The sequence below is a fragment of the Haliotis rubra genome, unplaced genomic scaffold, assembly GCF_003918875.1.
Source record: "Haliotis rubra isolate DU_JTF1 unplaced genomic scaffold, ASM391887v1 Scf75, whole genome shotgun sequence".
In the NCBI taxonomy this organism is placed as follows: Eukaryota; Metazoa; Mollusca; class Gastropoda; order Lepetellida; family Haliotidae; genus Haliotis; species Haliotis rubra.
Window position 1 is genome coordinate 2,567,724 of NW_025767468.1, and position 72,089 is coordinate 2,639,812.

The 72,089-nt window shown below is 42.3% G+C and overlaps 2 protein-coding genes across 2 annotated transcripts; both read left to right on the plus strand.

The window, feature by feature from the left end:
- The first annotated feature begins 20,472 nt into the window (after window positions 1-20,472).
- On the plus strand, window positions 20,473-38,368 carry LOC124260101. The gene is made up of 13 exons (XM_046694348.1): window positions 20,473-20,596; window positions 21,920-22,081; window positions 23,502-23,581; window positions 25,877-26,012; window positions 26,658-26,789; window positions 29,296-29,313; window positions 29,722-29,939; window positions 30,879-31,030; window positions 33,519-33,667; window positions 34,933-35,032; window positions 36,224-36,395; window positions 36,847-36,903; window positions 38,275-38,368. The coding sequence occupies exons 1-12, from the start codon at window positions 20,524-20,526 to the stop codon at window positions 36,889-36,891; spliced, it is 1,437 nt and encodes a 478-aa protein (XP_046550304.1). The 5' UTR covers window positions 20,473-20,523; the 3' UTR covers window positions 36,892-36,903; window positions 38,275-38,368.
- Window positions 38,369-40,163: 1,795 nt separating this feature from the next.
- On the plus strand, window positions 40,164-58,761 carry LOC124260088. Its single transcript, XM_046694337.1, has 2 exons — window positions 40,164-40,650; window positions 58,295-58,761. Exons 1-2 carry the CDS (start codon window positions 40,164-40,166, stop codon window positions 58,732-58,734), a joined length of 927 nt encoding a protein of 308 aa, XP_046550293.1. The 3' UTR covers window positions 58,735-58,761.
- The last annotated feature ends 13,328 nt before the right edge of the window (window positions 58,762-72,089 follow it).

Sequence of the window (72,089 nt, forward strand, 5' to 3'; positions counted from 1 at the left end):
CATCGAAGGAAATGGAAAACCAGATTTACAAAAACAACAGACAAGAGTGTACGGAAGGACAAACAGCTGTGGTTTTAGACATAATCGGACTCTATCTCAAACCCGTCAGAGAAAGTTTGACGTGTTTCATCTGAGCATGTGTTTGAGAATCACTATCAGATCGTGGTGGATACAACAAGGTTCGGCTACGGAAACAGTATAAGCGGAGTGGGTTATTCAAGCACTATAACATGGCATCTCAATTGTTGACCTAAAAGAATACGGCTTCATATTGGCAAGTATCAACGTAGGGCAAATAACATCGGACAACATATTGGCCACTGTTGCGTCAAATCTCCAGATATCTTTGATGTCCGAAAAACCCTTTCATGGCAACTCTTGTCATTCACAGTAGAGGACGGTGGGGTAGCGTTCGCTCGTCACGCCAAAGACCCTGGTTCGATTCCCCATATGGGTACAAAGCCCATTTTTGGTTCCCTCGCCGCAATATTGCTGGAATATTGCTAAAAGCGGCTTAAAACCAAACTCACTCATTCACAACAGTCGGCTTGTGACGACATCAGACAATGACGATGATATACCTAATACGTCATAAGTACGCCAAACCTTCTAAACATAATCTGCAAACACCGTGGGGTTTCCTGTATGAAGTTTTCACCTTTGGATCATGCTCGCTGAAAAGGTTTAAGACATATATCCGCTCATAACTCATAATGATTCATACAACATATCCAAAGATCAGGACCCCGGGGACATGTTTTATTTAATTTGTTTTTAAATTTGTTGACTTATAGGATGATCAAAGGAGCCGATCACCTGTTGTCTATTTCAATCGCAGGACTACGACACTGATATCAACAAGGTATTCATCATTCAACGACAGCTAATGTGAGACTCGCCCAAATAACCTTGAAGGCATCCGCGGGGAAATACAGCGAGACTGGAGAGATGCAAGTGACATTAAATTAGCATCCATCTGCTACGTATTATTAACTTCCTGTCGTGAAACATACATGTATTTATATGCACGCCAGCACGGGCGGATGAACTGAAACAAGCGAATGTTTAGGCTGAGATAGGATTCTCGCGACGACGGACTTGGACCGGGGGTGTTTATATAACGGGATCCTGTCTGGGGATAAAGGTAAAGTAAATATGGCCGAACGTCCCTCTTTTATCATTATCACCAACTTCGTGATGTACTGGGCAAGCGTGGGCACACGGGTATAAATAAGGTTGGAACTGATTTCGTGGACTGTCACCTGATGGAGGATGTGGGGTAGCCTAGTGGGTAAAGCGTTCGCTCATCTCGCCGAAGATCAGGGTTCGATTCCTCACATGGGTACAATGTGTGAAACCCATTTCTGGTGTCCCCCCAGACTCACTCACTCATCTGATGGACGTTAGATCGATGAATTGATAATGATAGATGGACTAGTACTGATACGAGAGTTTTGCATGAATTGTGTTTTGTGTCGCAGTATGCTTTGTTCCAAATAAAACCAGGTGGCCATCGATGTCATAACTGAAAAAATAATTTCTGTTAAATAATATTTTCTTGTTAAACGCCGCCAGCATCACCAGTTTAGCTATATAGTTGCGGTCTGTAAATAATCGAGTCTGAACAATACAATCCAGTGATTGATATCACGAACACCGGGTTAAAGTCATCTCACAATAACCATAGTCGGGTCGAACCTCCACTACTTAAGCTATTACCTCATTCAGCACTGGCGACCTATCCTTGGTTTAGCACTGTGTTGTAAAGCGAAACCTCGCTGACTCGAATAACGCTGTCTCGAAGTAACTTTCAAGGCGGTTATAGTTTACATTTTATAGCTGGGGTTACACTTTTCAGGAAAGTACACATTCTAGTACATTTTATTGGTTTAGTCCCATCCGGGATTCGAACCCACACCCTCACTGTCAGGCATCTAATCGCTGCACACAAAGTCAGCCGTCTAACCAACTCATCTACCGTTATTTCAAGACGATTACCTGTTGTGGGATGAGTAATATCCTAACACCATAGAGAAGTAATTATGATATCCCCATCCTTGTATATGCCTACACATAAACGAGTCTGGGTCAGGGAAACCTGTGGTTGAGAGCAAGAACAACTATCGAGACACAGTGGCACACAATCGGCCATTTCTTACACAGCGACAAAGGGAGGGCGGGGTAGCCCAGTGGTTAAAGCGTTCGCTCGTCACGCAGAAGACCCGGGTTTGATTCCCCACATGGGTACAATATGTGAAGCCCATTTCTGGTGTCCCCCGCCGTGATATCGCTGGAATATTGCTAAAAGCGGCGTCAAACCATACTCACTCACTAACTACACTGCAACAACCCTGCCGTCATTGGACTCAAGCAATGCCTGCTGAGAAACCATTCTACTCTGGAATCCCATGTGAATGTAGGATTGAGAACGCGGGTTCGGGAGTGGTGGTTTCCGCTGGGAAAAGACACCGAGAAACGCTTCCTAATGAAAAACAGAGAGTTCTTTAATAATTCAATATATATCAATTAGAAATATATACACCGAAAACCCATCAAACAATGAATAAAACATATCCCACTGGATCCTACCGCCCCTTTAACGCAGTGGTCAATGAAAACAATGGTCCTGGATGGACTGACCGGAAATTGTCACCTTGGGTGCGAGTACATTAAGAAAGCTGTCAAAGGAGTCTAATAATGGCCGTCCAGGTTTAAATGACAGTTCTGTCTCTAAGCACGTTCTCTGACACGAGGCAATAACAGCTCAATAAGCAATAAGCTTCGTTATCATGAAAGAAAAATATATCTCTATTTTCAAAACGTTATGATCGATTACGTAGTGTTGAAGAAATTGTGTCGGAGAGTAATTTGGGAATGAAATATGTTTTGTGTTTGTGTATAAATCTTTTTTGTCATTTCATTGATTTCATTATCTGTAGCATACAAAACTCAACCCAATGAGTACCAAGGTGAAGCAGAGTGTCTCAAGATCCATGGGCCCGTTCCATAAAGCGACCTTAGCTCAACGGTGATGAGGTACCTAGTCTTGCTTCGAGGCTGTACTGAAGAATGAAGGCTAAGCCCATGGATGTATAGTAATTCTATACTTTAAAGAGGCAAGTCTAGCGGACAGTACAGGGCACCAGTCTGCTATTTATATTTTTTTAGCAATTATCATTTAAACTGTTTATTATTACCTTACAGACTTATACAAGTCTGTTAGCTAATCTAAACATGGACCTTACGACGGTCAAGGTCGTTTTGTTGTTGTTGTTTTTTGTTTTTGGGGTTTTTTGGGGGCGTCGGGGCGTGGTCAAGATATGCTGTTGTGTTTGTTTATGTTATAATTGTGCTACTACTCGAATTCATCTCTCTGTTAATCAGAGCACATACGTGCGTCCAAGTGACCATAGTTCATGCATAAAAAATGCTTTAAAAACAGGGCCCGGTTCCACAAAGCGACTTCAGCGCGAAGGTAATCGTAACTAACAACTGAACAACCGTAGAGCAGTGTGTCTCAGGACCCGTGACACGTTCCACAAAGCGATCGTAACGCTTAGCCTGGGATCGTAACTCCCTTATTTTAACATAGACTTACGATAGTCGTAACGCTTACCCGGGGATCGTAACTCCCTTATTTTAACATAGACTTACGATAGTCGTAACGCTTAGCCGGGGATCGTAACTCCCTTATTTTAACATAGACTTACGACAGTCGTAGCGCTTAGCCGGGGATCGTAACTCCCATATTTTAACATAGACTTACGACAGTCGTAGCGCTAAGATCGCATTGTGTAACGGGACCCAGGCTTACAGCAATGGAACACGTGCTAACCTGTCGTAGTCGTCGTGTGTTGCAGCAATGTACATCGGTGTTGTCTTTCTCCATCTCTTGCCAGATGTTTTGTATTATATCCAAGGCTGCGTTTTAATGCGTTATATTTCGGACACTGTCCAAATTTAGTCAAGTCCAACTCAGATTGAATCTTGGAAACCCTGTTTGCAGAAAGGTACAGCGACCTCGCTTGATTCAAGTCGCACGAATTTATCAATCGAACGCACGTATTGATTAAGCGCACGGTCATTCAATGCACGTTCACCTCGTGCATGAAACTCTTTCGTCAATTCCCGTGCTTTGCAGCGCTGCAGTCAATTGCGACAGGATGTTTGAACGAATTAGGTTTAACACCGCCCTGAGTGAGTGAGTGAGATTAACGCCACTTTGAACAACATTTCAGTTGCATCCGACCTGTCAGATTAACGTGGGGGAAAATCCAAAGGCGATGCAGGTCTTACTGTGATCGCTTTCATGAAGACGAGCTGTATGATTGATAAACCTAAAAACATTATTACAGCGAAGAGGGATTTCAACACCATGATCGGAGGGCTCTGGCACGCCTGGTACAGAGTCTTGAAGATCACGATGACATATGTTTTGGGAAAGAGTGAATGTATTTTACGCCGTTATCGCATGCTATCTTTTACTGACAGTCGTACATGAAGCAGATCACAGAGTGATTGTCTGTGTTTTCGTCGCTTTTAGCAACATTCCAGCAATATCACGGCGGGAGACGCCAGAAATGGGCTTCACACATTGTACCCATGTGGGGAATCGAACCCGGGTCTTTGGGGTGACGAGTGAACGCTTTAACCACTAGGCTACCCCACTGCCTTTTGCGGTCATAGACGTCAGACGCATTGGTGAAACCCACGGGCACGGAGCTTAAGGTTAAGGTTAACCTTAACTCCAATTCTTTAACATTGCACTAAGGTTACCTTAGTGACTTACGATCACCTTAGTGCTTTGTGAAAGGAAGCCCAGGTGCTTGAAATAAAGTAGTCAGGAAATGTGACAATGGGGTTCAACATGCGCGAGCGTGCACGTGTGCGTGTATGCATGTGTACGTGCAAGCGTGTGCGTGTGTGGGCTTGTGTTATAGTGTTTGACCACTGATATACCAAGCCACATAGTTTACCATGTCCACCAGATTCTCGCAGTGTACTTGCTTCAGTCGAGCATTCTTTGCCGTGAGGGGCTGTGGGGTAGCCTAGTGGTTAAAGCGTTTGCTCGTCACGCCCAAGACCAGGGTTCGATTCCCCACATGGGTACAATGTGTGAAGGTCATTTCTGGTATCCCCCGTCGTGATATCGCTGGAATATTGCTAAAAGCGGTGTAAAACCCAGCTCACTCACTCAATCTTTGCCGTGAACCAGGCAGAGTAACAACAAGTACCATCCTCTAACGTCTCGGGTGACATGGCGGCGATCGAACCACCGAACGTTTGCTCATCAGGCAGAATCACCACCCACTTGGCAGTCTGCGGTGTGTTACACTTTTATTCACGTTGGCGAAAAGCCCAAAGTGGCGCTGGTCGAAGACTTTTACCATTTGGGTAAAACCGAAAACCTCCGAATCCGGGATTCGAACTCATGACCTGCTTACCCTGGCATTTCAAAGGACTGCAACTCAACTCCGCGAGGTACGGACCAACAGTGTTTCTGTTCAGCCGAGAATCCTGTATCCCGATAAATTCTGACTCTTGTCTCTCTACTTTCAGCTGCGTGCCCCGATTTAACAGACCAACTTCAGCTCTGTGGTTCCGTAAATCCTCTACCTCAACAAAGACTTAGGACGACGTATTAGTTAAGCCAGTTTATGGAACGAGGCCCAGTCTGACACGGTAAAACAACAACTTAGAAACAAATTCAATTTTATTTCAACGTAGATTATGTTATTTTATTCAACAACAGAAAAGCTATAAAAATATATCAAAACAAAAGAAAAAACATATCCCGGACCGCGGCAATTCTTTGCATCGCGTGATGAAAGTCCTTACACAAAGCTACAGGATGGAAGAACTTTAGACGCGACGTCAAGGGTTTTTTATGGTAGCTTCTCACGTAACCAAGTGACATGTCCCAGTCCATCCTTTGACGCCTCCATACTCCAGCAGCTGAGATTCTGTTGGTGACATCTAGTTAGCGCTGAGTGAGTGAGAGAGAGAGTGAGTGAGTGAGTGTTGGTTTTATGCCACTTTAGTGACTTTATTTTTATGTCGCTTTTAGCAATATTCCAACAGTATCACGGCGGGGGACACCAGAAATGCGCTTCACACATTGTACCCATGTGGGGAATCGAACCCGGGCCTTCGGCCTGACGAGCGAACGCTTTAACCACTAGGCTACCCCACCGCCCCTGGGAGAACTAGAAGAGTTCATATGTTTCCTGAAACCATCCACTTTCCATTTTTTTTCTTCTTCAGAATTAATGTACTATTTGAATGGACGGCTTTCATTGTGCTTAATGCTATCTGTTAAGTTCCACGGCATCCATACACTGTTTACACAAAAGTGACGTGTCGCTGAATTAATTGATATCGATTGGTTGTGCACACATCCGTCCGTCTGAAAACACAAAATACGGATTACTAAATTTCATAAGTTTTGAAAGTTTTGCAACAAATTGTGTTTGCTTGTTCATTAAACTCAATTAGAACATGCCGTACCTATTGTTTTGTTGAAAAACGACATCGGCGGAAACGTCAACTGGAATCAATGAAGCCGCATAAAAAGAACAGGTTATGAAAACAAAGTCAATTTCAGTTCCATCGCATAAAATCCAGAACCTCCATTTAAAAATCCAATTTTAAACGTGTTGAACGCAGCATCAATTGACGATTAAACACGTCAATCAAAAGCAGCAGTGAAATGTCAATATCAGAAATCACACACACCTCTCACTATTGTTAGCTCATCAATTATTGACATCGACATGCATTGTACGATGTCTCCTCCAGTCCTGTCAATCAATTATTATATCCAGGTGCGTCACCGCACTGCAACAGGAGAAATCCGATACCCTGGAAGGGACTAATAATACCGAGAATGCACGTGCAGCACGTGCGAAACTTCAAAGGCATGGCTCGTGTAAAACGTGGCTGACTCACACAGGTTGCATGGACTTCCGAGAATTTAGTCACGCTTCGGTAAAGTTAATGACTGTTTCAACCCTTAGGTGCTCTTAGCAACATCTGTTTGAAAAATAAGGTACCGTTTCGAAATAAGTGCACACTGAGATTACTTTGTTTAACATCAACATCTGTTGCCATATTTGTGTGTACATGGTGAATTGAGGTGAAATAGGGTTTAACGTTGCACTTAAGAATATTTCGCTCATATGTGACGTGCATGCGTGTGTATGTGTGGCTGCTTGTACTAGCCCAGAATGAAGCTGTTTTTATAGTGCTAGCTCACTGAGATACCATGCCGCAGTTAAGCATGAATACCCCACTCAGACACATTATACAGACTCCGAGCCGACCAGTCCTTGTTGTACCCATTTATGCCGAGCGCCAGGCAGGGACCAACAAGTACCATATTTTAACGTCTTTTGGTATGACGCGGTCGGAGATCGAACCCGCGACCTTCCGCTCTCCGGGCGGACGCTCTAACCACTACACCACGGAGGCGGTGTGCGTGATGGTTATCACAACTTTCATACTTTAACATAGACTTACGACAGTCGTAGTGAAAACATCGCTTTGTGGAACGGGGACCAGGGCCTAGATTTTCGAAGCTCTCTTAGCGCTACGATAGTCGTAAGTGCCATACATTAACATTAACCTACGACTATCTTAGCGCTAAGAGAGCTTCGAAAATCTAGGCCCTGGGTCCCGATCCACAAAGCGTTCGTAAAGTTACGATATATCGTAACTCTATAGTTTACCATAGGCTTACGAATGTCGTAGCGCTAAGAACGCTTTGTGGAGCGGGACCCTGGCTGCGAAAAGTAACAAGGCTTTTGTTGAATCCAACTGTTAAAACTAAAAAATAGTTATAACAAGGAAAAATAATTCAAAATACGGACGTTTATTGTAGATTTCGATCAGTTACCGTGGATTGTATGTTTCAGATCGCTATAAACGAAAAGTGAGTTTAATTTCGTACAAATTGGGGCGTTGTCTAGGAGATACAAATATGTGAGACACAACGTATAAGTGAAACAAATTAAAGTAGATGTGATAAATAAGTATCATGTTTCGAGATACCCCTTGTACACCGTGTCCACATGATAATTTAATTACATTTACATGCAAATATTCTGCTATATTTCACGTCCATATGTGTTTATGTATTATTCATTATATCATTTCCCTTTTTAAATACCCAATCGATTCACACACAATCTTGTTCAAACCATTTTCCCATAAACGCGTGTTTTATGAAACAAGTTTGATATTATCAATTAGATTTATTGAAACGGAAACTCGTAAATTTCAAATCTGGTCCACGTTGATTTATTCAAAAACCACTTGATTAGCATTTTATCAAACACGTGCCTTTTCGACCATCGCGCCAACTTAATTGGAGTTCTTAATGTTTACCCGTTATGACTATAAAACCATGCGGAATTGTCTTTTTGAAAACCTGACTATTTAAACATTGGCACAATTAAGGCATGGGTTAACTCCGTCAAAACACTTTATGCACCCGCCACTGAATTGCCCCACGTGGTCTAACGCGCATGCGCAGTTGTATTGATGACTACAGGGTCATACGAGGACAACGTTAATCAAGAATGCAGTCGATACCTTTTGTCTGGCCGAAAAATTAGGTCGGTCCAATTACAATATGTATCCCTTTTGCGGATTACACACAAAGAGACCAAAAGACGAACGAACGGAAATAATTCATTGACAGCCTGATTATATGATTGTATAACACGCGCGTTCATTAGAATGTTGCGGTTTCATGTTGAAAAATTGAAACTGGTTGGACAATGAATATTTGATTAAAATCCTGGAGCTGACAAGAAAATATAAAATTTTAATAATATGAATGAATCATTTCCTAAGACTACAGATATTAATCACTTAGGTTTATTTAAGAGAATATTAGCCACAAGAAAATTGGAAGCTAAATTTGCTGCTTTTGGGTGGGTTTAGAGGCTTATTCTTGTTCAGAAATTGAATTTTTGTTGCTGAAGGGAGAAAAGCTGAAAGAGGCAGTCAGACAAATTTGTTTGCACTCAATCAAGTGATTTTACCGGTCAATAATCTTTGTTTGAACAAAACATTAAAGAGCTTGGGAATAAAACAGCATTTTCCATTTCGTGGCTTTAAAAGACTTTGCGTCTCACCTGAAACGATTTCCTTGTTGCTTTTAGACAAAAATAATTTAAAAATTAATATAATTAAAGAAAAGAAAGTTCCTTTGAAGTGGTAATTCCTTCGATTTAGGTGCTCGGATAAATTTTTGAAGACATTTTTAAACCAATGACTAGCATGATGATTAACTACAGACCAACGATACATCTTTAATAGGCTTTATTGGGAAAGGAAAATGGGGAGTTGTTATCAAAGACCTCCAGTGCTCGTTACACTGAGTTTCTTTCTCTTACATTGGAATAACATTATGTTAAAACGGGAATAAACTCGTTAAAGGCATTTTAAACAAGTACATTGACACATTTTCACTTTCAATCTCGCCTACTTTGTCCCACTTAGGTTCATCTGTGTTGACCAAGGTATATCCCGCGTCAACCTTATTTGAGTTATATCAGCACATGATCCTTCGCTATCCTCATACATCGGTTGATCTAGGTGGCGCATGCAGCTGATCATGAACCCCTAGTGTGGGGTATTCTGGTGAGTGGCCTCCAAGGCACGCCGTCATTGAAACTTGGTTGGTTCATTTATTGATTTAATCACCAATAGGAGCATTTTAATTAACAGAATCAATTGGGTATCGATACTTACTAATGCGCCAGTATTGTTGATATGGATACTAAGACTTACTAATGCATCTTTGACGATGATTTTGCATCTCTGATGCTGTGCGCGTTATTTTGAATAAACGACGTGGGGAGTCTAGATTGTGCAGTTTTAGACACTGTTTCGGATTGTTTGTTTGTTTGTTTGTTTGTTGTTTACCGCTCCACCCAGCAATATTCCAGCTATATGGTGGCGGTAAGAGGTTCGGGAGGCAGGGCCAGTTACTATGGGTCACCGTACGTGTGAGTCATATAATTGACCTCATGGGCTCGGGAAAAGCAGATATGTCTCTCTGCAGCGCTTTCATCACAATCTTGTTGATTTCATTGACTTTTTAGTGAGATGAAGTGTAGAAGTTGACACTGATTAAACGCCATCGACAAGGAACAGCCGCAGAAAACATCCACGGTGTCTAGACGCACGTGCTCGGGTTTGGCAAAAAGGACCCACTTGTAAAATAACTATTGACAATTAAGGCATGTAAAAAAATCATTATTAATACGTGAGGACCCTTAGCAGACATGAACAAACCTGTCATCGGGCGGAAGTACGAGCGCAACTTGATGAGGGGGGTCCCGACCTTTCCCCACATGGACAATTCACCACGGGACAATTCCCCTCTCCGAGTAGCACAATTCCCCACACCCCACTTTTTATGATATCTTTTCGGAAGGTTATATTTTTAACAATTACCACTGAGAGGATATTGGGAATGAATATAGACCGCGCGCCATGTTGTCTGACTAAGGACAGGATTTACGATCTTTACAATCACCGGGCGACACCATGCTGACAACATTCCATGTTGGTTTGTAATTTTGACAATTGCCCAATGGACATGCTGGACTGAGTATTGGCGTTTGGGAATACCAAATTTAATTCATCATCTCTGAAATCTTCCGGGGCTGTGTGGTAGCCGAGTGGTTAAAGCGTTCGCCCATAAAGCCGAAGACCCGTGTTCGATTCCCTACATGGGTACAATGTGTGAAGCTCATTCCTGGTGTACTCCCGTCATGGTGTTGCTGGAATATTGCTAAAAGCGGCGTAAAACTACACTCAGTTCAAGATCTTCCCTTACCTTTGTACTTGTACAAAATTACCGATAAAATCATTGGTCTGCGGAAATGGCTAAGCTTGAAGGCGACCTGTTATACACTTGAAAAAACAACAACACTGCTATCATATGGGAGTGAGAATGGTTTGAAGCCGCTTTGAGCAATATTCCAGAAATATCACGGCGGGGGACACCAGAAATGGGCTTCACACATTGTACCCATGTGGGAAATCGAACCCGGGTCTGCGGCGTGACGATCAAACGCTTTAACCACTAGGCTACCTCACCGGCCCGGTATCATATGGCGGGATGTCGGCCCAACGCTGGAAGTCCGTAATGTTGTTCATGCCTTCTGTGTCAGAGAACCGCCTCCGTGGTGTAGTGGTTAGAGCCCGGAGAGCGGAAGGTCGCGGGTTCGATCCCCGACCGCGTCATACCAAAAGACGTTAAAATATGGTACTTGTTGGTCCATGCCTGGCGCTCGGCATTAATGGGTACAACAAGGACTGGTCGGCTCGGAGTCAGTATAATGTGTCTGAGTGGGGTATTCATGCTTCACTGCGGCATGGTATCTCAGTGGGCTAGCACTATAAAACCAGCTTCAGTCTGGGCTAGTACAATCAGCCGCACATACACATACACACGCATGCACGTCGTCATATGAGCGAAATATTCTCAAGCACGACGATAAACCCAATTATTTCACCTCACCTCACCTGTGTCAGAGAAGGTCCGACTTGGTAAGAATCCATGTTTTGCTTCTGGCTGGTGACATTTTGCTCGACAATTTTTATACCCACATATTAAAGTTTTCTCACGTTGTGAATAAAAGTGTCCTAAAATATGGTGGGGGTCAGTAAATAAACGAATCTGGACCAGACAATCCATTGATTAACAGCCTGAGCATCGATCTACGTAATTGGGATACGATGACATGTGTCAACCAAGTCAGCGAGCCTTTCCTCCCGATCCCGTTAGTCGCCTTTTACGACAAGCATGAGTTGCTGAAGACCAGTTCTAACCCGGATCTTCACGGGTGAGGTCAAATTTATTGTGATGTGGACGTCATTTGTTGTGTCAGAAATGAAGATGCAATATACATAGTATCACTAATGTGAAATAAACAGCTGATTAATTTTTTCCTTTAATCGAATCCCCAAATTTCTAAACTTTTAAAAACTAAATTTTAGAAATACCGCTTCAAATAAACTAAAATGATATGACTCTTTGTTTTAACTTTATACTGAAAATATTGTTTTTCATTACATCGTTTTCATAATTCACCATGTTCACCCGGCATTAAAAGCCGAAGCCAAAGTGGAAAATTGATTGTGGTTTTGTTGCAAATATCAATTATCCCAGGTACATGAAGTCACTTTCAGAGGGAAAATATAAATTAATTCAACATTCGAAGAAAGCTTTTAATTGTCCATGTGAAAGTGCTGAAATCACACGCTCTGTAACCGGCTTCAAAGACAGAGCCATTTGTGGGCGTGGCACAGGGCTCTCAGTGCAGTAGCACGTGACAAGTAGTTCATTTGCTAACACTATGGCTTGGTTGCAGCATTGGCTTAGGGCGGAATTCTTACCTTTTAAAGGAATTTCTGCCACCATTTACCAACCTGTACAGTTGGATATGGGTTCCACTGCCACAGCCCAAATGACCTGGTTAGCTATTCTCGAAACGTTCGTAGCCCTACGAACTTCTTAAGCCCATTCTTAACACATTTGCTACGATCAAAGTTAAGAATTCTTAGGGCTACGAACGTTTCGAGAATAAGGGTCCAGTTCCGATATTTGACAAGAATGTGATAATTATAATATTATTATTACATGTATTTCTTCGTATCTTAACTCTTCAAGTTCAAGCATATATGTTTAAATTAGTTTTTCGACCTCTTTTTCAAATGTACAAAACCGGAATACAAAGTAAGGAAACCTCCCTGTGCCATCATGTACTATTTCAGTTTTTGAGGAACAGCGCAAAGACGTATGTCACGTGCTACATAGTATACGTCATTGACAAGATGTGCCACTCATTCGATGTGAAACAGTTCATTTTCAAGGTGTATAATTCTTGTAATGTGATGCAAAAAGAGGAAAACTATTTTTGCCATTAATAATTACTTGAAACGAGCTTCTTATGTTAGGGCTTTCAGGTAGGGGACATAATACAAATGATCAAATCATGTAGGATTGATGAATTGGACAGTTTTCAGAAAAATCATTCCCGAGGTGCAGTTGTTAAATTGCTTTTAGAAAATAAGTACACGTCACTCAGTCTCTTAGAAATACACTGTAACTGAACTTGCTCCAAGAGTGAGTGAGTATGGTTTTACGCCGCTTTTAGCAATATTCCAACAACAGCACAGCTGGGCACACCAGAAATGGGCTTCACACATTGTACCCATGTGGGGAATCGAACCTGGGCCTTCGGCGTGACGAGCAAACGCTTTAACCATTAGGCTACCACACCGCCCCTCATATGCCCCAAGAAGAATTTGGCACTCTACCCATTGTTGAATGTTTGAAACTATCTGTGGTCTTGACATTGTCAGCCTGTAAGTGACAATTAATGTGTGTAGCTACCTTTTCATGACTACCATCCTGTCTGGGTACCATAAACCACCCGCTGCCCGCGGAGATTACACGTAGCACTGCAAGTATATCAGTGGCAGAAATAGATTACCTGTAAGACAATCAATCTGACAGCATCGCTTGTATATTGTGCAGTCTCTGAGAGAATAGCCCCGTAATGTTGTTAAAAAGAACGAAGCGGAAGGCTGGGCGCCGGTCCGATCATTAAATTACGCAGCGCGAAAAAACAGAACGGGAAACCCGTTTTGAACCCAGAGCGGATTTTTTCGTTTCGTTGACGATTTAACCTATCTTTTTCATCGACTGTTTTACGCTTTTTCAGTTACTAAAATTTGATTTCAGTCCAGCATTTGTGATGAAGCATGCCCCAAAGTATATAAATCTAAAAGGTTGCCATGACAACAAGACTTGTCCTTTAAGATACCGCTAAAAAATCAAACGTGTTATTAAATGTATTATTTTTATTTCGAGAACTTACATGTACTCTTGGATGTTGGTAAAACGGACTCAAAGCAGATATTTCCACGCCGTCACTTTCGTACCCGTGAAGATCTGGGTTAGACTTGGTTGACACATGTCATCGTATTCCAGTTGCTTAGATCGATGCTCATGCTGTTGATCACTGGATAGTCTGGTCCAGACTCGATTATTTACAGGCCGCCCCATATAGCTGGAATATTGCTGAGTGCGGCGTTAACAACAAACCAACAAATCTTTAACGACTACGTCACTTGGAGGTAACTATCAAGAATACGGCAATCTATGGGTTCAGCCAGTATCAGATGCCGTTTCAGAATCAGTATCAGAAAACTTCATGTACTGAGCAAGTAATTTCCAAAGTGATAAGAAACCCTGCATGAAGAAAAGCAGCCCACTGTGCGATTTCGTCAAGCAGGCGTTTATAAATCACTGTCAAATACGGATGACACCAGGTGTTCGCGACACATATCCTGACACGCGCTACAAACAGACGCAAAGACAGGTCATATGTTCACCTGGAAGAAACATGAAAACACGTGGTACAAGTAAAAATAAGGAATAAGGTCATCATTTTTGTCGCTGATGCATGAGTGAGTGAGTGAGTGAGTATGGTTTACGCCGTTTTTAGCAATATTCCAGCAATAGCAAGACGGGGGACACCAAATATGGGCTTCACACATTGTAACCATGTGGAGAGTCGAACTGGGTATTCGGCGTGACGAGCGAACGCTTTAACCGGTCGGCTACCCCAGCGCCCCCACTGACGTATGAACCTTTTAAAAGTGCTCTACATTGCTATCATGATGTAAAAGTCGTAGGATTGTTCTCATTTGTTTTCAAACGAGCATTGTCCCCCAACGTAACTCGAAACATCAGTTATCTTCTTGAAATGTAGGTTTCCTGTTGTGTTGTTTTGTAGTACAAATCTGTCATATCAAGGGCTGCCTGGTTTAGTTTCTACATTTCGGGGGATGCCTGGAACATCCTTTGACATCACTCACTCACACACATCTCACATGTGTAGGTTGCATGTTTGACACACATTCTGTCAGTGCTGTTGCTGCTGTTCACCCCTATGACGACAACGCGACCACTGTCACGAAATTACATAATAACAATGAAGCCCAAAAATGGGATGTCAAACTCTGTCTTGCTAAATAGGTCAAATGGTATAAATAGCATACATGTAATTTTCACCATATACAAACATTATCAGGCGAAATAAATCACTAAAATCTGGGTGCAAAAAGTAAAGTTGGAAGTGTACATTCTTTTCTTTTCAATTCCTTCGCGTTTTGCAACGGCTGAATTGGGTTCAAATGTCATATTGGAGACTTTTAGTGAGCACTTTTCTTACGCCATAGACTTGTACCGTTTCCATGGGTGCCCTTGACCGTGGGGTCCCAGATTTGAAACCTGTGATGTGATCGTTGGTCACGAATCCCGAATCGGCCAGATCATTTTTTTGGGATCTGTCACCACCTCCATCCGTGCTCCTGAGTTTCACCATCATCTAAGACCTGTATATCACACACGCAAACACGCACGCACGCACGCACGCACGCACGCACGCACACAAGCTGACATGTCATGGTATAACTGACGTCATTGGCGTTAAACCTAGCCCGCTCACTAGCTCAGCAGGGGCGGTGGAGTCCCAAGTGGTTAAAGAGTTCGCTCGTCACGCCGAAGACCTAGGTTCGTCACGCCGAAGACCCATTTCTGGTTATCCCCACCGTGATAATGCTGGAATATTGCTATAAGCGGTATACAACTCACTCACTCACTAGCTCAGCCTGAGGCCAACCTTCTCCCTTTATGATCGCTCCATCCCGGACTTATTGTACAATATGTATACAACATGTACTCTTATGTTCATTGACTGGTGTCAGAGGACTGATGGATAAAACATAATTTAGTCTCGGAGACAATACAGGTTAATCGAAAACCACACTTCAGGACCTCGAATATCTCGATTTACGGCAACTGACATGAAATGTTTGTATCTGTTTGTTGTTTAACGCCGATATAGCTATATTACGGTCTGAATTAAACAAGTCTGGACAAGACAATCCAGTGATCCACAGCATGAGCACAGTTCTACACAAATGGGATACGATGACATGTGTCAAGCAAATCAGGGTGCCTCGCCACCCTATCCCGTTTGTCGCCTCTTACGACAAGCATGGGTTACTGAAGACCAATTCTAACTCGGATTTTCACGGGTTGATACGAAATGTCACATTCACACATTTACTTATACGTCTAATGTCATTACTTTGCTCATCTCAAACTCCGGACAACTCGACATACATTCAAATATGGACTCCGCCATGTACAAATTCAGTTTCAAAAACTTTGTAGCATCCGATGAGATACTATGGGATGTGATTTTACTCACATGGGTGATCAAAGTTCAAAAGATAATCCCAAATTTTATTTCCAATGTGTATATTATAGTTTCAGAGACACAATGGGTGAGGTGATCCATGCTCAATTCAGCTTGACCAGTTGAGCTTGGACTTGCCTGACAACAGGATAGATTCACCACCACTGCTCCTGGTAGCTGCCCGATTTATCACAAACCGATAAAACTCCATGATTACGGATATATTTTTCGAATATTGAAAACATATGTAAAAACAGACTATTGCAAAGCACGATAAGACGAGCGTAGCGAATCTGAATTTGACTGTAAGGAATGGAAGGGCGGCTTTCGGGCACTGTGTTCGAAGGGAAATAACTCTTCGCGCGCTTCACTTACTTGACCCTCGGTGTTCCCCTATTTCTTACAAGTAACGCTACACTTAGCCTTGCTTCAAGGCTGTACTGAATGCTGAGGTCATGGATGTATAGTAATTCTATCCTTTAACGAAGCAAGACTAGATATGAGGACAGTACAGGACGCCAGTCTATACGTTTTGGAAATTATCATTTAAACTATTAATCATTATCTTAAAGACTTGTGCAAGTCTACACGGTACATTACTCTGGTCAGTTCCACTCCTCGACTATAGGAAATGTACATTTATTTAAGAATTTACTTTCAAATATATTGTTTCGTTTACGTAATTATGAGCAGGGGTGTGCACAATAATTCCACATACATTTAATGCGATTCTTACAAATACAGCATTTCTGGTGTCCTCCCGCCGTGATAATAATGCTAAAAGCGGCGTAAAACTCACTCACTCACTTACAAATACAGAAGCCAACAATAACGTCACAGGTGGTTATATAATCAATGAAACAAATACTGTGGACTCCGATATTAGATCAGTCATTTTGCGTCATAGCCTAAGAAAAGCCCCTCTCACTCAGTTGAGCCTACCTCTCCACACCGGTCGCTTGTTGATGTCGCTTTCAAAAATTGATTGACACAAACTTGAAATATATCAATCGGTTACTAGTAACCCATCAAATGTTATGAAGTCACTTTCAGTTAATCTTTACTGGATGAAACAATCAGCCGAATGAGATTCTGAAAGGCAGATACTGGACACTTGGACAAACGTGTTTCTTTTTACAAGTGTAATCTTAACGATATGTTGCTTTTTACACTAATTTCATTTCAATACATGGACACGCTATATGAATGATCACAATGGAACAAATCATACACAACCTTTTAAAAACAACATTCTCTGAGGAAACTAACGTTTACAATCACAAAGTTCTTGATTTCACATTTCTGTCACAATTTGGTCACCTTGATGTTTGTCAGTCTTTAACTCGAAGAAATATAGTGTCCTTCTGTTTGTCTTTTTAGATACATGCAAACCTATGATCGAAGGTTCGATTACCAGTTCGACCTGATTGTTTTTATATTTGTCATGCAAGTCAGAACATTGATTACACAACAGTCTCGTTTCCTGCTGACTGGGTTCCGTCCTATTGCGCAACTTAGTACAATAACCAGTCCAGAATTTTGAAGCCAACTCATTCAACTGGATATATGAATATTAAACAGTATTATTTGATAGTCTCTTTTTATATAATTTTAAACACCAAGCCATTGATATGTTCTATCAGAATTGGCATTCTACCCTTCACGACAGCTCAAGGTATGACTGCTACAGGACATTTAAAAGTTTACTCCAGCCTGAAAAATATTTGTCTGTTTTATATTCTAAAGATTTAAGAAATATTTTTATCAAATTTAGACTTGGTTTGTTAGATTTAATGATAAATGAAGGCAGGAAAATGTCCATAGATAAGAACAGGATAATTTGTCCGCTATGTAAATCCGCAGTTGAGAATGAAATCCACTTTATGCCAGTCTGTCCATCCTACTCCATTCTCAGAAGCAAATATATTCCACACCCGTTTTTGTCAAAATCTCCTGCTCTAGCTTTCTCATCCTTGATGTCTTCTCAAAATGATAATGTTATTCTTAATCTGTCATTATTTATCAAACATAGTATGAGACTAAGAAATGTACTGTTAAACAGTTTAAAACGCAAGAACGAAATTTCACAATAGATTGCCATCTTGTTCTCTCCACTATTATATATTGTATACTGTATATTATTTGCAAATGTATATTTGTATGTGGGCCGGAGGCCTTAAATACAATAAACTCTTTTGACTTGACTTTGACTTGACTTGATACATCTAATCACTTGTTTATTGCACCACTACGCTCCTAATCCATGCAAACACGTCGTGCAGCGTGCTCTGTCGTATAGCGTGCTCTGACAAACGGAAATCTGAAAATCGTGGTTATCTTAAAACGAGGCTGAGCCGCTAGAAACGTTTAGCGGTCCGGTACGGACTTGATATTATATCAATCACATTGTGCGTTACAAAAATACATTGAATAAGCGCAAAGAACACATAACAGGGGTAACCAGTGAGCCAGATGAATTGTGAAGTGGTAAGCATCTTAGATCTGCATCACAAATAGTGTTCCTTTAACTTGAACCTGACACACCGTGATATAAATGGAATACTTACCAAAAGCGAACACTCACTCACCCACTCACTCACTCACTCACTCACTCACTCACCCACCCACTCTCTCACTCACTCACTCAGCATTGGCACGGACTGAATCCTTCCAGAGCCTGCTTGTCGTAAGACGCGACTAACGGGATGACTCGCACACGTCATCATATCCCAGCTGCTTATGATGCTCATGCTGTTGATCACTGGATTGTCTGGTCCACGGTCGATTACTTTCAGACCACCGCCATATAGTTGGAAGACTGCTGAGTGCGACTTTAAACATCAACCAAACCAAATCTTTCAGAGTCACCTCTGAGGCCCTAATAATGAATGAAGCTTACGTACAATAACTGTTTGATTTGGCTTCGAGAAGCCGGTGAGTCAGTAATAAAACGTGTGGATGACATTTTCTGGCTTAATAAACGTTACATATATATAAATTTACAACACGTGCTAATGACTGATTGTTTGGGATTTTACGCAGACTTTAGCAATATCGTACCACCTATACTGTCCATCCAAGCAAATCTTTTGTATTCTCATGTCAACGCAAACAGGAACCTATCATGCATCATTGCATTGTTCGTTAACCATGCCCTGTTAAAAAGAAAGCTCACCACCCATTCAATGTAACCCTTGTAAATACGGTACAATGGGCCTATGGCCTGCAGTTCAGAGAAATACAACACATGGGCATGGTGAACCGTTATAATAAATACAAATGTAGGTCACCGAGCCCGTGATGACTTAAAGCTACATTGCTAAATGTCCCAGCAATATCACGACGAAGCATACCAGAAATAGGATTCGTATATCTCACCCAAGTGGGGAATCGAACGCGGGATCATGCTCACTCACTCACTCACTCCTCGTGTACAGACACAATAACGGCCTGATAATGTATTCACTGCTTAACATGTTTCAGCAAACCAATAATGCTGACTTGCTGATATGGGCGGTAGGGTTTCATGCTGATAAGAGCTTAAGATCGTCATGCCCCAAATCAGGGTACGATTCCCAACGTGTGAGGCCCATTCCAAGTATTCACCGAACCGAAACTGATCCATTGAGCGAGTGAGTGAGTTAAATTGTACGCTGCACCTAGCATTATTCCAGCCACATGGCGGTGGTCTGTAAACAATCGAGGTTTGACCAGACAATCTTGTGATCAACAGCATGGGCATCGATCTAAGCAATTGGGATATGATGACATTTGTCAACCAAGTCAGCGAGCCTGACCACCCGATCCCGTTAGTCGCCTCTTACGACAAGCATGGGTTGCTGATGATCAATTCTAATTATAACCCGGATCTTCATGGGCCCGATTCATTGAGCCGCCTCGGAGGACACGTTTAAGTCACCGGACACCAGTTATAACCCAGAATATGTACGGTATGATGTAAATACATGTGAACAGGCAACGTTTTGTCATAGTTCAACGGAACACACACGTATGGGACTATGTGTGACCTTCCACTTATTCAATTATGTCATGAAATTGGCTGGTGGCATTTAAGAATTTAATGTATATCCGGACTAAACACCCTTTAATCGCGAGCCATTAACCAATTTATCGCGATTACTTCCTGTGGATAGGCACAGCCAAATACATGTATACAGAAGTTCACTTTCCACTACTGACTTTGCCAGCGAAACACCAGGTCGAAGAGATGGGGGTTTCGTTGCTATGGTTTCTGAGTCTGATGGTTCATCTGTCTCTGGGCTCTTCAGCACCGGATGAAGGTTCGTATGCGTTGTACTTTTGTAAAAGTTTATCGAAATTCTCATTTTGGTCAATACAGTTGATACGTCTTCACAATCACAAGAAGTGATATTCACCTTGTGTTAGTACTAACCTAAGAGTGAGAGTAAAGCGGTATGGCCGTCGAAAATTGGTATTGTGAAGGTTATCACATAATATATGGTTAGTCTTTGGATTGATAAATAGAACTTGATAATCGTAAAACCTTTTCATCATCGAATCGCAGATAATAGCTGCAACAAAGCTGATGTGTCGTCAACAATCAACTACATCAGAACTGATTTTCACTTTCTGTTAGTACTAACCTTAAAGCTTGAGGGCAAAACGGTATGAACGTCGCCATTTGGGGTTGTGTAGGATTTGTGCGCAATGTTATTTTGTTCGTGGACGCCACCATATAACGACTCGCTGCCTGTAGGACTCGAAGAGCATGTAAGAGCATGAGTGTGTTAAATCTTTCAGTGTTTCATATTTTATGGTTTTTTATATTGATCTGCATCCCGATTGATGTGGTAAGACATTCTGTCTGGAGAGCGAAACAAGTTTTGTTCGATGTCGCACCATACCAACATTAAAAGATGGCACTTTTTCTAAACCCTGCCTGGCGCTCGGTATTAAGACCGGTAAAACAAGGACAGGTCGGCTCGCAGTCAGTGTAATGTTAGACTTGCGCAAGTCTTTATGGTAATAATTAGTAATGTAAATGATAATTTCTATAAAAAAATAAAATAACAGACTCGAGTTCTTAGATGTACCTTATCTCGACTTGCTGCTGTAAATGATAGAATTACCATACATCCATGGGCTTAGCACTCAGTACAGCCTTGGAGCAAGGCTAGTGTAATGCGTCCGAGTTGGGTCTCCATGTGAAACTGCAGCATACTCATTGGACAGGCGTATTCCTGGACTAGAAGCAGCCAAACACACGTTCTTGTACGTCGCTAGGTAACTGAAATAATCTGAAACGCGAGGTTATACCTCATTTCACTCCACCTCAACTGTTTACATGGAATGGATTCGTATGATGTAGTTTAAGACGTTATAAACCAGTTACAGACAGGTAGCCTTTAAACAACAACAGCAGCAGCAACAACAACAGCAGCAGCAGCAGCAGCAGCTAAACCGTTCATACCTTTCAACAAATATATAGTTTCAAGAGGCCGGACGTATTGCAGATGCATGGTACGTTTCGTTAAGCTAGCTCTCCTACTCAAAACGTTTTAAATTTGACAAAAGAAACACACCTTTGCATATCGACAACGTAAAAAAAAAAGATTTTAATCTTAATTTTGTTTTTCTTCAAGGTGTTCCACAATACACGTCGACCTGTCCAGATGGGTGGACACAAGTGGGACGACACTGCTTCAGTGTCAATGAAGACGCGGTAGATGCAGATGTCATCTCCGAGGCATGTAACCAAAGCGTTGCAACCATTCGTGGCATGGAACAAAACAACGTCCTGAAGGGTACAGAAAAAAACACCTCTGTTATTACATTTCACTCTTGATAACTCTGTTCTGTTGTGAAAGGGGCGCTGGTTAAGCGTTCGCTCGTCAAGCCGAATGTTCTGGATCGATTCCCCATATGGCAGCAATATCTGAAGCCCATTTCTGGTGTCCCTTGCTCTGACATTGCTGGAATATTGCTAAAAGGGTGGTAAAACTCACTGCTATGATAAACAGGTTTCCCTGGACTGGACAACAGCACAGATTCGTGTCGGAAGTGACGTCCATTTTTTTTATCACTTTAGGATGACGCTAAAAAAATGGTTCCCTAAGTGAGTGAGTGTGTATTTCGCCGCTTTTAGCAATATTCCAGCAACATCATGGCGGGGGACACCAGAAATGGGCTTCACACATTGTACCCGTGTGGGGAATCGAACCCGGTGTGACGAGCGAACGCTTTAACCACTAGGCTACCTTACCGCCCCTGTTCCCTAAGTCGGAGGACGAGACATTCTGGTTGCATTTGCGATGACAGGACAAAGAGGCGAATAATGTCAACTTTATTGTTAGTACAAGTTTAAACATAGTACAGTGTATTTTCAATCGAGTTGAGTCTATATTTACGCTGCTTCAATCAAACCGGTATCGGATCGAAGCTCCGGTCGGGGCTCTCTGGTCCGAAGTTGGTCCAGACTATTTATCATAGAAACATACCTGGATATTCAAGGTTATTCGTTAGCACCATCATCACCACTGACGCCATGAGCCCTCTGTTTTGCCTTCATACATCGCTGCCCTGTCCCATTCATCATTTCAACATCTGAACGGTATGGTTGCTTTGTGGATAAAGCGTTAGCTCGCCACGCCGAAGATCCCCCGTCCTGATATTGCTGGAATATTGCTAAAAGCAGCGTAAAACTAAACTTACTCACTTAGGCATCCTCATCTTTCCGAGCATCCTATCTACGTTCTTTTACGCAAATACCTGTGAAGATCCGGGTTAGAATATTGATCTGCAGTAACCCATGCTTGTCGTAAGAGGCGACTAACGGATCGGGTGGTCAGGCACATATCATCGGTTCCTAATTGCGTAGATCGATGCTCGTGCTGTTGATCACTGGATTGTCTGGTTCAGAGTCTATTATTTACAGACCGGCGTCATCTAGCTGGAATATTGCTGAGTGCGGCGTAAAACTTTACTCACTCACTCACTCACTCTTTTAAGCAAATCCCGTGTACCCATTCGCAACCTTTGGAAGTAACGTCACGACTCCTCTGTTGTATCCAATTTTACCACAGAAATTCTCTCGCTCATGAGTTTGAAATCACTAACCAATCAAAACGCTTCTACTGAACGCAAGGTCGGCTTATGTTGCAATCGTAAAATATCATCACCGTTCTGTATCATTCACCTTTATCAGTAAAGCGTTGTTTCTTGCAGGAATTGTCAAGGAACCCACATGGATCAATGCCAAGTTTACATCTAATTCAGGGTGGGTAGACCCTGTGACGTTCGTACCGGTAAGTGAATATCTTCTTTTCAGGAGCGTTCTATGGAAGGCTTCCCAACGCTTTCTATCGAGGCTTCCAAACGCGTTCTATGGAAGGCTTCGCACGATCATATGAAACTTCGAAAAGTGAAACTCCATTTGAAGTGGAAATAAACTGGCGTACAAAAGGAAGTACCTGTGCTTTGTTATTATCTTTTTTTTAAAAACAACAACCCCAGAACATCGTAAATATTATAAAAAATGTTTTGATTGTGATGTGAAAGTCCCAAACAGTGTGTACGTCTTGCCACTACCAAATTGACGTTGTCAGCGTCTCACGTTCCTCATAATGACGTGAAAATGGTCGACAGGCCCGGGTGAGGACACCGCTCAGTCGTGTCATCACTGTGTTCCTGCTGATGCGGTGACCCTAAAGCTGTTGATGCTGTAAGCATCATGTCGAACAGATGGAGAATACGCAAGTGATGGTCATCTTGCGGTTGGGTCTTTCGTAGTCTGTCTCACAGTCCCTGAACTACAATATTTTCCATACTGCCTAGCCCTCCTAAAGCCCTAAATGAAGCAAGTCTAGATTTCCTGACGTTTCCATCTCACAGGGGCCCCTTTTACAATTTAAATGGATGTTTTTGTTACTATCAAAATTACATATATTCAGAGACTAGGCGTTGGTCTTTGTCTTTCTCTGGAAGTGTCATTTCTCTGACCAGACGGGACGTTCCGTTTCATGATGGTCTGCCTTGTACAGCCGAACGTTCTGGCAATATGGCCGTTCGAAACGCCCCCATCTCGCTCGGCAGTTGTGGACGCATTTTGATGTGTGTGTCTAACAGGCATAACACTAACAATTTGGAGCGACTGTGTTTTATACTGCTAGCACATCCCATGCACGTGGGATTCAACAAAATCATGATTTTCATGATATTCCACTCACAGCACCGTTAAGGATATCTGTGCTGTTTTAACAAGACGTACAGAATTATCTACGACTTGAAAGAGTCACAGTCAAAACACATTTCTAATTATTTACTTTGCTTGTTTTTGGTTTTTTTTAAAAATAATCTCCAAGCACTAGATGTACATATTCTTTCGTACGTCAGGATATATATTTAAATTTGTCATAGGTCAGTGGTATATAAAATGTCGCGCTCATTTTATGCATTTAGTAGGGGTTGGGGTTACTATTTTGCAGAACCCCCGAGACAACATAATGGCTCTAATGCCTATCATTTGTATGTTATGCTGGTCCATGTTCGGTTTTTCAAGTCAATGTCGTGGGGTATTCTTGTGGTTAAATCGTTCGCTCGTAACGCTGAACACCGGGGTTCCATTCCCGTACAATGTGTGAAGCCCATTTCTGGTGTCCCCGTCGTGATATTGCTGGAATATTGACAAAAGCGGCATAAAACTAAAGTCACTCCTCACTCAAGTCAATGTCGCTTGTTCCCACCGTGCCTGTATCGTAACTGACCATCTCCACCAGGGAAACAGCAGCACAATACAGCGGTCAGCCATGAGTACTGACCACACCTATAAACAGAGTTAGTCGGACTGGGTCAGGTGTCAGCATGGACAAACCTCATTGGGAGATCCATTCGGACCATTCCACACCACATAAACGATTGTTTGACCAGTCGTTTTGGAAATGAGCCTTTATCACACAAGTTATCTCAAAGGTCCTCTTTTTCTACAAAACTACTGAGTCGTCTTTCTCTGTTGTTTGTAGCCTTCTAACCGCCACGTGTTCTGTTAATTGTCATTTTAAGATCCGGATTAGAATTGGTCTTCAGCAACCCATTCCTGTCGAACCCGGGTCTTCGGCGTGACGAGCGAACGCCTTAACCACAAGGCTACCCCACCTCCCCCGTTGGTCACTGAGAGTCCTGAGATGAGTGACCGTGTTTGGCAGTTTGACTCCTGCTTCTCAGGCAGCTTACTTTTATCAATATTATCATGATATGTGACTGTTGATTGTATGTCATCGTGCCCCGATGGTCTTGGTTGTTGCTCATGCTTTCAATCATTGGTTTGCCTTGTCATTTACATGGAGACTCATTAAAGTCTTTGAATATATTACAACTAAAGGGGGTAATTTATGTGTCTAGCAACACTCACTCACTTATATCGTTGCGTATTCAGCTGGGTAGCCTAGTGGTTAAAGCGTTCGCTCGTCACGCCGAAGACCGGGGTTCAATTCCCCACATGAGTACATTGCGTGAAGCCCTTTTCTGGTGTCCCCCGCCGTGGTAGTGCTGGAATATTGCTAAAAGCGGCGTTAAACTGACTCACTCACTCACTCGTTATTCAGCTCAACTTTTCAAACCCCGAAAGACAGATCACCGAGAGCAGTATTTACAAATGTGGCCTGTTAACACCTGACGGCACGTGGGACCTTGACGACTGTCGAGAAGCCACATATCCCACGCTTTGTCAACGTTCTCTTGGTGAGTTAACCCTTATGAATCCGGACCCGTGAAAATCCGGGTTAGAATTGGTCTTCAGTAACCCATGCTTGTCGTAAGAGTCGACTAACGGGATCGGGTGGTCAGGCTCACTCACTTGTATTACGCATGTCATCGTATCCCAATAGCGTAGATCGATGCTAGTACTGTTGATCACCGTATTGCCTAGTCCAGACTCGATTATTTACAAACAAACACTTCTGGCATCTCCCGTCATGATGTTGCTGGAATATTGCTTAAAGCCGGGCAAGACCACACTCACCCAATCCAAGATCTTCCCTTTTAACTGGTACAAAATTAAAGATAAAATCATGGGTATCAGAAGGTCTGAGGAAATAGCTTAAATTGCTGAGTGCGGCGTTGAATAACAAACAAACAAACAAAACAAAACTGATTAATCTGATGACACTTAACCTGAATGTTTAAAATAGACATGACACTTGTAGTGTGATTCCAGACAGTTAAGGTATCTGGCTAGACGTGGTCCCATTGATTTCACCACACATTAAACCTGACTGTGATAGAAAAATGTAATGCCTCGACACTGGTTAACGGCCGGGCAGATAAGCTAGGAGTTTGTTAAACGAGGGTTTACTATATTGACATGTGATTGACCTTTCGGTTAAGAATGCGTGGACGGCTGGTACGGAGACAAGTGCATGGACCGATGCCACTGCTTCATCCCCGGCTGCAACGTCACAACAGGGGAATGTCCCTACGGCTGCGAAGTCGGCTGGACAGGCCCAAGCTGTAATATACGTGAGTATAGCTTCAGTATACCTGGTCATAGTTTCAGTACATATTGGTATAGCTGATGTACACGTGGGAATAAGTGTAATATACGTCAGTATAGCTTCAGTATACATGTATGTGGTTATAGTTTCAGTACATATTGGTAAAGCTGATGTACACGTGGGAATAAGTGTCATGTACGTGAGTATAGCTTCAGTATATTTGGTTATAGTTTCAATACATATTAGTATAGCTGATGTGCACGCGGGAATAATCGTAATATACGTGAGTATACTTTAATATACATGTACATGGTTATACCTTTAATACATATTAGTATAGCTGATGTACACGTTGGAATTATTGTAGTGTGTGTGAGTATAGCTTCAGTATATTTGGATATAGTTTCAGTACATATTTGTATAGCTGATGTACAAATGGGTATAATATATACTCTCCCAAAAAAAGAAACGCAAATATGAATATCAACTGTATTTTTATGTTTATTTTGAAACATCTTGTAGGCTTTATGAGTCAATGAAATAGAGCGAAATTGCACACTGGGAATGCAGACGTATCCGTCTTTGGCACCAACTCGAGGAAAGAGAGTTTGAGTGTCACATGGAGACGTGTGGGGGCGCTGAAGTCAATACCTCGTGTGACCACCGTGGGCATCCACAACTGCACGGCATCGCCTCGGCATCGAACGAAAAAGTCTCAGAATCTCGTGTTGCCCAATTCAGCCCACTCTGCCTGTAGTGCCTGTGCGAGTTGTTGAAGTGTTTGGGGCTGAGGGTTGCGGCGTCGCACCCGTCTGTCCAGGGCATCCCACAGATGTTCGATCGGGTTTAAGTCCGGTGATCTTGAGGGCCAGGGGAGCACATTGATGTTGTGGTTCTGGAGGAAGTCTCTAGTGTGACGTGCTGTGTGGGGCCTGGCATTGTCCTGTTGAAACAACTCCCTCCGGCGATCAATGATTGGTAGGAGGTGTGGGCGTAGGATTTTGTCACAGTACCGTTGAGCTGTCAGGTTGCCCTGGATCATCACCAAATCACTTCTCCTACGGCAGGTGATCGCTCCCCACATCATAACACTGTCCCGGCCGAATCTGTCCACCTGGGGAACGCAAGCGTCGGCGAAACGTTTACGTCAACGTCTGTACACCCGCATTCTGCCATCGCGTCGTTCCAATAGAAATCGTGATTCATCACTGAACCAGATTCTACGCCTATTCGCTAGGTTCCAGGCCTGAACGTTGGTTCACCATTGAACTCGATGTTGTTGTCGAAGCACAGGGCCAAAATAAGGTCTTCTGGCATGTAAACCAGCCTCTCTCAACCTGTTCCCGACGGTCTGTGCAGAAGACTCCTCAATCCGGGTATTTGTCGAGCGGTACTGGTCGCCGTAGCTGTTCGATGACGCAGGTGATGTACCCGGATGTAGCGATCCTGCGCCGCAGTGGTCGCTCGAGGTCGCCCACTACGAGGGGCATCTGCTACCGAATTCTGCCGGCGATATCTCTCCCAGAGCCGTGAAATGGTGCTTTTGTGAACATTCATGCTTCGGGCAACTGCACGTTGAGACTGGCCAGCTTCAAGCAAACCAATGGCGATATGACGGTTGGCTTCACTTAGACGTGGCATTTTGCGTTCGTCAACAATATTCCAAATACAGTGAATAATCGACAGACAGCGATCAACCTTTTATACCCATCATTGAGACTATCTGATCCCCAAGTTTCACGTGCATTGCATGTGAATTGTGTATTCTGTGACACTACACGCCAAAATTGAAAATCATGCTGTTAAATACGGGCATTACGGGATGGTGCGTTTTGTTGTGATGTTTCAAAACATAAACACCATCGGACTCATAAACAGAGCAAAACCTTTTGTAAAATGAATCACGTTTGAATTCATTGCTACATGAAATTGCTATTTTCATGATGCGTTTCTTTTTTGGGAGAGTATATTTGGTTATAGTTTCAATACATTTTGGTATAGCTGATGTACACATGCTCGAATGTAACTGCAGTACACGTAGGTATACATGCGATTATAGCGTCAACACACCTAGGTATAGCGGCAACGTGGGTATAGCTCCAACACACGTGAGTATAGCTTTCAAATATCATAGTGACTTAGAGTTTCAGTACACAATGGTATTGCAATACTATCACTTGATTGACGTTTACTGGGTGTGACTAAGGTACCCTAGAATCAATAGGAAGACGTTACCTAAAGTTCCTGGGGTATACTGGAATGAATAGGGAGACGTTACTGGACGTTCGCAGAGGTAGAATAGGTAAGGTGACGTTACGTAATAGAATCATTGACGTGAAAATTACCGATTGATATTCTTACATTTAAATGTTTTGCCGACCGAAATTTGAATGGTGGTAATGATTCAGATAGCAAGTTAGTTCCCCGTCCTCCAAACATTCGCTATTGTATACATTCTAGATGTATTTGCGAACTGGAGGCATCAGTTTGCGTTTGGTTAGACCCTTAATATTTTCACCTTTATATTCCAGGTCAAAAGAAGCCTGAAGGTAGGTCGTTTCAATCATATTGTGCTGGTTATCTTGTGTCGATATCCAAGAAACAATCAAAATATAAAATTCACCTAAACAATTCGTGTGAAGATCAAATGTAAACAAGGAATGCAAACAGTGAGTCAGTAAGTTGGGTTTTACGCTGCTTTTAGCAATATTCCGGAATTGGGCTTCGCACATGTGGGGAATCGAACCCGGGTCTTCGCCGTGACGAGCGAACGCTTTAACCACTGGGCTACCCCACCGAAATATAGCTAAAGCGGCGTAAAACCAAAGTCACACACTCAGTCATAGGCAGCTATGTAGTTCAGATATATCAACGGTGTTAGCAGCATTCAACCACTAATTCACTTAATTTCGACATATCAGTAGTACCAATTCATCAACCCTTTGTGTCCATTTCAGCCAGGTACCACTGCATGCGAGATGGAGAGGAGTACCACATGATTCTAAGGGTAGATAATCACGGAATCTTCTTCCGGAGTGTCAACTCCCTGGACTCTAAAGGAAAGGCCAGCTCGAAGTGTACAAGGGATAAGTTCACTGTTAACGAAGATGGTCCGATGCTGACATACATCCACGGAAACGATACACAGTTTTCCCCTGACTGTTCCGCACAAAAGGTTTGGTGTATATTTCTCTTTTTTTCCCAGCATTTTTTAAAAGTTTCAATTTCATTTTATCTGGAAAATAAATGAAACGCATTTTGCATGCGTATTTATAAGCAACCATAACACCGGGTGGCCAAAGAAATACTTAAAATTCAGATCACCATGTCTGTTTGGTTACTTACTTTATAATTAGAATAATGTGTAACTGAAACTTCATAATGCAGTTCTACGACACGCGTTTCTTATTAAGAGATGAGTTACCAGAGGAATAGTAGTGTGGTCCTTCTAGACTATCGTATACTGATGAGGTTTATGCAGTACAATGTGTATCGTACTTGCAAAAAAACAAAAAAACAAAACATTTCAGTTCATGCCTCCAGAATAAAACGTGAAAGGCAATTAAAATCAGGCTGCCTCCAAATCTTGCAGTATTTTCAAAGTGTACTGATGACGCCTTGGTTTTCAGGGTTAGACTTGGCCCCATGAAACCTATGCTTGTCTTAGCAAATGACAAATGATCAGACTCGCATAATTCTCGCCGTCATACCCGCCGGTACTCTTGATATCGTTCATTGGTTTGTCTGGCACATAATTTGCAGATTATTTAACGGTTCGTCCTTATATGAGATATTGCGGCATTCAGCAGCATTCTTCTGTGTGCATATAAACTCAAACGTATTCATAGCAAATACGTCTTCCATTCAGCTGTGTAATTTTCACAATCTATAGGGGCGGTGGGGTAGCCTAGCTGTTAAAGCGTTCGCTCGTCACGCCGAAGACCCGGGTTCGATTCCACATGGGTACAATGTGTGAAGCCCATTTCTGGTGTCCCCCGCCGTGATATTGTTGCAATATTGCTAAAAGCGGCGTTAAAACCAAACTCACTCACTCACTCAAAATATATAGCAAAGTCGCCATTATATACGATGGACAATATAATTTTGTCTACAGGTTGGCGACAATGAACCCGTCTATGAATGGACGTTTCGCCTCCAGCAATACGAGGGAGTACTTTCTCCGTTTGACACCGATGTCAAAGTAAGATGCAACTTCTCTGATGCCGACGGGATGGTTGTTTCTACGGTTCCAATACACGTGGAAAGGTATGCCTGTCAGACCTATGTCAGTCTGTCACAAAGGTTTTGCAATATAATATTTTGATCTACAGCGTTCTTCCGCCATAACAGGTATATATAAACCGCCTAATATCCGAGTTGGTTATTATGGCATGCGAATCCCAATTGTTTGACGCGATGCATGTCGCGAATTACCTCCCTTCGCCGTGTCAGGACGCGCTTTTTATTTCCCACTTTCTTTCCTTAGTGTGATCCTGGGTAGGAATAGGTTTTCAGCAACCTATGCTTGTTATAAGAGCATTTTGTGTTCAACCATAAACATAAGGTACAGATTCAGTGTAGTCTTGCTATCGCTTGAATCGAATCACTTGCTTTACACGTATGTCAGCATGTCCCTAAAGGTGTTATGGCCATTGAATGGCTGCTTGAGAGATGATAACAAGTCTTGAGATGCCGTTTTTATCTGAAAACTTCATGTATTGAGCAAGTAATTTCCAAAGTAATAAGAAACTTTGCATTTAAAAGCAGCCCACTGTGCGATTTCGTCAAGCAGGTGATTATAAATCACTGTCCAATACTAATGACACCGGGTGTTCGCGACATGATGAACCTATCCTGACCCACCGGTGACACGGGGTACAAACACATGCATTGGCAGGTCAGGTGAGAGACAGCAATTGCTGTGAATGAAAAATAAGAGTCACACACCCATATTGCAAAAACCTTCGGCTGTTCCGCACGGTGTACGCACTTTTTCAGCATTGACGGTTGGAAACCACAACTCGTGTCTGGCCTAGTACAGGAAGGCCGTCGATTACGGCGACATCAACAGCATCCATGACGCTTGTACACCGTATCAACTGATCTGCATTCACACGACGTCAATATACCATGGATATCAGGGCCTGTTGTAACAGGCCATGTCGCTTTGGGACTGTCCGACGTTGGCAGCAACGTTGGGGACAGCTTAGATTGTTCGAGGACAAAAGTCGGTTCTTTTACAGTAGAACAGGCGAGCGGCTGGAATGTGGGTCAAACGGTACTATGCACATGGAAGAGGAGGTGTTATGGTATAGGGAGGAATTGGTGCTGATAAGGAAATGGTGACCTCAATGCACAAAGGTATCGAGACGAGGTTCCTCACCCGGTGGTATTACCATTCTACGTGGACAACCACGGGGAACCATTTCGCAGCAAGGCAATGTCAGGCCGCATACTGCTCAGATTGCCTTGTCAACTACAATGTACTGGTTCTGCCATGGTTGGCATGTTCCCCGAATATGGAACCTCCTGAACACTTGTGGTACCACTTGGACAGACAACTGAGAAACCATCAACACCAGCCTTTAGAAAAAGTGGGAACAAGCTGTGTTAGGAGGTGAGGTGAGGTGAGGTGAGGTGAAATGGGGTTTAACGTCGCACTGAAGAATATTTCGCTCGTATGACGACGTGAATGCATGGCTGCTTGTACTAGCCCAGACTGAAGCTGGTTTTATAGTGCTAGCTCACTGAGATATCATGCCGCAGTTAGGCATGGACACCCCACTCAGACACATTATACTGACTCCGAGCCGACCAGTCCTTGTTGTACCCATTAATGCCGAGCGCCAGGCAGGGACCAACAAGTACCATATTGTAACGTCTTTTGGTATGACGTGGCCGGGACCGAACCCACGACCTTCCCCTCTAACCACTACACCACGGAGGCGGTCCAGCTGTTTTAGGAGGACACAAGCGGTATTAGGCAGAAGAAACATCAATTGAGCTCTACAATAAAACTGTTCCTTCTATGTCCATTTGAAATGGCACCTAGTTCTATTTGCCAAGTGAATGTTCACGGAAAACATTATGTTTACCCCTGTCAGTGGACCAATTTCCACTCGATTTTCATTCTCAGTAGTGTATACTACTCAAGCCGCCTGTGAAGTGCTAGAAGATAGAAATCACGTTACAAACACATTCATCCTACCGGGTACCCTTTCACTGCTCAGAGAACAGTCACATACGATGAACAATGCCAGAGGTGAAACCACGTGTGCTTTACGTTCTTCATGTTAGAAAGAGTTACTGACCCCAAAAGGTGTCTATTATTTTATATTACGTATTCTGTACGTATTCCCCTTCAAGTGTCTTGAAATAACATCCGCGTTGGCTTACAAAATACGCAGATCAAGCAGTGTTTGCCCTTAACCCTGAAAAGCTGCAGGCCCTAAGGACCCAGCACCATAAAAAGTTGTGGGTCCTGATCAGAATGTGTAGGCCCTATATTTCAGCTGAAATACGAGTAATCCCCAGCTAACAAGGTCATTAGGACCTGCAGAAAACAAAAGCTGTCGGTCCGAGTGGCTTTCAGTCGGCTTCGGGTCTAAGGACCGACATTAATTTCGAACGCTGAGATCAAGGGAAAACATGGCAGTAGCAGTGATAAAATATCTTGCCCAAACTGTAAATATCACTTGATGCGGGCTACGGTTAAGTCTATGTCCATGTACATGAACCAGTGATACTGTTTCAGGAAAACACAACCCCCAGAGGTGGTCACTCCGAGACACGTGTCTGGCAATGTGATGATAGTGGACGCTAAGAGTGGGGAAGAAGTCAACCAGGTGGCTTTTGGTCAGGAGATCCAGATTGTGGTTCCAACGGCCGCACAAAACGTCTCAGGTACGCGCCAGTAGCTTTAATGGTATTCGGTGTATATCCCTTTTTGGCTAATGAGTGTTGAAATAGTCCCAAATGTTTCCTAGTGATAATACTAACAATTCTCCGAAAGGTTCTTGATGGTTCGACTAGGCAACGTTTCCTGGGAGAAGTCCCATTCGCTGTTTGGGCTGAGTGTAGAGGGCCCTGAGCTGATGATGTTTTACCAGCCTGTCGACTCTGCCAGGGTGACCCGAACCCCCTCTGCTGCATTTTTACATCTTATTCTGTAAAGCATAATAATAATATAAGTTGTATGCTTCTCCCTGATGTACGCCTGATGTACGCCTCTTTGTAGCAGTGTCACCCGAGCCGGTGGGCGAGGGATGACACTACTACAAAGAGGCGTACATCAGACCGTATTGCCCGAGGGAGAAGTATACAACGAATTGATCTTACCGCCATGTTGCATGTACAAAATATCATTTTATTTTATGTTAAAGATCGCTACTGACTATATGACATGCAAACAAAATGGCGTCTGCCTCTCGACTGGATTTTTAACATCACTGAAACATATTCTGACAAGCATAAACCTGCTATAAAAATTGTTAATTATGTTTAAGCTGAGTGTGCAAACCACTTAATGTATAAAATAGCTTAAATAAAGCAGTGAAAGTCGGTAAAATAAATCTGTACAAAGTGAACACAAAAACAGCTGATTGAACGGTTTTCGAACTCAGGGCACGGCATACGTCATATTATGACGTCATACGATTGTTAGCGCTTGATCTTCTCGGTGGAGAGCTCGGTGGTTACCGAGCGCGGGTAATATTTAAACTTGTTAAACCGTCAATGACCAATGAAATTAAAGTATTTTACATGAAGGTAAGATAAGGCCACTTATATGGCGCTGATCTCCAACCCGCACGGATATCCTCTAAGACATACAACTAAAAGATGAACAATCGTCAGTAATTATGGAACAGGTGGGTCTTTATGCCAGATTTAAAGGCAGTCGAAGTAGGACTGAGGTGAAGGGGAAGAGAGTTCCACAGCACGGCAGCAGAGCCTTCTCCCACGATCAGCTTGGTTGATTGGGTGTCATCGAACCTTGGGGGCTGGAGGTTGCTCGTGTTGTCAGGTCCAGAATGGCCTATCAAGGTGATATTGTTGGAAAGAATTTGTTTTACAACAAACTGCTATCGTTGGAAATCGAACCCAAATGTTTTGCATGGTGTCAGACAAATATTATAATCTACTGAAGGATTAATGCACGATTATCACAGTTTCAGATGATAGGTCAAGAATCGGCCTCCTCTCACCCCGCAACTGTGAGGCTAAAAGTCCTGACGGTAAATTTGTGAAAAAGATGACTGATGCAAACGGGTAAATATTCAAATTTCATTACCGTGACATTAGACTCGTGAAGGTCCGTGTTAGAATTGGTCTTCAACAATCCATGCTTGTCGTTAGAGGCGTCTAACGGGTCGTCAGACTCGCTGACCTGGTTAAAACATGTCATCGTATCCCAATTGCGTAGATCGATGCTCATGTTGTTGATCACTGGATTGTCTGGTCCAGACTCGATCATTTACAGACCGCCATCAGTTACTGTAGCTGGGATATTGTTGAGTTAGACAACAACCAAACCAAACCACCGTGACATTACATTCCAGGCTAGAATGTCCCCAACCCTGTGATTATGACGTTATTTGTGAATATGGAATAAAGTGTCCACTGGTCAAACTGACCTAACCTACAACATTGTCCAGTGTTTGTCGAAATACATTTGCATAGATAGAACTTGATAAACCTGTTTAACAGGGGCGGTGGGATAGCCCCGTGGTTCAATCGTTTGCGCGTCACGCCGAAGACCCGGGTCCGATTAACCACAAGGATATGTGAAACCCATTTATGGTGACCCCTGCCTTGATATTGCTGGAATATTGCTAAAAGAGGCGTAAACCCCAACTCACTCATTCACTGATAAGTTTAACAACATGTGCCATATAGATGTCACCTGAATGGCTATCACAGATGTGTTATGAGTCGAAATATATCCTTGCTTAGAACCACATTATTTAGACAAATGTGTTAGAGAGTTCGCTTTGTCCTGCTCCCCTACTTAATGGCAGTGTGAGGTGAGGTGAATTTGTGGTTAAACGTCGCTCTGGAGAATATTTCGCTCATATGACGACGTGCATGCGTGTGTATGTGTACGTGCGGCTGCTTGTACTAGCCCAGACTGAAGCTGGTTTTATAGTGCTAACCCGCTGAGATACCATGCCGCAGTCAAGCATGAATACCCCACTCAGACACATTATACTCCGAGCCGACCAGTCCTTGTTGTACCCATTAATGCCGAGCGTCAGGCAGGGACCAACAAGTACCATATTTTAACGTCTTTTGGTATGACGCAGTCGGGGATTGAACCCGCGACCTTCCGCTCTCCGGGCGGACGCTCTAACCACTACACAACGGAGGCGGTCTAATGGCAGTGTGGTCACTGTAGCTGTTTGATGCCATGACATACTATGCACCCATACAAACACCACAGCTTACTGTTTTCTATTGCAGGTGCGATGTTTACATGACCACGGGAGGGTTCACCTTGAAAGGAGATTCGGGCGAAGAACGACGCATGAGTTCGCAGGCGTTTAGTGCTTTCGCCTTTGCTGGATATTCGTCCTTGACCTTCAGCTGTGACCTCAAACCTTGCTATAATCCAGTACGCCAAGATTGCGTCTCGGTATGAGTATGATAACAAACTGTTACATCTTACAGATATTGATAGACCGTTGTTGAAAGTGGTGTGATTTTACAAAAAATAGTTATGTTGTGAACACGCATAATCGTACCACAACGTATACTGTGAATCGACCCTGCAGATTCACCACTCACCCCTTTCCGTAACCTTAAAGAAGATCGCTATTCGGCTTGTCCCGGAATAACACGAGTTGGTCACGAATGCTGCAGATTCTCAACAAATGTGACAGCTTTTAGACTAGAGTAGCTTCCCTTTGATAAAGGGAAATTACTCGAGGAGGCGGACTACGGGTTACCGCTAATGGCGACCTTCAACTTTTTGTGCTCTAAAACTACCTTATATACGTCGTGTGAAGTCTCAACTTTTCATCCATTAGTAGTTACTTCACTGACTAGTACATAATCTTCTGTAACATTTCACTATATTCTTTCAGCCATGTGGACGTAATCGATATGGGCGGTCAGCTGATAATCCTTAAAATACTCTTTGGGTAAGTTAGAACGAAGGTGAAGGTCAGTGAAACGAGGGGTCGTATTAATAGAGATTTACAAACCGAGTTGCTGCTGAATATGGAAAATATCCAAACTAGAATTTCGCTCATGAATATATTAAAACGTATAAAAAATATTGAGTTGAAATGTTTTCCATGTTCAACATCCATGAGTTTTGTGATCTATTTATTACACACAGGACGGGAAAACAGTGTGATCCGTGATGACAAATCAAGCAGACGGTGCCGCATGTAAACAAAACGAAAGGGAGATAATTCTGTCACGACTGATAAACAATTAACAATATTCAATTGAAAACAACTACTAATTCTCAGGACACTGAAACTGAATTTTAATTATCCACAAGCCTATTGTTTTGTTTGGTTAACATTTTTGGTAAAAAGACCATGCTTAAATGAAGTTATAAATGCTTATTTACAATATCGAAGTGGCAACAGAAAGTTCGGCACTATCGTCGAATAACCTAGTTCGGTTACACAACACTCCCTGGATAACTTTCAACTGGTTACACAACACATGTTTCAAATAACCAAAATTATCTCATAAATAAATACAGAACAGGCGCGTTGCAGATAGCTTGCAAAGCTTTATATTTCGATAGTATTGAGGGCTTGCCCAACGTTTTCATCAGCAATCATATGTAAGCCCTTGCTTTTTGTTATAATGGTAGCTACGCCCCTGCAGAACACGTGTGTAATAAATGTACATATCCGCTGACGTACGTTACATTAACGTATGAAATGAAGCTGTTCTCTTACGTATTCTCCTACATGGAAGTATTGTGCCCCGTATGATGTTCTCATGTACACTACTCAAATGACGTTAAGTGAGTGAGTGAGTGAGATTAGTTTTACGCCACACTCAGCAACATTCCAGCTATATGGCGAATGAAGGTAAGTACCAACTAAAGTAATATGAAAGAATCGCGTGGTACTCAACCTATTTTGAGTAGTATTTAGAAGAACATCATATTGTGCACATATACCACTCAAAACAAATCAAGGACAATCCAGTTCTTTCATATTACTATGGGTAATAAGTTATGCCATGACGAATTATCTGTCGCAATATGAGAGAATCAAGTGATCCTTAGGTTTTTGTGAGTAGTATAATTGTATATGGATGAAAGTGTCAACTGGGTTGGCTTAGGTTACGTTCAGATTGTAAGAAAGGTTACAAAGAACAAACTTTTTTTACCTAATTTTAGAGTCTTGTGTGGACATAGTTATTGTGAAACATATTCATCGTGTGCATGTTTTGCTTTTGTACATAAGGCAGGGCGTTAAATACCCTGCTTTATCAGTGTGTCGCACTAATTTTTCAAACTCCACTTTCTCTGATCATTACAGGACTGAGGGCCGTAAGAAGGGGTGCTGGGCTACAGAGTTCGATAATTCCGTTCTAACGAAAGCTTAAGCAAATAAACAGATGATTTCCACAACATATAGTGTATTATTTGTTTCTCCATCAAAGTTGAGATACACAGACACGTATCTATGACGCCGAACCGTTTGGACTCTGGTCCAAGAGTGAGTGAGTGAGTTTAGTTTTACGCCGCACTCAGCAATATTCTAGCTATATGGCGGCGGTCTGTAAATAATCGAGTCTCAACCAGACAATACAGTGATCAACAGCATGAGCATCGATCGACGCAATTGGGATACGATGACATGTGTCAATCAAGTTAGCGAGCCTGACCACCCGATCCCGTTAGTCGCCTCCTACGACAAGGAAGGGCTACTGAAGATCATTTCTAAGTCGGATGTTCACGGGTCTATTCTGGTCCGAAGTAAGGCTTATGAAAATGTTCTTGATTCTCAATCGTCGACCGAACCAAGAAATCGCCCCTTCGAGAAACAACAATACCGCAAGCCTGACAGTTCTCAATTTGCACATGCAGATGACTTCTTTGACAGTTTTTTCCTTCTTAAGTACCTCCAGTCCTGCGGCTACGTTTTGGCGCTTTATCGGGTTTTGTTCAATCACAATGAGCACGCATTTCCCTGTTCGGTTTCAGTGCAACTGGATGCACACTTCGAATATCAGTCATTATTTTCAGTCATTATGTGTGAAACAAAACCCTTTTGGGACAGTATATGTATGTATAAAGCGGGCTTTTCAAGGTGAAGCTTCTTAATAGTACCGCCTCTGAGTCGTCTCTCGTCCTCTCTGCGAGGAAGGATGCTGATATTGCTGGATGACGACCTACATTTGACCGTACTGTATTGGTTCACAACTTTGCTGATGGAGACTTATTGGTGATATATAAAAGTTCATAAGTCATCGTATCGCAGTTCGTAGGTGCAATGTGTAAATCGCTGAAATGACCGCTGCAGACTTACTTAATTACAGCCCCCTCATATAACTGGAATATTGCATATATTAGGCGGACGTTAAGCACCAAACAAACAAAACGAACACAACTGAACAGTGGACTTTCCCATCCCTTTAGTCCATATTTCCTTCTACGAAACTAGCCAAGCAAAGCAAACCCACAGTACCTGAACACCAACCATGAAACATGACAGAGTTGCTCCACTTTGGCATGGCAGAAACCTATGATCGTTGGTTACGAATCCTATTATTAACCCTGCGCCATGCCTCTCAGCGCCATGCCTTTGCTGAAGGGTTTTACCAACCTGGCAAACGTGAAAGACAATCAAACACCAGGCAGGAATCTTTCTCATATGGGAGCTAATACTTGGGCTTGATTCTCCGCACAGGTACAATGTGTGAAGCCCATTTCTTGTGTCCCCACTGTGATGTTGCAAGAATATTGCGAAAAACGGGGTAAAATCATACTCACTCACACAATAATTCACTCACTCATAAGAAGCACCAGCATGCCACATGCATATTTTCGGACTTCGTTAATCTTATCTGCAACTACGTCGTGGGTAGAAGATTGTTCCGACATGTGGTTACGACTGTCTTGTGCATATCTCAGGAATGAGCCATGATTAAGCTGACGCGTAAGGATACATCAAACGCATGTAGTTCCCAAACTAAACCCAAACGAGGGTGTATTTTGAACAGTTTTGGCTGTTGATGTAAATGCCAGAGATTGATAAGGTATAAACACTTTCCTTTAAACATAGTTTTTCCTTTCGAGTTTCGAGTTTTACATCACTGACTTCTCCATCACGTGATGTCAGACAGTTTGATAAGATATAACACCAGTGGCACGGCGCTATGATCTACATGTGTGCAGTGCAAGTACTGCAGAGAGTTAGCCATGATGTTTGAAGCAGTTTTCCGTTTGTGTATATTTCTGCCTTACATCTCTGGACTGATTCTGCCGTTAACGACATCCGACGGTACTGTCAACCTCACCAGTATCTTGAGTCACATCACTCTCCTCGAACAGACTGTGGACACTCTTCACAAAGAAACACATCAGCTGCAGATAGATCATCGGGCAACGAACGAAAGACTCCAGCTCACACAGGCTGATCTGAATATTACAAGACAGGAACTACAGACGTCTCGAACAGACCTGCAGGTGACTCGAACAGATCTGCAGGTGACTCGAACAGGTCTGCAGGTAACTCGAACAGATTTGAATATTACAAGACAGGAACTACAGACGTCTCGCACAGAAATCCAGGCAACAAAGGTCGACCTTCAACTTACGCAGACCGATCTTCAAACTACAAAGAAAGACCTTCAGACCGCCCAGACAGACCTCATGACAAAGGGTTTACAACTGAAACATTTGAATTCAGGTCAGTGTGGTAACCAAGTCTTTAAACTAGTATGGAAAACCTATTATAATTTTGATAAGCCTAGTCACGAGATTGCTGTTTCAACTATAATTAGTGTCTGAAAATACTTAAAATTTCTTAGAAAGGCGACTTGTCATTTTGACTGGTCGTACTCCAATGTCTGGGTGACTTGGCATTTTGGCTGGTCGTACACCAATGTATAGGTGACATTTTGACTGGTTATACAAAAAGGTCTGCTCCAGAGTCAATTGTTAAATCACTATCAGTTTAAACTTTGAGAGTTGATACTTGCAAACGTGCAAGGATTCTTCCATATACAGTACAGAAACATTGCATTATATATTCCACCAAGTGTTCCTTCACCGCAGTGTCCGAAACCAGCGCCGTGGCTTTCCAGGTTTTTTGTGTCAAGTTCCTACAACGTAACATCACTAGAGCCCGTGGTGTATGACAGCATCATCTACGACACTGGATCTGGCTACAACACCACGACTGGGGTGTTCACAGCACCAGTGAACGGAACCTACTTGTTCTGGATACAGTTGGGCATTCGTCCCCTAAGGTATTATCCATCCACTTCGATCAAACAATCGGGAAAGACAATCGGCAGTGGTTGGGCTGCATATTCTTCTATTTCCGAGGGCGCAGTTTCCGCTACATGTGTCAGTCATCTGCAGAAGGACGAGGAGGTGTGGGTGCAGTTTGAAGAGTTCCGTGGAGATATTCCAACACCAGTCACCGTTCGTTCAGGCAGCTATGTAGGAGATCCGATATCCTACTTTGGTGGTGTCCTTTTGACAATGGACTAATTTCATTACAGGATATCTGCTTCAACAGTTTTGTCTAATTCATCCAAACTTCATTGGCCTTCATTATCTTACAATACTTGTACTGGCAACTTAGAGCGATCTGACTTTCTAAAGGGTAATTATAAAATTAACTAATATGTGGGATGAATTTCTACACGTATCTGTATTTTTAGCACATTTCGACAAACCGAAGCAATACCAACGCGCATCATGCGCGCCAGTTTAATGTTTAGGGGCAATAACGGCAGCAGTTATCAACTGATTTGGGGCAATGGGGTAGCCCAGTGGTTAAAACGTTAGACCCAGGTTCGATTCCCCACATGGCTACAATGTGTAAAGCCGATTGGAATATTGTTAAAAGCATCGTAAAACTAAACACACTCACTTATTATCAACGGATTTTATTGAATATAGAACGTCAGTGCAAAAAAATACCCAGTCTTCATTATCTTTAGAAGCAAATTCCGTTTGTTTGGTGTAAACGGAAACATAGCTCTGAAAATTATATGAAAGGATCACTGAAAATCAGTGATGACACCAGGTGTTCGCGACAAGGGTAGGCATGTCCTGCCCTACAGTATTGTATGGTGTTATTCTCATGAATACAGCATGTGATGTGTCCTTTCAAAAACATTATCTAACCACCTCCGTGGTGTAGTGGTTAGAGTGTCCGCCCGGAGAGCGGAAGGTCGCGGGTTCGATCCCCGACCGCGTCATACCAAAAGACGTTAAAATATGGTACTTGTTGGTCCCTGCCTGGCGCTCGGCATTAATGGGTACAACAAGGACTGGTCGGCTCGGAGTCAGTATAATGTGTCTGAGTGGGGTATTGATGCTTCACTGCGGCATGGTATCTCAGTGGGCTAGCACTATAAAACCAGCTTCAGTCTGGGCTAGTACAAGCAGCTGCACATACACATACACACGCATGCACGTCGTCATATGAGCAAAATATTCTCAAGCACGACGTTAAACCCAATTTCACCTCACCTCACTTCAAAAACATTATCTAAATTCAAGTGGTCATGCCATATACCTTATGATGTCAATCACTGAATTGTCTGACACAGACTCCAGACTATTTACACAAAAGATATTGCTGAGAGCAGAGTTAAACAAGAGACAGATCAACAAAAAAGTTATGTTTAATACACAGTCAAATTAAGTTGGTCAAAGGATTCATAGCAATAACCAAACATGCCTTCTCAACCCACTCCCTCGGAAAGAGCAGGCAGGCCGTGCTACCGGAGGTCGGATGAAGTGGGTCCGTACGAACAGCTGAATGACAGGCTGTCCTATTGGAGACAGGGGACATGGGCCTAGATTTTCGAAGCTCTCTTAGCGCTAAGATAGTCGTAAGTTTATGTTAATGTATGGCACTTACGACTTTCTTAGCGCTAAGAGAGCTACGAAAATCTAGGCCATTGACAGCAGTTCTTCCATCTAAACCAATCCAACCCCAAGTCATGACTGAGCCTCCTCAAGTTCGGCTTCGTTGGAATCCTGAATCCTTGTCTTCGAAACACTTGGGCAGGACACTCTATGAAGGCAAGACAATATTTCGAGTCACCTGAAAAGTAAAGGGCTTGTTTCCCAAAGCTATCGTAGCGCTACGACTGTCGTACCTCCGATACTGGGCCTATATTTTCGAAGCTCTCTTAGCGCTAAGATGGTCGTAAGTTAAAGTTAATGTATGACACTTAGCGCTAAGAGAGCTTCGAAACTCTAGGCCCTGTAACATAGACTTACGTCAGTCGTAGCGCTACGATAGCTTTGTAAAACGGAGCCCTGGAACCCAGTCCTGATGTGTCCAATTGACGTGATCTTCAGCCCAATCCAGACGTGCCTGCGTGTGATATTGGATCGATGGGATTCGGATGTATACCGAGACGAGCCTCACGGAGACGATTATGCACTGTTTGAGCTGAATCAACGTCATCAACGTACCAATTGTCATTCCTGACACTATGTGGTTCGCGATTATACATGGCAATAGATGGGACTCGCAGTCTTTGAGGTAGGTCAGCACGATTATCTCATGAGGAGAGTGAAGCCCATTTCTGGTGTGTCTTGCCGTGATATTGCTGAAATATTGCTAAAAGCGGCGTAAAACTAAACTCACTCACTCATGAGGACCATTATGCTCAAGCCTGTGTCGCAGAGAGGAATCGCTTCGGGGAGGTTACGTGAACTGGGGTGGGATAAGTGCTCATCAGGGAACCCCTTTTAAAACAGCTGCTGTTTAGGGAAATTTGATAGGTGTGGGCTACAGAGACAAGATTTTCGGACCAGTGACAATACAGTTTCTTCAACGTCGTGATTCAAGATTGACAATGACCATGATAACGTCCGCCTTCACACGCCTAGAGTTGCTTTGACTTTTTTTCAGTGAACAAAGTACTGCCTTGGCCTGCAAATTCACCGGATATTTCCCTTATTGAGCACGTGTGGGATGAAATGGAGAGACGTCTACTCTGTATGCCAAATCCGCCAGATAAAGTATGTGAGTTGAAAAGAACATGAGATGCCATTCCACAAGCCTCCAGTGACCATCTGATAGACTATATGCGTGGGCGATGCTCTGCCGGTCTCACTGTTCACTGTGTGCGTACCCGTTATTGGGTTTGTGACCGCCGCCTCGCAGTGGACATTAATTTCGAAAGTATTTTAATAATCTCCAGTCAACCAGACAAACTTGACCCATCCGAGACAACGTATCAGGCCATAAGGCAGCAAACATACAGAAGATCAAATACTCGAGAAAACAAGACATTAAAAGATGTCAAAAATGACATTACATTACAGACCACCACCATGTAGCTGGAATATTGCTGTGATTGGCGTGAAACACCAAGCGAACAAACCCGAAACAATTGATCATTGAATTCTTCCCTCTGAAACCAAACAAAGAAAACAAACCAATATTACCTGAATACCAACAATCTGATGGGTACGTGTTGGACAAAGTAGGTGGACACAGCCGAATCCCTTGCTCGATAGCTAAACCTTTGAAATGGCTACTGCCAGTACAACGTTAATTGGTATCGGAATAAGGCATAACATTTGTGTTCCGAAAACCCCTTCAATATAATTCGATAGCACATAATTCAACACTCTCATGTGTATTGTGAAAATATGAAACACTTTTCATCAGTCAGTTATCATACAAGTAATGCAATATGTTATGTAATTTAGGTGTATGTTAAGATTCTCGCAGCACAGCAAAAGGATATCGCGAGTGACCGAGTAACAGAGTAACCATCAACCAGTTTGAACATCTCTCATGTCAATTCTGTTGCATGGTTCTGGGGTATAGTGAATTTAAATGCATTGGAAATATATATTTTGGCACTGAAACGTTCTCATAATAGTTGAAACTCATTTCTACGAGTCCTCAAAAGCCATTTAAGATGGTATTGTATATGGTTGAAAATGCAAGTGATGCTCGAAATAAACATATGGGCTATGTTAATTAAAACTATACTGTTTCAACTGGATCTTGGATATGCATGGATTGGGCAGGGAGTTGAGGATGTTACAGCTTTTTATCCCTTGTGCAACAAAGATGTAAAGATTGCTTTCACCAAGAATGGACTAGGATATATTTAAAGTGGAAAATGTTCTATTCGCATTCTTTGCTGAAACAACATCTTATGAGTGAGTGAGTGAGTAAGTGAGTGAGTGAGATTTAGTTTTAGCAATATTCCAACAGTATCACGGTGGGGGACACCTGAAATGGGCTTCACACATTTTACCCAAGTGGGGAATCGAACCCGGGTCTTCGGCGTGACGAGCGAACGCTGTGACCACTAGGCTACCCCATCGCCCCAAACATCTTACGTGTGAAAAGTATTTACCTACTTTAAATGTGAGGAAATAAAGAGCAGTTTCGATGTGGTTATTATAATCTAACGTATTATAAAAAAACATGTCATGCCACTGAGAACCAATCATGCAGAAAGTGGAACACTGATAATATTGAAGATGAATACCACGTTATTCTCAGATGTCCACAGTATGAAGACCAAGGAGTCATTATATCCCATCTAAGTATACATCCTGTCTCACAATTTACGCATTCTGTATACTTATGCCAACAGAAAATGCCCAGCTTCTACAGAATGTTGCTACGTTAATACCCCATGCACTGTCAACACGTAAACGTACATGTACCAATAACCCATTATAACCGTTTTGAGTTAACACGTCAAAATTTAATTCTGGACTCAGAAAAGTCCAGAAAATCTCCGCACTGTGGGCACTTCCTGACAAGAGATTTGACCAAATGAAACATGCAGTTGTTATGAATATATGCCAAGGATGAAAAAAATGAATTTTTTTTTTCGAAAACTTGAAATTTAAACTCGCTCGCCCACGGGCGAACAGTGGCCCATGGGCGAGAATGTTTAATTTCGATCTGAATTCATGTTTTGGAGGTTGTAAATGAATGAGTGTATGTTTATAAGCATCATGACACAGATTTCAACTCATTTTGACTTAGTGCGACTAACTTAGAGCGATATTTAAAAATCTCTCCCGTGGGCGAGAATATTTACTTTTACTCAATATTTATGTTTTGGAGGTTGTAAATGAATGAATGTATGTTTATAAGCATCATGTCACAAATTTCAACTCATTTTGACTTAATTCAACTAACTTAGAACGATATTAAAAAATAGATAGAGGACGAGTGTCAGAACACTATCAAGATTTTAACGTATTGTTACAGGAACAAAGTGCGAACAAAGATGATAAAGGTCTCTCACGAGTACTTTTATCTATCTTACAGGCAAGTTATCAAGTTGCACGAACCAGACACTGCCGATAGACTCACCACAGACGTCCAGATACATTCAAAGCAGATTACATAATTTTATCTCTAACTGTATATTATATCTGTAACTACTCCAACATGCCCGTATCATTCTGTATCATGCACTGCTGGCTTGTGTCGTGTGATTGCCAGGGCTGTCAAGTATCATGACGTTTGAGAGTGTCATGCCTGTATAATTTCAGTGTACGTTATCAGCATATAGAGTAGTCCACGTGATGACAAAACAGAGACCACCCATAAGTCCAAAGTGATTGTCTGTGCTCAAACTCGCCAGCCGTCCTACCTCGACTCTTTTAAGCCCCATAGGTCAACGTTTATGCTTACAGTTAAAGTGTAACCCAATTTAATTTGGTTATTAGGACCCTGTATTTTTATCAGCTGCAGCTTAACTGTACTACCACATTCATAAGCTATACTCCTACTCCTTCTACACACATAATGGCTAAGATAACCTTCTCACTTCTTCCCAACCCCAGTCCTTCCTTCCCGAAACCCCGACCCCACCTATTGTCTTTCTTCTTAATTCCAAACCATTATCAATAATAATAATAATAATAATAATAGTAGTTTATTATAGTGTCATGTGTTATAAATGATGGGACAGCATAGTACAGCATATAAAATGCAAACACCAGGCCTCGAGAGGCCGAAATGACACCTTAAAAAAGAATATCAGCAATATTTAAAAAGCGTTTAAAAAATATGAAAAGATTGTTGACATATATACACACTTAGATACATGCATAGGTACACATTTAAATACTAGCATGGATGCGTACAAACATAGATAACTGCAAAGATACCTTCATACATAAATTCATCCATACATAGACGTATACATACCTAAATACATACATAGACACATGCATACATAGACACTTACATACATACATAAATACAAACAACACACACACACACACACACACACACACACATACATACACACACACATACATACAAACATACATACATACATACATACACGTACACACACACACACATACATATATACACCCACTTACACAACATATACACGCACATACATACGTTCATCTTTACATACACACACATACAGACATACATACATACATACACACCCACGTACATACGTACACACGTACATACATACATACGTACGCACACAGGCACAGGCACAGGCAGGCAGGCAGGCAGGCACGCACGCACGCACGCACGCACGCACACACACATACACACTCATACACACTCATACTTAAATGCATACATACATACATACATACATACATACATACATACATACATACATACATACATACATACATACATATACATACATACATACATACATACATATATACATACATACATCACACCACATCACATACATGTAGAGATAGCACATAGAAAAATAAAACTAGTTAGTTAAAATTAATGCATTAAAATTATTTACAGTTTTCTTGAAAATATTTTTTTGTGGAACATACTTTGCAGATTTTTGGCTCGTTCGTATTGGATATCGTCATTTGACAACAACCAGCAAAACTTATCATATAATTGGAGGTCCATAAAGCTTGAGTTTAGTTGGTTACATTTATAAAAAAGTCTCGTTCTGATGTCGGAGTAGAAGCTACACTCCATCATGAAGTGCACCTCATCTTCTACTGCGTGGCCTTCACACAGTGTACACAGTCTATTTTGAAGGGGGGTCAAAGGCTTGGTATACCGTCCTTTCTCAATATTGAGGGGGGCAGGCTTCTACTACGAAAAGAAGCAAGCAGGCTTCTTTGCTGTCTAGTTATATTTATTCTTGTGTAGTGACAGACACATATTTCTTGTTTATAGAGTCTATATGTCTGAGTTTGTTCCCATTGGGTTTGTTATGGTCTTTGAACAAATCGTGGAGCCACTGATCACTGTCTCTTTGGTCTAAAATGTCAAGGGCTGTTTGTAGTAGTTCAGTTCTGTTAATATTTAAGCAAAACACATTAATATTTTCCTGTCCATGTATGTTGAGTTTTTTTATGAAGTCTTGGGTTCTGTTATCCCAGGATGATTTTCTCCGCACTGACCATCTATGAAGAGCTGCACTTAATGAATCCGGTTCGGCCGTCACTATTTTGTGATAATAGCGGATTACTTCAGTCTTTATTTTCGAGTCAGAGCTTCTCCAACCCAAATCACCTCTCACAGCTATAGTTGATGTGTTTTTTCTAACTCCAAGGAAAAATCTTCCTGCTTTATTCTGGATTTGTCCTATTTCCTTGTATTGATTTAGTCCCCAGATACTTGCACTGTAGTTGATTATGGGCTGGACATAGCTATCGTATAGCTTAGTAAAAACATCAAGACAGAAACCTCCAAGAGAGTTGAATTTGGCCATAACAACACCCAGGGCTCTATTAGCTGATTTACACACTTCTCTTACAGTTTTCTTATAGTCACAGTGCTCATTGAGCCACAAACCTAAATATTTATATTCAGAACAATAATCAATATTCATATCACCACAAGTGAATCTGTGAAGTGATATAGGAGTAGAGATTGGTCTGCAGTGCATAATCTTTGATTTATCTTTATTTATGGTAAGTTTCCACTTTGTTGTCCAGGAGTAAAGGCAGAATGTATACTCCTTGCTATCAGCTTAGTCATACCTACAATTATCTACACTCATTTATCTTCTGCTTCACCTTTTTTCATTTTTGGTTTCTGACGTTTCTTCTTCCAAATTAAACCCGTGAAGGTCCGAGTTAGAATGAGCCTTCAGTAACCCATGCTTGTCTACCCGTGAAGGTCCGAGTTAGAATGAGCCTTCAGTAACCCATGCTTGTCTACCCGTGAAGGTCCGAGTTAGAATGAGCCTTCAGTAACCCATGCTTGTCGTAAGAGGCGACTAACGGGATTGGGTGGTCAGGCTCGCTGGCTTGGTTAACATGTCATCGGTTCCCAATTGCGCAGATCGATGCTCATGCTGTTGGTCTAACTGGATTGTCTGGTCCAGACTCGATTATTTACATGACGCCGCCATATATTTATTATCATGTTTGTAGCCGTTTTCATTCAAAATTCAATTAGGTTAACACCCCATCATTTACATTTTTGGGGTATGGCGGTTTATCCCTTATTATAAACATATTAATTATTACTTTAGGTCCCACCTACCCTGTCGGCGTTATTGGCTACAGCCAGAAGCTGACGTTAAACTCATAATCATCATCATATGTAGTCACTAGGCACTTAAAACATTAGAAGTACTGTAATGCCATGGAACAAGTTATCTAACTACAGTATGACGTGATATTGTATAGTAGATGATTTGAGAATACAGAAGCACTGAAAAGCATCGTTTTAACCACCAAGGGCATAACACTAGTGACCCAGTTCAGGATCGAGTGATGACTGAAAATGTCAAAAATGACGCTTCGCAACAATCTGCGAATGATCCAGAGTTCTATCATTTTTATGTGATATGGCTTCACAGAACAACACAAAGGTACTACCTTGTGTTGGAAACTGTATGTGAAAAACTGCTTTAATGATACATTGATTCATAAAACAGAACAGAAATCACAGCAAGATAAGCCCCAGTACAGTAGCTTATTCATTAATTTGTTAACGTACAACATGCGAAATAATTCAGCGCAATTGGAAATGTGGCTCGTCAATGGTATGCGTGTACGAACAGTTAATATCAAAACATACACGTCGGAACAGTCAAAATTAAGAAATTGTTGAATATGAAATATTACTTTTAATTTGTAATTCTTGTAACATTAACAGTATTGTGAGAGCTTTAACTGTATTGAAATATGTCTTGTCAATCCTATTGACATTTGCCAATAACCACTTCCAAATAAAATAGATAGTCTATGCTGCTTCAGAACAAATAAAGGTTAATTAGGGAGCCCGAACTGGGTAATTAAGGAAAGAAATCAATACACTGTCACTTCCGGTGTCCTCCCATTACGCAGACAGCCAGTTCGCAGACACCTTAAAACAACAACATTTACGGTTCAGTGAACAGATTATCTACTACCTGTTACCTACACATTATTATGGAATAGTTCAAATAAAAACACACGAACAAACTGAAGCTTTATTATTTATTTTGAAAGATGGACGAAAAGACAGTAATTTGAATTTTTATTGCTGCAATATAAACACACTGTCAGTTAATTTTCATAAACATTTCGGTTTAACCTTCTAGTCTAACGGGAATCGGCATCATCATATTGAAAACATTAACTTAGCTATTAGAAATTGCGACACTGTTGTATCGTATAAATCAAATAAAGACTATGAGCCTAAATGTTATATGTTTTGCACACAATATTAAGATATAGGACGAGTGCACTTAACTACGATTTATTTAGAATAATTGTTTAAAGTATGACGCATCATGTGAATGTGACCATGGATGTGAGAATGTTTTTTCATTACTTCCTTGAATGTCCCAATGTATACTACTCAAAGACAAACTGTTACAATCTTTAGAAAGTATTGTTAAAATTAGAACACTGATTGGTATTATTCGTATCTTACATGGCAATGCAGGTGTCTCATTTACTGCAAATCAGAATGTTTTCAAATATGTACATATCTATATCTCTCCAACAAAACGTTTTCTCAGTTAACTTCTGTTGTACATATGCTATTATTGGGAGGGGTCTTTTCTATCAATAAACACAATCAAACCTCTCAGTGACAAACCTGTTTTTATATTCGACAGTAATTGATAGTAAAATCAATTTTGAGAAGAGAAATCATTTATCATTTAATCACAACAAAGTTCTATTTGCCCACAATCAAACTTCTCAGTAACGAACCTGTTTCAGGCTCACCCTGCTCTGCTCACTAGACAGTGGACTGTTCCATTATACCCGTAGGTGTTACCCTAATTAACCTTCTAGTTCAGTGTCTGCCAATTGGGTGTCTGTCAAATGGGTGTCTGTCAGTTGGGAGATAACCTCACTTCCTGCCCAGGACGTCACACGTCACTACTCAGGAGCCAATGGCATTGTCAAACCTTCTCACAAAGCAAAAAAAAGCATCAAAACTGTGTTTTTATTCTACGTGACACTCGGTATGTCGTCATAGTATTCATTGTTGAATAAATTCTATCGTGGGCAACCCCACACTTGCGAGGTGTACCTACCCAGGTTCGCACGTTTCGTTTTAATATTTTGTGATCAATTATTTTGTAATTCCCGTCTGCCCGTCACGGCTATTCTTCGCCCGAGGTTTTAGGGGAGTACACCCCACCCCACCCGTCCCCAAACCCTATTTAAATAGAAACATGAAGCAATTCCACATAAATAAACATGCAAAGTACACACAATATGGCAATGCTAACACTGAGACCATTCTGATTTATTTAGCAGAGTAAGATTGGCACTATTTTGGCGGTTCTCACTTTTGCACTCTACTTTTTTACCTGAGGCATGCAGATTCTTGGTGAGTTTTAATTTTCATTTATTTTGTTATTTTGGTGTTTTAACGGCTGGGGCCCGCTGAGTGAGTCTATTATAATAATTGTATCTGTATTGTGTTGTTTAACGAGCTGGACATGGAGTGCTGTTATCATGAATGTTATCATATATTAGCGGGATGCATTGATAGTAATGAAAACTTTAAGAAGATATTGTACCTCAACATGCAAACCTATCCCGATAGCTCTCATCGTCACTCTCATGTCAATCCATTGTGACTGTTGCAGACCTTCTGTACATCCTCTATATATAAGCAAGTTGGGGTTTTTTATTGAGGATTTATTATTGCTAAACACACATTTAACCGAGATGAAGAAGGGGTTCTCCAATTCCATGTATGCTTTTGCTCTCATAAGTTAGACATCCCATTTGTCAGACACGCCGATTATCAGACAACTTTGGACCAATCAGGCGTGACTGTGATTACAAACCTAGTTTTACCCACTGACGTAATAGACCTATCCCATAGACTAACGAGATGTTTTCATATTAGTGGTTAGTGGTATATTTTAACACTAATTATGAGTTTGTTACTTTTTGTGCAGAAATACTTTGATCAGAATACTAATGTTTATTGACTTCGGCTTCTCACAGTTTGTGTTCATAATGTTCACTTTGATCAAAACAGGATTATAGATTTCCCATGTAACTAACTGAGTTACTCCCAGAGGTGGATACGACGGGCTGTTGGGCTTCCTCTGCTCCCCCTATGAATAACTGACAAGAAACTTGAAACCAAGATCGAGTAAACTGTTAAAACACAAACTCAATGAAGCTGCAAGTTTGCACCTAAACAATTAAAAAAATCAAAACAACACAAATATTTAATAAGAATAAATAACCATCACTAAACTATCGATAGTCACACATACTATCGATGCATCGATAGTTTTTCATTTCTACCATCGATCAATTGCTTTCGGAATAATTGCAATTCATCGATAGTTTGATGCATCATTACAGCCCTATTAATTAGATCGCTTAATATATTCTTATGCACATAACTTTGGATCAATCCATTACCCAATAAAGGTAACAGTGCAGTGTACCTGAGTGCAACCAACCATTACCTTTGTTGATTTAACAAGTCTGGGACGTCTAACTGATCGGAGGACACCACAGAGTAAGTTGCATGCAATATTTTTAATATTGCCCTTGTGGATTTCCATTATGATTTGCACACATTATGTTTTGCACACAGTGTACATAACTATCTATGTAATTGTATTATTGTTATGGAGCGGCATTGACATGCATGTTTATGTTTGTTTGCCGGTTGTATCCCATAACCCGTACATGCCACTACCCCTACAGCCCAGTACCCCTACAATTAGTTAAAACAACACACGGCATTTACCTGTCTGGCATAATGAACTGACCCAAAGAGAGATTAGTGCATAGAGTATACAGATGAGATCAAGGGAGGGATTAAACTGTTCTTTAGTGTTTTGTGTCAAGGAAATTTGGGATTAGCTAAAAGTTGTTTTAGTTTAAAGAAATAGAGTTGTGACGTGTAAACAGATCAATGTTTTCTGATCAGTAGTGTAAATCAACAACTGATTTTGTTAGTGGCTGTAACCTCGAAGGGGGTTAAAGTACTGTCAAACTGTTGTCCTCCTGAGAGGGTACGAAAGTCCTAAAATAATTATAGTAAATTGAAACGTACTACTATTTTCAACTGCAGTATATATAGGTTGTTGTTTTAAATTTATTGCTAGATTGTCAAAAATTGCTACCATCCGATGGTGTAAACCCAGCTTGGGTCCATGCACTTTAAGTCCCCATGGCCCCTAGTATGGTGATCTACCTTCAGTTATTGGCAATGTAAAGCCTGTTTTATATTGTATTGTCATTTATAGTTAAAATAGATTTGATTACTAGTTTTAAATATATATCTGTGATAATCTAGTTGCTTTACTGTCCTTCGTTGACAGGTTTTTAAAATTTACTTTCAGTGACTATAAATCTATGGTTTGATTTAATCACGATATGGCTGAAATATTGCCCATGTTACTTGAAATCTTAACTTACTCACTCACATTCTTCTATGACACCGGATGTATACGCCTGAACAACCAGTTCCGGTTTAATTTGTATTTACACGTGTGCAGAAAAATATATATCAGATGTCAGCCTTGTCAGTTGAGCATCTACCTGTACCAAATGTCTGGTGACGATACACGTAGCAGCTATATAATTCCCATCCATACATATGGAATTAAAATATTAAATTAGATATTTTAAATATGTTATTAGTCTTCACATGTATTTGTAACATTTGTATATATATTTTCTTATGTCTGTTATGCAATAAATTTACAGTCATTGCTTGTTGACTACGTGAACTGATTGCAGTAATGATGTGTTGACTACGTGAACTGATTGCAGTAATGATGTGTTGACTACGTGAACTGATTGCAGTACTGATGCGGTGTGTTGACTACATGAACTGATTGCAGTAATGATGTGTTGACTACATGAACTGATTGCAGTAATGATGTGTTGACTACGTGAACTGATTGCAGTAATGATGTGTTGACTACATGAACTGATTGCAGTAATGATGTGTTAACTACGTGAACTGATTGCAGTAATGATGTGTTGACTACATGAACTGATTGCAGTAATGATGTGTTGACTACGTGAACTGATTGCAGTAATGATGTGTTGACTACATGAACTGATTGCAGTAATGATGTGTTGACTACGTGAACTGATTGCAGTAAGGTTGTATCCCATAACCCCTACATCCCACTACCCCTACAGCCCAGTACCCCTACATGCCATAACCCCTACAGCCCAGTACCCCTACAATTAGTTAAAACGACACACGGCATTTACCTGTCTGGCATAATGAACTGACCCAAAGAGAGATTAGTGCATAGAGTATACAGATGAGATCAAGGGGGGATTAAACTGTTCTTTAGTGTTTTGTGTCAAGGAAATTTGGGATTAGCTAAAAGTTGTTTTAGTTTCATGATGAAAGATAAACCTCTAGTGAGTAGAACAATTTTACAAATTGGATAATGTGTAGGTTGTTAAATGTTGAAATTAAGTTGTTTTAGTGCCATGATAAAAGATACACAGTATTATTGAGAAGTGGAGGGAAATGAGAAGGTGAGACGAGAAAGTAAATTGAGATAGTTCGGTATAGTATATAGCTGTTGACAACAAACTAACATGGCTGGTCTGCGTAATGTTGAGTTTGTTATGTCACGGAGAGGTAGCCCCCAAGTCCTATTTGACGGTTATCTTCACACTAAGAATGTCGAGAGACAGTCTTGTGTACACTGGAAGTGTGTTCAGTCAACATGCAGAGGAAGAGTCACAACTGTTGGCAATGTTGTAAGGAATGCGACAGAACATAATCACCCACCAGAGGATAGTCAGAAGGTCCGGTTTGAGTAGAGTATCCCTGCTAGAAGGAAGCCATTTGAGTAAAAAGCATTAACTGATAATCCCATGAGTTCATTAACTGGTGTGATATCGTCAAGCTCAAAGCTAGTTAAACAAACAATCATGTGACTTGTGACTTTTAATCCCACAATCCGTTAAGAGCTAAACAAATAATAATCTGTTCATTTCTCCTGTTTTGATAAGATCCAATTGCTTACAGCGTCACACTAAAGGAATAATTAACTTGAAAGTGAAATAGTATAAACAAAGTAAATAACTGGAGAACATGATGTTTTATAATAGTTCTTTTTTCTATGACTTTTTTTCCATGACTTTTTTCCGTCCATCATTTGTTCAAGGTCACGTGAATCAATCAGAGATATACATTATTACATGAGGTAGGGTAAATGTGCATTGTACGTGCTTAGGAACCTTGAACTTGCAGTTACATTTCATTATTTGTGTACAGATATTGGTCTAGAATAATTTATCAATTCGTTTAGTCTTGAAGATGTATTGATGCAGGGACTCCATTATCTTCTTGTTGACATTGTTGGTAGCTAGAGGTGTTCCTAATTTTCACAGTTTGGAGTGAGTGAGTGAGTGAGTTTAGTTTTAGGCTGCACTCAACAATATTCCTGCTATATGGCGGCGGTCTGTAAATAATCGAGCCTGGACCAGACAATCCAGTGATCAACAGCATGAGCATCGATAAGCGCAATTGGGAACCGATGACATGTGTCAACCAAGCCAGCGAGCCTGACCACCCGATCCCTTTAGTCGCCTCTTACGATAAACATGGGTTACTGGTTACATTATATCCCATCTAAGTATACACCCTGTCTCACAATTTACGCATTCTGTATACGTATGCAAACAGAAAATGTCCAGCTTCTACAGAATGTTGCTACGTTAATACTCCATGCACTGTCAACACGTAAACGTACATGTACCAATAACCATTATAACCGTTTTGAGTGTTGTACTAGTTTCTACAGTTCAGTTATAAAGAATATCTCACGAGAATATCTCCATATTCAGTCCGAATATGTTAATCTAAATATATGTTTTCAAGTCTCTCAACACATGACATCGATATCGAGATTTAAGAGGAAAGAGGATATTTTCGTTTATGTACATGACTGAGGGCACGGGTGGCTTAAAAGTCTAATAGGTTTATAATGTGTTGCAATTCGCCGTGTAGGGTTGTTTCCTTTTGACAAGACTGAAGTCTGTTTTCGTTGGCTACGAATGAGTACCTCAACGTCAAATTCAACGTCTGATACAATCAGTGAAACGGAGTGAGTAAGTTAGTGAGTTTAGTTTTACGCTGCATTCAGCAATATTGCAGCTATATCGCGGCGGTGTGTAAGTAATCGCGTCTGGACCGAGAATCCAGTGATCAACAGCATGAGCATCGATCTACGCAACTGGGAACCGATGACATGTGTCAAGCAAGTCAACGAGCCTGACAACCCGATCCCGTTAGTCGCCTCTTACGACAAGCATGGGTTACTGAAGAACAATTCTAGTCCGGATCTTCACGGGTCCGTTGGTTACGAACCCTACCCCTGTTTTTAGGTTTGGCAGCACTATTCATTTGCTGATGGGCTTCACCAACGTGGCAAACGTGAAAGACCTCAAGCAACTAACAGGAATCTTTCCTCTCACATGCGTAATTGGGTGAAGCCCATTTGTCCCCTGCCGTAATTAAGGAATATTGATAAAAGCGGCGGTAAACCTCACTCGCTTACTCACACGAAAATCCACACAAACCAAATTGATTATGCGATAACAGCAGCATAATACATAGCAGTATATATTTACGGAAAAAAAACAAACTTACTTTGTAGATCACTTGTGAAGTGATATTCGGCACTCATCAACTCTTCATTGTTTTATTACTTTACCGAAGAACCATACTTATTCTCCTATCGTGAGAAGCAACAGTCTGCCACATGCATATTTTTGGAATAATCTTATCTTCAACTACGTCACAGGCACAAGAGTGTCCCGACAAATAGTTAAATTGTCTTGTGCATATCCCAGAAATATTCCATTATTACGTAAAAGCAGAGAAGCGTAAGGATACATCAAAGGTATAAAGTGCCAAAACTGAAACACACCAAGGGTATATGTTCACATATTTGGCTGTTGAGTTATATCACAGAGATATATATGGCGTATACATTTTCATTTAAATAATTTTTCCTTCCTAGTCCTTCCTTCATCGACGTCTCTGTCACGTGGTGTCAGACAGTTAGATAAGGTATAAAATCATTGGCACTGCGCTTGAATTTTCATCTAGTACAAGTAAGCCATGATGTTTGAAGCAGTTTTCCGTTTGTGTATATTCCTACCTTACATCTCCGGAATGAGTCTGCCGTTAACGAAATCCGACGGTACTGCCGACCTTACAAGTATCTTGAGTCACATCACTCTCCTCGAACAGAATGTGGACACTCTTCACAAGGACACAAATAGGTTGCAGATTGATCTCGGGACAACGAACGAAAGACTCCAGCTCACACAGGCTGATCTGAATATTACAAGACAGGAACTACAGACGTCTCGCACAGAACTGCAGGCAACAAAGGTCGACCTTCAACTTACGCAGACCGATCTTCAAACTACAAAGAAAGACCTTCAGACCGCCCTGACAGACCTCATGACAAAGGGTTTACAACTGAAACATTTGAACATCAGGTCAGTGTGATAATCAAGTCTTTAAACTAGTATGGAAAACCTAACGTGACATAGTTTTGATAAGCCTAACATTTGAACTCAGGTCAGTGTGATAATCAAGTCTTTACTAGTATGGAAAGATTGCTAATATAATTTTGATAAGCCTTTCAACTATAATTAGTGTCTGAAAATACTTAAAATTCCTTAGAAAGGCGACTTGTCATTTTGACTGGTCGTACTCCAATGTCTGGGTGACTTGGCATTTTGGCTGGTCGTACACCAATGTATAGGTGACATTTTGACTGGTTATACAAAAAGGTCTGCTCCAGAGTCAATTGTTAAATCACTATCAGTTTAAACTTTGAGAGTTGATACTTGCAAACGTGTAAGGATTCTTCCATATACAGTACAAAAACATTGCATTATATATTCCACCACGTGTTCCTTTACCGCAGTGTCCGAAACCAGCGCCGTGGCTTTCCAGGTTTTTGTGTCAAGTTCCTACAACGTAACGTCACTACACCCCGTTGTATATGACAGCATCATCTACGACACTGGATCTGGCTACAACACCACAACGGGGATGTTCACAGCACCAGTGAATGGGACCTACATGTTCTGGATACAGTTGAGTATTCGTCCCCTAAGGTACACTCCATCCACTTCGATCAAACAATCGGGAAAGACAATCGGCAGTGGTTGGGCTGCATTGTCTTCTTCTGGTGAGGGCGCCGTTTCCGCTACATGTGTCAGTCATCTGCAGAAGGACGAGGAGGTGTGGGTGCAGTTTGAACAGTTCCGTGGAGATATTCCACTAACAGTCACCGTTCTTTCAGGCAGCTATGTAGGAGATCCGATATCCTACTTTGGTGGTGTCCTTTTGACAATGGACTAATTTCATTACAGGACATCTTCTTCAACAGTTTTGTCTTATTCATCCAAACTTCATTGGCCTTCAATTCTTACAATACTTGTACTGGCAATTTAGAGCGATCTGACTTTCTAAAGGGTAATTCTCCTAAAATTAACTAATGTGTAGGATGAATTTCATCTACACGTATCTATATTTTCAGCACATTTCGACCAATTGAAGCAATACCAACACGCACCATGCGCGCCAGTATAATGTTTAGGAGCAATAACGGCAGCAGTAATCAACGGATTTGGGGCAATGGGGTAACCCAGTGGTTGAAACGTTAGACCCAGGTTCGATTCCCCACATGGTTACAATGTGTTAAGCCGATTTCTGGTTCCCCGCGGTGATATTGTTGGAATATTGTTAAAAGCGTCGTAAAACTAAACACACTCACTTATTATCAACGGATTTTATTGAATATAGAACGTCAGTGCAAAAGAATACCCAGTCTTTATTATCTTTAGAAGCAAATTCCGTTTGTTTGGTGTAAACGGAAACATAGGTCTGAAAAGTATATGAAAGGATCACTGAAAATAAGTGGTGACACCAGGTGTTCGCGACAAGGGTAGGCATGTCCTGCCCTACAGTATTGTATGGTGTTATTCTCACGAATACAGCATGTGATGTGTCCTTTCAAAAACATTATCTAACCGCCTCCGTGGTGTAATGGTTAAAGCGTCCGCCCGGTCGCGTGTTCGATCCCCGACCGCATCATACCAAAAGACGTTAAAATATGGTTCTTGTTGGTCCCTGCCTGGCGCTCGAAAGTAATGGGTACAACAAGGACTGGTGGGCTCGGAGTCAGTATAATGTGTCTGAGTGGGGTATTCATGCTTCACTGCGGCATGGTATCTCAGTGGGCTAGCACTATAAAACCAGCTTCAGTCTGGGCTACTAGAAGCAGCCGCACATACACATACACACGCATGCACGTCGTCATATGAGCGAAATATTCTCAAGCACGACGTTAAACCCAATTTCACCTCACCTCACTTCGAAAACATTATCTAAATTCAAGTGGTCATGCCATATGCCTTATGATGTCAATCACTGAATTGTCTGACACAGACTCCAGACTATTTACACAAAACATACAGCTGGAATATTGCTGAGAGCAGAGTTAAACAAGAGACAGATCAACAAAAAAAAAGTCATGTTTACAGTCCGTTTTAGTCAGAAACGGACCGATGAATTGCAAATTTTATCATTGTACAAAATTGCCACATAAATATAAATAGTACACACGTTTATCATTTACTAATACCCAACAGCTTTGTTATATTTGAAAATTTTCCGGACTCCACCAAAAAAGTTGTTTAAGAAACTATCATCATTGAAAACGCAAAAGTTGTTATCTGTCGCGGCGGGGTGAAACCGCAGAAACGGAACAGCCACTATCTCGTCGTGCACGGGATATACACTGAAAAATGAAGTTGAATGCTGACGTGAAACAGTTGATGATTAAAGTGTACGATTTTTTTCGTGCTGAAGCCGAAAGGGGCAAACCATTTTATGCCATTAATAAATTCCTTAAGCGGGCAGCAAAAGCTTTAGGAGTATCAGCAAGGGTACTGACAAATGTTGTGGAACACAAACATTGTTAGGGTGATGCGAAGCAGGTAGGGGTCGGGTCAAAATCACACAAATTAAAACATTTGGACAACTTTCAAAAGAACCTTGTAAGGCAGTCTATCAACAAGCTCTATTCTGAAAACAAATACATGTCGCTGAAAATTTTAAAAAAGCGTTTGAAGCAAGAACACAACCTCAGAGTATCAAAGTACACACTCTGGCGACTCTTACACTCTTTCGGGTATCGTTATAAGAAAATTTCGGGGGAGAATAGGTCAGTACTCTGTGAACGCCCTGATATCGTTCGCCTGAGAAATAATTTTCGCAGGGTTATAAAGAAGAAGCGCAAGGAAGGGTTCGAGCCAGTGTATTTGGACGAGACCTGGGTCAATGCCTCGCACACTGCCAGCAGTCAGTTGGTACCCGATAGGGGTGATAAGGGGTCACGTAGAAAGCTGCCTCTAGGGAAGGAGAGAGACTAATCATTCTCCATGCTGGTTGCTCCAGCAAAGGCTTTCTCCCAGGCTGCGACTTGGTATTCAGGGCAAAGTCCACAGATAACAGAGACTACCATTGAAATGATATGGGGTATTGTCAAAGGAGATGTTGCCAGATCAAACACAACTTTTAGATTACGTCACGTAGAGGTTTTGGTTAAGGAATCCCTTAACAAAATCACGACTGAAACTTGGCAAAACTGTGTCAACAAGGTAGCTAACGTCATTGAACAAGGTTACTGGTCTCGGGATGGCTTACAACAGGCAACTGTGGCACCACTTGTCATCCCTTTAAGTCGTGACTATGACACTACGACAGACGAGGAACCGACAGGTCTCCCGGAATAGATTTTGAGATGTCCCCGCCATGACTGGCTGTTCCCTTTCTGCGGTTTCACCCCGCCGCGACAGATAACAACTTTTGCGTTTTCAATGATGATAGTTTCTTAAACAACTTTTTTGGTGGAGTCCGGAAAATTTTCAAATATAACAAAGCTGTCTTTCAGTGGCATTTAGAAGTTGTACATTGATGTCCAAGATATTGGATTAAACTTCTTTTTAATTTCTCTCACGACGTTTCGAGACCTTGTCCCTTCATCAGGTGAACTGTTGGGTATTAGTAAATGATAAACGTGTGTACTATTTATATTTATGTGGCAATTTTGTACAATGATAAAATTTGCAATTCATCGGTCCGTTTCTGACTAAAACGGACTGTAATACACAGTCAAATTAAGTTGGGCAAAGGATTCATAGCAATAACCAAACCTGCCCCCTTAACCCTCTCCCTCGGAAAGAGCAGGCAGGCCGTGCTACCGGAGGTCGGATGAAGTGGGTCCGTACGAACAGCTGAATGACAGGCTGTCCTTTTGGGGACATGGAGAGCAGTTCTTCCATCTGAACCAATCCAACCCCAAGTCATGACTGAGCCTCCTCAAGTTCGGCTTCGTTGGAATCCTGAATCCTTGTCCTTGAAACACTTGGGCAGGACACTCTATAAGGCAAGACAATATTTCGAGTCACCTGAAAAGTAAAGGGCCCGCTTCCCAAAGCTATCGTAGCGCTTCGACTGTCGTACCTCCGATCCTGGGCCTATATTTTCGAGGCTCTCTTAGCGCTAAGATGGTCGTAAGTTAAAGTTAATGTATGACACTTAGCGCTAAGAGAGCTTCGAAACTCTAGGCCCCGTAACATAGACTTACGTCAGTCGTAGCGCTACGATAGCTTTGTGAAACGAAGCCCTGGAACCCAGTCCTGATGTGGCCAATTGACGTGATCTTCAGCCCAATCCAGACGTACCTGCGTGTGATATTGGATCCATGGGATTCGGATGTATACCGAGACCAGCCTCACGGAGACGATTATGCACTGTTTGAGCTGAATCAACGTCATCAACGTACCAATTGTCATTCCTGAGTGTGGTGGCTGTCACAAAGTGATGACGTCTTGCTGCAGTCAGGAGGAGCCTGTCTTACCATTGTCTGTTGCAACGCTGTCGACCACATGTCACTGGGTAGCTGACCTAAACGCCAGGTATCGATTCCATGCCCTGCTGCTCACACTTTGTCGGACACCAAAGATATTTGCATCGTGGCATTGTGTTGACCAAGTTTAAGCGTGCCCATGCACCTACCTCGTCCTTCAGTCACCAAACGACGTCTTTAACGCTCAGGGGAATTAAACAGTTCAGTTGCTACAATCCTCACTGGTTTATGGTGTGTTATGCTTCTATGAAAATAATGGGCAACGATTCTGTTACGATATATCCAAACACAGGTTTTCAAGCACCTCGTGCACATGGCGCTTATGATCAGGAATTACATTCTTCTGAAAACTTACGGTGACCTATATACTTCAGGAATAGGGTCAGAGCACTTCGTGAGACCTTAGTATTTCCGGAGACAAACAACGGTTCATACCTTTTCGATTAGTTTCATGGTTCTCAGTTGACAGTAAGGAACCGATAATTCTTGCAGGAATATAACATTTCCGATCTAACCATTCTCAAATTAGTCAATTATTTACGACTGTCAACAGCTGTTACAGCCCAGAACTGGTTCTTGAATATACGCTTGTCACCGGAAATCTTGTACCGGAAGTAAGCTGGGCCCCGTCTGACATATCTCAAGTTGGGAACCAGCTTAGTACCGGAAGTAGCGTCTCGCGAGACTTACAGGTCCTACTATCTTATGCCATCACTCCCAATGTCGATCAACACTATCATGTCGTATGTCAATAAGACATCTTTCCAGTTGGCTGTTGTTGGCCTCGGCATGAATTCGACTTTGCAACAGCTACAACAAAGTCAATGCCATGTATGTTTTGTATGAACCCGGTTCGCCCATTTTATATTTCCTGGGTTTGTCCACACCAAAAGGGGCTGATGGGTAGCCTTGTGGTCCGCGATTGTACATGGCAACAGATGGGATTCGCAGTCTTTGAGGTAGGTCAGCACCATTATCTCATGTGGAGTGTGAAGCCCATTTCTGATGTGTCTTGTCATGATATTGCTGAAATATTGCTAAAAGCGGCGTAAAACTAAACTCACTCACTCATGAGGACCGTTATGCTCAAGCCTGTGTCGCAGAGAGAAATCGCTTCGGGGAGGTTACGTGAACTGGGGTGGGATAAGTGCTCATCAGGGAACCCCTTTTAAAACAGCTGCTGTTTAGGGCATTTCGGACCAGTGACAATACAGTTTCTTCAACGTCATGATTCAAGATTGAAAATGACCATGATAACGTCCGCCCTCACACGCCTAGAGTTGCTTTGGCTTTTCTTCAGTGGCACAAAGTACTGCCTTGGCCTGCATATTCACCGGATATTTCCCTTATTGAGCACGTGTGGGATGAAATGGAGAGACGTCTACTCTGTATACCAAATCCGCCAGATAAAGTTTGTGAGTTGAAGTGAACATGACATGCCATTCCACCAGCCTCCAGTGACCATCTGATAGACTATATGCGTGGGCGATGCTCTGCCGGTCTCACTGTTCACGGTGTGCGTGCCCGTTATTGGGTTTGTGACCACTGGACATTAATTTCGAAAGTATTTTAATAATCTCCAGTCAACCAGACAATCTTGACCCATCCGAGACAACGTATCAGACCATAAGGCAGCAAACATACAGCAGATCAAATACTCGAGAAAACAAGACATTCAAAGATGTCAAAAATGACATTACATTACAGACCACCACCATGTAGCTGGAACATTGCTGTGATTGGCGTGAAACACCAAGCAAACAAACCCGAAACAATTGATCATTGAATTCTTCCCTCTGAAACCACACAAACCAAACAAACCAATATTACCTGAATACCAACAATCTGATGGGTACGTGATGGACAACGTAGGTGGACACAGCCGAATCCCTTGCCTGATAGCTAAACCTTTGAAATGGCTACTGCCAGTACAACGTTAATTGGTATCGGAATAAGGCATAACATTTGTGTTCCGAAAACCCCTTCAGCATAACACATAATTCAACACTCTCATGTGTTTTGTGAAAATATGAAACACTTTTCATCAGTCAGTTATCATACAAGTAATGCAATATGTTATGTAATTTAGGTGTGTATTAAGATTCTCGCAGCAAGGCAAAATGATATGGCGAGTGACCAAGTAACATAGTGACCATCAACCAGTTTGAACATCTCTCGTGTCAATTCTGTTGCATGGTTCTGGGATATAGTGAATTTAAATGCATTGGAAATATATATATTGGCACTGAAACGTTCTCATATTGGTTGAAACACATCTCAATGCGTCCTCAAAAGCCATTTAAGATGTTATCGTATTTGTTTGAAAATGCAAGTGATGTTCAATATAAACATATGGGCTATGTTGATTAAAACTATACTGTTTCAACTGGGTCTTGGATATGCATGGATTGGGCAGGGAGTTGAGGATGTTACAGCCTTTTTATCCCTTAGTGCAACAAAGATGTAAAGATTGCTTTCATCCAGATTGGACTAGAAATATTCAAACTGAAAAATGTTCTTATTCGCATTCTTTGATGAAACAACATCTTGTGAGTGAGTGAGTGAGTGAGTTTTAGTTTTAGCAATATTCCAGTGATATCACGTTGGGGGACACCTGAAATGGGCTTCACACATTTTACCCATGTGGGGAATCGAACCCGGATCGAACGCTGTAACCACTAGGTTACCCCACCACCCCATCATCTTATGTGTGAAAAGTATTGAACTGCTTTAAATGTGAGGAAATTAAGAGCAGTTTCGACGTGGTTATTATAATTCTAACGTATTATAAAAAACATGTCATGCCACTGAGAACCAATCCTGCAGAAAGTGGAACACTGATAATATTGAAGATGAATACCACGTTATTCTCATATGTCCACAGTATGAAGACCAAGGAGTCATTATATTCAATCTAAGTATACATCATAATTTACGCATTCTGTATACCAATGTCAACAGAAAATGTCCAGCTTCTACAGACTGTTGCTACGTTAATACACCATGCACTGTCAACACGTAAACGTACATGTACCAATAACCCATTATAACCGTTTTCAGTTGTACTAGTTTCTACAGTTCAGTTATGAAGAATATCTCACGAGAATATTTCCACAATCAGTAAGTAATCCAAATATGTTTATTCAAATATGTTTTCACTTTCATAAGATGTGTATTAAAAGTATCTCAACACATGAGATGGATATCGTACGATTTAAGAGGAAAGAGGATATTTTCGTTTAGGTACATGACTGAGGGCACGGGTGGCTCAAATGTCTAATAGGTTTATGTGTTGCAATTCGCCGTGTAGGGTTGCTTCCATTTGACAAGACAGAAGTCTGTTTTCCGTTGGCTACGAATGAGTGAGTGTGTGAGTGAGTTTAGTTTTACGCTGCATTCAGCAATATTCCAGCTATATGGCGGCGGTCTGTAAATATCCGATCCCGTGGTATCCCCGATACCGTTAGTCGCCTCAACAAGCATGGGTTACAGAAGATCAATTCTAGTCGGGATCTTCACGGGTCCGCTGGTTACGAACCTTACGTTCATCCTGTTTTCAGGTTTGGCAGCACCAGTCATTTGCTGATGGGCTTCATGCTGGAATATTGCTAACAGCGGATGTAAACCTCACTCACTTACTCACCCAAAACACACACAAACAAAACTGATTATGCGATAATAGCCGCATAATATACTCTCCCAAAAAGAAACGCATCATGAAAATAGCAATTTCATGTAGCAATGAATTAAAACGTGATTCATTTTACAAAAGGTTTTGCTCTGTTTATCAGTCCTATGGTGTTTATGTTTTGAAACATCACAACAAAACGCACCATCCGTAAAATACCCGTATTAAACAGCATGATTTTCAATTTTGGCGTGTAGTGTCACAGAATACACAATTCACATGCAATGCACGTGAAACTTGGGGATCAGATAGTCTCAATGATGGGTATAAAAGGTTGATCGCTGTCTGTCGATTATTCACTGTATTTGGAATATTGTTGACGAACGCAGAATGCCACGTCTAAGTGAAGCCAACCGTCATATCGCCATTGGTTTGCTTGAAGCTGGCCAGTCTCAACCGACGCCCGACGCATGAATGTTCACCAAAGCACCATTTCACGGCTCTGGGAGAGATATCGCCCGCAGAATTCGGTAACAGATGCCCCTCGTATTGAGCGACCTCGAGCGACCACTGCGGCGCAGGATCGCTACATCCGGGTACATCACCTGCGTCATCAAACAGCTACGGCGACCAGTACCGCTCGACAAATACCCGGATTGAGGAGGCTTTCTGCACAAATCGTCAGGAACAGGTTGAGAGAGGCTGGTTTACGTGCTAGAAGACCTTTATTTTGGCCCTGTGCTTCGACAACAACATCCTCGACATCGAGTTCAATGGTGCACCAACGTTCAGGCCTGGAACCTACCGAATTGGCGTAGAATCTGGTTCAGTGATGAATCACGATTTCTATTGGTACGACGCGATGGCAGAAAGCGGGTGTACAGACGTCGACGTGAACGTTTCGCCGACGCTTGCGTTCCCCAGGTGGACAGATTCGGCCGAGGCAGTGTTATGATGTGGGGAGCGATCACCTGCCATAGAAGTGATTTGGTGATGATCCAGGGCAACCTGACAGCTCAACGGTACTGTGACGAAATCCTACGCCCACACCTCCTTCCAATCGTTGATCGTCAGAGGGAGTTGTTTCAACAGGACAATGCCAGGCCCCACACAGCACGTCACATTAGACACTTCCTCCAGAACTACAACATCAATGTGCTCCCCTGGCCCTCAAGATCACCGGACTGAAACCCGATCGAACATCTGTGGGATGCCCTGGACAGACGGGTGCGATGCCGTAACCCTCAGCCCCAGACACTTCAGCAACTCGCACAGGCACTACAGGCAGAGTGGTCTGCGATTGAGCAACACGAGATTCTGAGATTTATTCGTTCGATGCCGAGGCGATGCCGTGCAGTTCTGGATGCCCACGGTGGTTACAAGAGATATTGACTTCAGCGCCACCACACGTCTCCATGTGACATTCAAACTGACTTTCCTCGAGTTGGTGCCAAAGACGGATAAGTCTGCATTCCCAGTGTGCAATTTCGCTCTATTTCATTGACTCATAACGCCTACAAGATGTTTCAAAATAAACATAGAAATACAGTTGAAATTCCTATATGCGTTTCTTTTTTGGAGAGTATATATAGCAGTATATATATTTACGAAAAAGAAAACACACTTACATTTTAAATAGTGATATTCGGCACTCATCAACTTTTCGCTGTTTTATTACTTTACCGAAGAACCATACTTATTTTCCTATTGTGAGAAGCAACAGTTTGCCACATGCATATTTTTGGAATAATCTTATCTGCAACTAGGGAGTGTCCCGACAAATAGTTAAATTGTCTTGAGCACATCCCAGAAATATTCCATTATTACGTAGAAGTAGAGAAGCGTAAGGATACATCAAAGGTAAAAAGTGCCAAAACTGAAACACACCAAGGGTACATATTCACATATTTGGCTGTTGAGTTATATCACAGAGATACATATGGCGTATACATTTTAATTAAAATATTTTGTTTCCTTTCGAGTTCCTAGTTTTCCATCACCGACGTCGCTGTCACGTGGTGTCAGACAGTTAGATAAGGTATAAAACCATTGGCACTGCGCTTGAATATTCATCTAGTACAAGTAAGCCATGACGTTTGAAGCAGTTTTCCGTTTGTGTATATTCCTACCTTACATCTCCGGACTGATTCTGCCGTTAACGAAATCCGACGGTACTGCCGACCTTAACAGTATCTTGAGTCACATCACTCTCCTGGAACAGACTGTGGACACTCTTCACAAGGTCACAGATAGGTTGCAGATAGATCTGCGGACTACGAACGAAAGACTTCAGCTCACACAGACGGATCTTCAAACTACAAAGAAAGACCTTCAGTCCGCCCAGACAGACCTCATGACAAAGGGTTTACAACTGAAACATCTGAACTCAGGTCAGTGTGAAAACCAAGTCTTTAAAACTAGTATGGAAAACCTAACGTAACACAGTTTTGATAAGCCTCGTCACGAGACTGCTGTATCATTATAATTAGTTGATTAATTACCTTGGAAAGGCGACTTGGCATTTTGACTGGTTGCAACTACATGTCTAGGTGACTTGGAATCTGGACTGGTCCTACACCAATGTCTGGGTGACTTGGCATCTGGATTGGTCCTACACCAATGTCTGGGTGACTTGGCATCTGGACTGTTCCTACACCAATGTCTGGGTGACTTGGCATTTTGACTCGTCCTACACCAATGTCTGGGTGACTTGGCATTTTGACTGGTCCTACACCAATGTCTGGGTGACTTGGCATCTGGACTGGTCCTACACCAATGTCTGGGTGACTTGGCATCTGGACTGGTCCTACACCAATGTCTGGGTGACTTGGCATCTGGACTGGTCCTACACCAATGTCTGGGTGACTTGGCATCTGGACTGGTCCTACACCAATGTCTGGGTGACTTGGCATTTTGACTCGTCCTACACCAATGTCTGGGTGACTTGGCATCTGGACTGGTCCTACACCAATGTCTGGGTGACTTGGCATCTGGACTGGTCCTACACCAATGTCTGGGTGACTTGGCATCTGGACTGGTCCTACACCAATGTCTGGGTGACTTGGCATCTGGACTGGTCCTACACCAATGTCTGGGTGACTTGGCATCTGGACTGGTCCTACACCAATGTCTGGGTGACTTGGCATCTGGACTGGTCCTACACCAATGTCTGGGTGACTTGGCATCTGGACTGGTCCTACACCAATGTCTGGGTGACTTGGCATCTGGACTGGTCCTACACCAATGTCTGGGTGACTTGGCATTTGGACTGGTCCTACACCAATGTCTGGGTGACTTGGCATCTGGACTGGTCCTACACCAATGTCTGGGTGACTTGGCATCCTGACTGTTCCTACACCAATGTCTGGGTGACTTGGCATCTGGATTGGTCCTACACCAATGTCTGGTAGACTTGGCATCTGGACTGGTCCTACACCAATGTCTGGGTGACTTGGCATTTTGACTTGTCCTACACCAATGTCTGGGTGACTTGGCATCTGGACTTGTCCTACACCAATGTCTGGGTGACTTGGCATTTTGACTCGTCCTACACCAATGTCTGGGTGACTTGGCATCTGGACTGGTCCTACACCAATGTCTGGGTGACTTGGCATCTGGACTGGTCCTACACCAATGTCTGGGTGACTTGGCATCTGGACTGGTCCTACACCAATGTCTGGGTGACTTGGCATTTTGACTGGTCCTACACCAATGTCTGGGTGACTTGGCATCTGGACTGGTCCTACACCAATGTCTGGGTGACTTGGCATTTTGACTGGTCCTACACCAATGTCTGGGTGACTTGGCATCTGGACTGGTCCTACACCAATGTCTGGGTGACTTGGCATCTGGACTGGTCCTACACCAATGTCTGGGTGACTTGGCATCTGGACTGGTCCTACACCAATGTCTGGGTGACTTGGCATCTGGACTGGTCCTACACCAATGTCTGGGTGACTTGGCATCTGGACTGGTCCTACACCAATGTCTGGGTGACTTGGCATTTTGACTGGTCCTACACCAATGTCTGGGTGACTTGGCATTTTGACTGGTCCTACACCAATGTCTGGGTGACTTGGCAACTGGACTGGTCCTACACCAATGTCTTGGTGACTTGGCATTTTGACTGGTCCTACACCAATGTCTGGGTGACTTGGCATCTGGACTGGTCCTACACCAATGTCTGGGTGACTTGGCATTTTGACTGGTCCTACACCAATGTCTGGGTGACTTGGCATCTGGACTGGTCCTACACCAATGTCTGGGTGACTTGGCATTTTGACTCGTCCTACACCAATGTCTGGGTGACTTGGCATCTGGACTGGTCCTACACCAATGTCTGGGTGACTTGGCATCTGACTGGTCCTACACCAATGTCTGGGTGACTTGGCATCTGGACTGGTCCTACACCAATGTCTGGGTGACTTGGCATCTGGACTGGTCCTACACCAATGTCTGGGTGACTTGGCATCTGGACTGGTCCTACACCAATGTCTGGGTGACTTGGCATCTGGACTTGTCCTACACCAATGTCTGGGTGACTTGGCATTTTGACTGGTCCTACACCAATGTCTGGGTGACTTGGCATCTGGACTGGTCCTACACCAATGTCTGGGTGACTTGGCATCTGGACTGGTCCTACACCAATGTCTGGGTGACTTGGCATCTGGACTGGTCCTACACCAATGTCTGGGTGACTTGGCATTTTGACTCGTCCTACACCAATGTCTGGGTGACTTGGCATCTGGACTGGTCCTACACCAATGTCTGGGTGACTTGGCATTTTGACTGGTCCTGGGTGACACCAATGTCTGGGTGACTTGGCATCTGGACTGGTCCTACACCAATGTCTGGGTGACTTGGCATCTGGACTGGTCCTACACCAATGTCTGGGTGACTTGGCATCTGGACTGGTCCTACACCAATGTCTGGGTGACTTGGCATCTGGACTGGTCCTACACCAATGTCTGGGTGACTTGGCATCTGGACTGGTCCTACACCAATGTCTGGGTGACTTGGCATTTTGACTGGTCCTACACCAATGTCTGGGTGACTTGGCATTTTGACTGGTCCTACACCAATGTCTGGGTGACTTGGCATCTGGACTGGTCCTACACCAATGTCTGGGTGACTTGGCATTTTGACTGGTCCTACACCAATATCTGGGTGACTTGGCATCTGGACTGGTCCTACACCAATGTCTGGGTGACTTGGCATCTGGACTGGTCCTACACCAATGTCTGGGTGACTTGGCATCTGGACTGGTCCTACACCAATGTCTGAGTGACTTGGCATCTGGACTAGTCCTACACCAATGTCTGGGTGACTTGGCATCTGGACTGGTCCTAAACTAATGTCTGGGTGACTTGGCATTTTGACTCGTCCTACACTAATGTCTGGGTGATTTGGCATTTTGACTCGTCCTACACCAATGTCTGGGTGACTTGGCATCTGGACTGGTCCTACACCAATGTCTGGGTTACTTGGCATTTTGACTTGTCCTACACCAATGTCTGGGTGACTTGGCATCTGGAATGGTCCTACACCAATATCTGGGTGACTTGGCATTTTGACTCGTCCTACACCAATGTCTGGGTGACTTGGCATTGTGACTTGTCCTACACCAATGTCTGGTTGACTTGGCATTTTGACTGATCGTACTCCAAGGTCTGGGTGATTTGGCATTTAGATATGTCGTATAGGTGATATTTTGATAGGTTGTACAAAAATGTCTGGGTGATTTGGCACTGCCTGAGTTTGTGTGCCAAATGTTCTGGGGTGTTGTTTGTGTTTCTACCCACTGTTTGTCTGCTGCAGTCAATAGTTAAATCACTATCAGTTTAAACTATCAGTTTAAACTGAGAGTTGATACTTGTAAACGTGCAAGAATTCTTCCATATACAGTACAGAAACATTGCATTATTTATTCCACCACGTGTTCCTTTACCGCAGTGTCCGAAACCAGCGCCGTGGCTTTCCAGGTCTTTGTATCAAGTTCCCTCAACGTAACATCACTAGAGCCCGTGGTGTATGACAGCATCATCTACGACACTGGATCTGGCTACAACTCCACGACTGGGATGTTCACAGCACCAGTGAACGGAACCTACATGTTCTGGATACAGTTGGGCATTCGTCCCCTATGGTATTATC

What these genes read in the sequence shown, in the direction of transcription:
- LOC124260101 (XM_046694348.1), top strand. Translation starts at nt 20,524, where the DNA reads ATGGGGGTTTCGTTGCTATGGTTTCTGAGTCTGATGGTTCATCTGTCT. An exon ending in CTCTTCAGCACCGGATGAAG is followed by an intron (nt 20,597 to 21,919) that starts GTTCGTATGCGT and finishes TTTTTCTTCAAG; the next exon opens with GTGTTCCACAATACACGTCG. An exon ending in GCTTTGTCAACGTTCTCTTG is followed by an intron (nt 26,013 to 26,657) that starts GTGAGTTAACCC and finishes CTTTCGGTTAAG; the next exon opens with AATGCGTGGACGGCTGGTAC.
- LOC124260088 (XM_046694337.1), top strand. Translation starts at nt 40,164, where the DNA reads ATGTTTGAAGCAGTTTTCCGTTTGTGTATATTTCTGCCTTACATCTCT. An exon ending in ACTGAAACATTTGAATTCAG is followed by an intron (nt 40,651 to 58,294) that starts GTCAGTGTGGTA and finishes CCTTTACCGCAG; the next exon opens with TGTCCGAAACCAGCGCCGTG.